Source organism: Oryctolagus cuniculus, chromosome 2 (assembly GCF_964237555.1).
Source record: "Oryctolagus cuniculus chromosome 2, mOryCun1.1, whole genome shotgun sequence".
NCBI classification, from domain to species: Eukaryota; Metazoa; Chordata; class Mammalia; order Lagomorpha; family Leporidae; genus Oryctolagus; species Oryctolagus cuniculus.
The window spans coordinates 121,230,525-121,302,613 of NC_091433.1; the positions used below are offsets into that span (position 1 = coordinate 121,230,525).

A 72,089-nucleotide genomic window follows, 5' to 3' on the forward strand; every position below is an offset into this window, starting at 1 on the left:
TACTAGGATTTTGGTTGCAGTTCCCTAATATAATTGAGCCTCTATTCTATTACTTTTTGCAAATCTATATATCTTATTTTTAAAGATTACTTTATTTATTTGAAAGTCAAAATCACACAGAGGAGAGGCAGAGAGAGAGAGAGAGAGAGAGAGAGAGAGAGAGAGAAAGAGTCTTCCATTTGCTGGTTCACTCCCCAGATGGCTCCAATGGCTGGAGCTGCACCGCTCCAAAGCCAGGAGCCAGGAGCTTCCTCTGGGTCTCCCATATGAGTGCAGGGGCCCAAGGACTTGGGCCATCTTGTACTGCTTTCCCAGGCCATAGCAGAGAGCTGGATTGAAAGTGGAGCAGCCTGGTCTCAAATTGGTGCCCATATGGGATGCCGGCACTTCAGGCCAGGGCATTAACCCGCTGCACCACAGCACTAGCCAACATCTATATGTCTTGATTGGAAACACATTTATTTACATAATTTACCTACTTATAAAAATAATCTGTCTTTATTTATTAAATTGTTGAGAACCTATAATGAGGGGCCGGCACTGTGGCGCAACGGATTAAAGCCCTGGCCTGAAGCACCAGCATCCTGTTTGGGCACCGGTTCTAGTCCAGACTGCTCCTCTTCCGATCCAGCTCTATGTTATGGCCCAGGATAGCAGTAGAAGATGACCCAAGTCCTCAGGCCCCTGCACCTATGTGGGAGACCTGGAAGAAGCTCCTGGCTTCAGATCTGCCCGTTGCGGCCATCTGGGGAGTGAACCAGCGGATGGAAGACCTCTCTGTCTGTACCTCTCTCTGAAACCCTTGTCTTTCAAATGAATAAAATAAATCTTTTTTACTAAAAAAATATTACGATGAAGTGTGCTGTCTGCCCCACCCTACCCCCGCCAGTCAAATGCATGTTAAAGCCCTAACTTCAATGGGATTGTAGGGCTCTTGAAAAGATAAAGTTTAATTGGGGTGACAGCGTGAGACTGTATTCCAATGTGACTAAATTCCTTCTGAGAAAAGGAAGAAGACGGATGCACATACACAAAGTACAAACCATATGAAGACACTGCGAGAAGATAGCCAACTTACAAGCCAAAAAGCATGCCTCAGGTTAAACAAAAACCTACTGACTCCTTGATCTTCGATATCCAGGCTCCAAGCTATTTCGTAATAAAACTCTGTTTAGGCACCCAGCAGACCCTGGAAAGTAATAGAGATTTGTTGACGGTGTATATTGAATAAATAGGATACATGATTGTCAAATAATTCTATCTTGTGTTCATTCTCTACATTTTCTTCATAATTTGCTTGGATGCATGAAAGTTCTGAATTTTGATGCAGTCAATTTTTTTTCTTGTTTTACTCATGCTTTGGCGATTATATCTAAAATATAACCATACCTCAAGAAGTTCAGTAAAAATATAATTTAAAGATAAGTTTATTTTGGTGCAAGACAATTTTGAATTCAATGAAGTATTTTTCAAAACACACATTTTCCTTGAACTTTTTAAAGATCTCCTGTACATTATCAAGTCCATTGTCATGAAAATATACTCATGTGTTCTCCTAAGGGTTTCATAGCTATAGCTTTCATATTTAGGTCATTCATTCATTTTGTGCTCATGTTTGTATAGGTTGTAAGCTTCAACTTCATTCTTTGCACGTGGAAATCCAACTGTACTGGAGTATTTGTTGCTGAGACTATTATTTCCTATTAAAATTATTTGGCAATCTTGTCAAAATCAATTGATTACAGTCATATAAGTTTATTTCTGGACTTTCAATTGTATTTTACTTATTTACATGTTTATATTTTTTCCAGTTCTATACTCTTTTGGTACTACAGCATTGTAGTAAGTATTGAAATTGGTAAGTATGAGTCTGATTCTTTTTATTTTTCTAGATTGTTTTGTCTATTTGGCATCCTTTCCAGTTCCGTATGGATTGGGGGATTGGTGTTTCTGTTTCTGGAAAAAAAAGCATTGGAAGTTTCATAACAATTTGTATTAAACCTGTAAATTAATTAGATAGCATTGACTTTTTAACAATAGTTCAGCTCTCTAATACATGAATGTGAGATCTTCTCATTCATTTGGTTCTTTAGCTTTTTGGTAACATTCATAGTTTTCAATGTCCATATCTTTCAGCTCCTGTTTAAATTGATTCTTCTGTGTTTTATGCTTTTATGTTACACCATAAATACAATGTTTTTTCTTAATTTCCTTTTCAGATTTTCATTGTAGGTAAACACCATTGATTGTTGTTGTTAATCTTGTACCCTGTATTTTGCTGAATTTGTTTATTTGATCTAGTAATTTTCTTGTGTATTCTTAAGTTTTTCTACTTAAGAAACATAATCTAGGAGTAAGGTAACTTCAATTCTTTCTTTCCAGTTGGGATGCCTTTTAGTCCTTTTGTTGTTTAATTGTTTTCACCAGAATTTCTAGAACAATGTTTAATAACAGTGGAGCAGTGGTGATAGCAGTTATCATCGTGCTAAGAACATAAGACAGAAGCTTTCAGTATTATACAACAGTTGAGTACTGAGTATGCTCTCAACTGATTTTTCATAAATATCTGAACCACTTGCTTGTATTAGTTTTTTATATTTTTAATTAAAAGTTGTTAAATTTTTTCAATGTTTTTAATTTCATTTTTCTATGAATCTAATGGATTATTCCGATGTACTGTATTATGTAGAACTACTCTAGCATTCCTCAGATAAACGTCACTTGTATGGCATATAATCCTTTTAATATAACATTGGATTTGCTTACTGTGACTTTGTTGAAGATTTTTGAATGTGTATTCATAAGATAGAATGATCTATAGTTTTCTTCTATTGTGATGTTAATATTCAACTTTTATATAAGAGTAATCCTGACCTCACAAGATAAAACAGAAAGTGTTCTCTTCTTTTCCATATTTTGGAAGAATTTTGTGAGAATCTATTATTCTTTTTTTAAAATTTTTTTCTATTTATTTGGAAGCTACCATGAGAGGAGGAGAGATAGAGAATCTTCCGTCCACTGATTCTCTCTCCAGATGGCCACAATGGCCGGGCCTGGGCCAGGCCAACGCCAAGAACCAGAGTTTTATCTGGGTCTCTCACATAGGTGCAAGGGGACCAGCATTTGGGCCATTTTCTGCCACTTTTCCAAGGCCATTAGCAGGAAGCTGGATCAGATATTATGAGTTTTCCCTGATCTATGGTAAATAGTAGAGTACCAAAAATGTAATGTATAGGAATGAAATTCCTATTTGGAGCTTCAATGACTGCTTATAGCCATTGTCTCCATGGTTAAGGGACAGTATTTTTTTCTTCTTAGTGTTTGTTGTTGAACTCTTTTCTTAGTGTAGGGTTAATCTTATGAGTATAAAATAAACTGAAGGCCGGCCTTGTGGCTCACTAGGCTAATCCTCCACCTTGCAGCACCGGCACACCGGGTTCTAGTCCCGGTCGGGGCGCCGGATTCTGTCCTGGTTGCCCCTCTTCCAGGCCAGCTCTCTGCTATGGCCAGGGAGTGCAGTGGAGGATGGCCCAAGTCCTTGGGCCCTGCACCCCATGGGAGACCAGGAGAAGCACCTGGCTCCTGCCATCTGATCAGCGCGGTGCGCCGGCCGCAGCGCGCCAGCCACGGCGGCCATTGGAGGGTGAACCAAATGCAAAGGAAGACCTTTCTCTCTGTCTCTCTCTCTCACTGTCCACTCTGCCTGTCAAAATAAATAAATAAATAAAAATAAATTAAAAAAATAAATAAAATAAACTAGATCACTGTAAAAACTATGAGTGGGAATAGGAGAGGGAGGAGGAGCAAGTGTAGGAGCGTGGGCAGGAAGGAGGGTGGGGTGGGAAGTATCTGTATGTTCCTAAATCTATATATATATAATACGCATGAAATTTGTATACCTTAAATAAAATTAAAAAAAAAAAAGTGGAGCAGTCAGGACTCGAACAGGTGCCCTTATGGGATGTAGGTGTCACAGGCTGCAACTTAACTCACTAGGGCATAATGCCAGCACCAATATTTATTTTTCTTTAAATACAGGAGAATTCACACACAAGAAATATAGTCTTGGAATTTTCTTTTCTGGGATATTTAGTTTACCGAGTCAATATCGTTACTTATTATAGGTATGCTGAAATTTTCTTTTTGAGTTAGCTTTGATCATTTATATGTTTTTAGTATTAGTTATTTTGTCTACACAATCCAAACTGTTGGTACATAATTATCCATGGTGTCATTCTATAATCTTATTTTTCTTTAAGACCAGTATTGATATCTTCAGTTTTATATATGATTTTAATTATTTATATTTTCTCTTTTCTCACATTGTCACTCTAGCTAAATCGTTTTTCCCGTTTAGCTGACTTTTTTCAAGAAACTATTTTTGATTCATTTATTCTAATGTTTTTCTATACTATATTCAGTTGATCTACACCCTAACCTTTATATCTTCTTGTTTTGCTGGTTATAGATTAAATTTGTGTTAAATTTTATGCTTACATGTAAAGTTATTAATATGATTAACAGCTATAAATTCCTGAGTACTTCTTTCACATCATTATGTCCCATATGTTTTGATATATGATGTTTTCAATTCCATTTGTCTCCAAGTATTTTTAAATTATCTTGTGATTTAACTTTGACTTATTGGTTATTTAATTGGCACATCTCATTGATTTTTAGCTCCATTCCATTGTGAGTGCATAAACAGCTTTTATAATTTAAATCTTTTAAATTATTGAGACTGGTTTGTGGCTTAACACATTATTTCTCAGGGAAAGATTCTATGTTCACTGGAGAAGAATATATGTTCTGATGTTGGAGGAAATGTTCTACGTAATTCAGTTTAGTTGGGTTACATTCTGTTACAATTTCTATATTTCCTTATTGATCTTCTGCCAACAAGATGGTACTCAAGTTATAACGGGTTTACATCCAGATAAATCTAAGACAAGTTGAAAAACATTACAAGTCAAAAATGAATTTAATATCCACTGTAGAGGATGATTTTTTTAAGCATATAATGGCCTGGCTGACTGGAGTCATGGCTCACTGCTACTACCCAGCATCACAAGGTACTGTACCACACCTTGCTAGCCTGAGAAGAGATCAAAATTCAAAGAATTGCTTCTACTGAATGCATATTACTTTCACACCATTGCAGTGTTGAAAATTGCAATTTTTAAGTTTTTATTCATTTATTTGAAAGGTAGAATTACAGACAGTGAGTGGGAGAGACAGAAAGAAAGGTCTTCCATCCACTGGCTAACTCCCCAAAATGGTTGCAACGGCTGAAGCTGTGCCAACCCAAAGCCAGTAGCCAGGACCCTCCTCCTGGTCTCTCATACAAATGCAGGGGCCCAAGAACTTGGGCCATCTTCCACTGTTTTCTTAGATCACAGCAGAGAGCTGGATTGGAAGTGGAGCAGCTGGAACTAGAACTGGTGCCCATATGGGATGCCAGTACCACAGGTGGAGGATTAACCTCCTGTGCCACAGCACCGGCTCCAAAAATTGCAGTTTATACCATTATACAACTTAATTTAATCAGCATGCTTTATCCATTATTAAAAGTGGTTTCTTGATATCTTTAGCTGTTATCATGGAAATATATTTTATTTCTTCAATTTTATCAATTTTAACATTTTTTGGCTATGTTTGGTGCATGCAAGTTTGTAATTGATTTCTCAATGCACTGACCGTTATTGTCCTTTGTGTGTCTTCCAATAATTTAAAGTCTTTTATTCTGATATTAGAAAGCCAACCCAGACCTCTTTTGTTAATAATTGCAAGGATTTTCTCTTTTCATATTGTCGCTCCCCCTCTTCATGGAGGAACGACACAGGACCCTGCGCTGTTCTTTTGTCTGCTCGGCCCTTCCCAGGTTTCGGCACCATTATGTTGCTCCCCCTCTTCGTGGAGGAAAGACACTAAACCCTGCCTAGGTTTCCTATCCGAGTCACAGCATCATTATGTCGCTCCCCCTCTTCAGGGAGGAACGACACAGGACCCTGCGCTGTTCTTTTTCTTTTTCTTTTTTTTTTTTTTTTTGACAGGCAGAGTGGACAGTGAGAGAGAGAGACAGAGAGAAAGGTCTTCCTTTGCCGTTGGTTCACCCTCCAATGGCCACCACGGCCGGCGTGCTTCGGCTGGCGCACCATGCTGATCCGATGGCAGGAGCCAGGAGCCAGGTGCTTTTCCTGGTCTCCCATGGGGTGCAGGGCCCAAGCACCTGGGCCATCCTCCACTGCACTCCCTGGCCACAGCAGAGAGCTGGCCTGGAAGAGGGGCAACCGGGACAGAATCTAGCGCCCCAACCGGGACTAGAACCCGGTGTGCCAGCGCCGCAAGGCGGAGGATTAGCCTAGTGAGCCGCGGCGCTGGCCCCTGCGCTGTTCTTTTTGTCTGCTCAGCCCTCCCCGGGTTTGCTGCTGGTTCTTCCCGGGTTGGCTGCCGTCCTTCCACCTCCGTGGAAGGGTGGTTCCCCCTGCCACTTTCCCCACTTCCGCGGGGGAGCGGCACACCACCGGCCGGCTCTCTCAGGGGCTGCACAGGTGTTCCTTCAGATAGATGTTCCTGGTGCATGTTGTCTCTCTCCTCCTTTATAGTCCTCTTCCACCAATCCCAACTCTGCTACCCACACGCCGAGTACACTGCTCTCCTCCAATCAGGAGCAGCTCCTGCAGCTTGTCAAGTTGGTGAGAGGCAGCTGTGTAGAAGCTGTTTACTCCTCTCCCAGCGCATATTGTGGGAGAGCAGATGCATAGAATAAGTCTTATTTCCAGTAACTTAGTCTAGTCTGAGTTGCTCCCCACACATATATTCATTCAAAAATTAAAAAAAATGCTTGTGAGGATTTTACAAAAGGGTACCCTAATACACTGTTGTGGGAATGTAAACTGGTACACCCATTATGGGACATAGTGTAGAGAGTCCTCAGAAATCTGAAAATAGAATTATCCAATATCATATGATCCAGTCATCCGACTCCCAGGAATTTTCCCAAGGGAATTGAAATCAGCATATGAAAGCATTTTTATACCCCCATTGTTTATAGCAGCTCAGTTCACTGTAGTTAGGATATGGCACCAACTGAAATGTCCATCAACTGATGACTGGATAAAGAAAATGGGCTGGGACTGGCATTCTGGGTAAGGATGCCTGCAGTGCTGGCATGTCATTTGGGCACTGGTTCATGTCTCAGCTTCTCCACTTCTGATTCAACTCCCTGATAATGGCCTTGGACAAGCAGTGGGACATGGCACAAGTAATTGGGCCCCTCCCTTGTGAGAGACCTTGAAGATGTTCTTGGATCCTGTTGTACCAGACAATTCCTCCCTCTGAGGAATAAACAGTGGATGGAAAATCTCTCTCTCCATTTCTCTCTCTGTAACTCTGAATTTCAAAATAAATTGACTTAAAAGGAGGGGGAAAGGTAGTGTACATACATGATGGAATACTACTCAGTCACAAAAAAGAATGAAATCCTCACTTTTGCAATAAAATGGATACAACTGGAGTTCATTATACTTAAATAAGTCAGTCTCAAAAAGACAAATATCATGAATTCTCTGATATATAGTAATGAATATAGAATAAAAAAGTATAAGAATAAAACGATGTTTTGATTATTTTTATAACCCTTGTCTATATTCTTGTGGAACAGGGATTTTTTTTCTGCTTTTTACTTGTTGAACATTACGATTAGTGGTTCATTAAGTCTTTGATTATAAAGTAAATTGAGGCCGGCGCCGCGGCTCACTAGGCTAATCCTCCGCCTAGCGGCGCCGGCACACCGGGTTCTAGTCCCGGTCGGGGCGCCGGATTCTGTCCCGGTTGCCCCTCTTCCAGGCCAGCCCTCTGCTGTGGCCAGGGAGTGCAGTGGAGGATGGCCCAGGTGCTTGGGCCCTGCACCCCATGGGAGACCAGGAAAAGCACCTGACTCCTGGCTCCTGCCATCGGATCAGCGCGGTGCGCCGGCCGCAGCGCGCCGGCCGCGGCGGCCATTGGAGGGTGAACCAACGGCAAAGGAAGACCTTTCTCTCTGTCTCTCTCTCTCACTGTCCACTCTGCCTGTCAAAAAAAAAAAAAATAAAGTAAATTGAAATTATGTTATGGCAAAAATTAAAGGGGGGAAAAAGGAAGGTAGGAGAGGGTATGGGGGGAAAGTATAATTATTGTATCAGAACTGTATCCATAAAACACATGAAACTGCTCTCTTTAAACTGATAAAATAATAATATAATTCATGTCATTAGATTTCAACTGAGACTCTTGTTGATATAGCATAGGGTATTTCTCTTCTGTTTTATTCTTTTTTGTTAGCTTTTCTTTTAAATCCATTATGCCAATCCCTGACTTTTGATTAAAGTGTAACACACCCACATAAAAAAGTAAACACTGATGAAATATCTTAGTGCTCTTTGTTTTCTGTATGTCTTACATAGTTTTTGCCTCTCACTTAAAAAATTAACGCCCCCTTTGTGATCAGATGATTTAAAATAGCAAAGTATTAATACAATTTCATATTCCTTTCTCATTTTCTTTTCTGTATATTTTTAAGATATGTTCCGTTTTCTCACCATGGAGATTACATTTAACATTCTAAATTTATAACAATTTAATTAATTGGTACCAAGTTAACTTCACTATCATAAAAATATCTGTGAGAGAATCTCAAAATATCATGGAAAAATTGGATTAAAAATAAGCTTATTGTGGTATAAAAATGAAATTCATGCTTAAATTTTAAAAAAATGCACTATTCATGATACTTCTGCAGTCCCTGAAGCTGCATCAGAGCCTTCTCCCACTCTGTGTTGTCACAAATTACAAATGCATACACTATGTTCCAAATCACACTGATTTTTAGATATATTTTATACATTTATCTTTTAAATCCTGTAAGGGACCTTAAACAGTATAGTTATAAACCAAAAATACAGTAACTCAGGCTTTTATATTAGCCCATGTAATTAGTTTTTATTGTAGATTTTATCTCATATGACTTTAAGTTAGTGTTTAATGTACTTTAATTTTGACTTGAAGCACTCCCTTTATAAAATTTTGTTGGACAGGTATAGTGCTAATGAACTACCTAAGCTATTGTTTATCTGGGGAAGTCTAAATTTATCCCTCATATTTGAAGAAAATTTGGTTGGATATTGAATTTTTGGTTAACAGTCTCTCTTTTCTTTCAGTACTTAAAATATATCATCCTACTACATTTGACAATCATAGTTTCCAATGAGAAATTTGCAGGTGCTTTTATTGAACCTCCCATATATATACACATTTTCTCCCTGGGGCTTTCAAAATTCCTTCCCTGCAGGCTGTGCTGTGGCTTGGCAGCAAAGCTGCCATTTGTAACACTGGCATCTCATACTGGAGTGTCAGCTCAAGTCCAACCAACATGCTTATTTTGGTACTTCAAAAAGGTTATGAAAGGGGAGCACATTGTGACATAAATCCAAGACCTGCAATGCTGGCACTCCATATGTGTGCTGATTTGGATCCTGGCTGTAGAAGTGGCCCAAAGGTTGTGCCCCTGCCACCCATGTGGGAGACCCAGATGGAGCTCCTGGTTCCTGGCTGCAGCCTAGCCATTGAAGCCATATGGAGAGGGAACCAATGGATGAAAGATATCTTTCTCTGTCTCTCCCTCTAACTCTTCTAAACCAATTAAATAATTTTTTTAAAGTCCCTAAAATGCATATTGTATAAAAACTGTGCATTGGTTTAAAACATTTTGCATGAAATAACCATCATTTAATTAATTCCATTTTCTCACAGACTTTTGGAATCACCCTCATATTGCAGATACTTATCAATGCTAATATCATAAATAAAACCAAAAAAACACTCAATATAATACACACAGAAAAGAATATTGAATAGCTTAATGTGTTTCATGTATTATTATTCCTTACTTGTCTATATTCACAACAAATTTGGGATCCAATGATTGATTATAGATTGTAAGGATATGCACCCTGGTAAAAATTATGATAAACATGGTTTGAAAGGACTACAGAGTTTTCTATCATACAATTGTACAATTATTTGCTGTTTTGTTCTTTTTATTGTGATAAGTATATTTTTCATAAACAGTTTTATATAATCACATAAATTATATGAATTATTGTTGATGTAATTATTTGATCAGAGGAAATACTCAATATTTCAAAGTTTTTACAAATGTGTTTCCTCAATAGTACGAGTGTGCCTATAAGCTAATTTTTTATATTAGTAGCAATTTGCAATTGGAAAGTATTTGAAATTTAAAAATTATAATTATGTATTCAATCTTTCAAACATGCCTAGGGTAGGCATAAAATATCATTACCCTAATTTCATAAGTAAGGAAATTTAAATTCAGAGGTATTATATATTGTATACATTAAAAAGTAGTAACTTTAATAGTCAAATTAAAGCCTTCCAAATTTATTTTAAATATTTCATGATGTATGTCTGAATCATACGGACAGAAAAGTTCTGAATGACTCAAAAATGGGGAGGATGCACATGAATAGCTGAGAAAGAGGATGACACAGCTGTAAACTCCAATTTCATGGAATGAAAACACAAGAAAAGTGCTGGTTCTGTTTGAGACAAGTTAGTCACTGATTATAAGATACTGAGGTTTCCAAATATTCCCTTTTAAAATAATTATAATTGATACAAAATTATTCCTGAAGTCATATAACTGTTAAGACTTTGAAATTTTTGAATGGGTTACGTGGAGGAGCCACACTTATGACACTCAGAACATTAGATTAATGTTCCAGTAAGATTTACTAAAGCTTCAGTGTGGAGAGAGTGGGTTTTGTGACACTGCTCTGGAATAATTGCCCATTATATTATCATTAGTGGCAAAATCACTGTTCAGAGTACTCTTTTTCCTAAGAGAACTCCATTTTTACAGAGAAGTAACAATGTAAATGTGGCAAAACTAATAATGTCTCCCATCCCCAAATTTCTAAATCTTAATCCCTGTAAGGTGTGAAGATACCAGTTTACAAGGTAAAAGGAACTCTGCAGATGGAATTAATTGAAGGATATTAATGTGGAAAGATCATTCTGGATTATGTGGGTGAGCCCAACCTAGTAACAAGAGTCCCTACAGGGGAGAAGAAAAATAATCTAAGAGAAAAAGAGAGGGGGGGAGAGAGAGAGGATTATGATGATAGAAAAGATAAGAAGAAAGCAAAGATCAGAAGAAGATAAGAAGCTATGTTACTGGCTTTGACAATGGAAGAAGGGGCCAAGAGATAAGAAATGTAAAACATGGAAACAAAAAAATGGATTAATCAGCTTCGAGTTTAGCCTGGTGAAAGTGAGTTTGGGCTTCTGACCTCTAGAATTGAGTTAATAAGTTCAAGTTTTTGTTTGTTTAGTTTTGTTTGCTTATTTGAAAGGTTGAGTGGCAAAGAGAGGGAGGGAAAGAGGAAAAAATAATTTCCATCTGTTGGTTCACTCCTCAAGTGATTACAATAGCACAGGCTGGTCCAGGACAAAGTTTTTGAGTGAAGTTTTAAGTCAGCAAGTTGTGGGTAATTTGTTAAATCAGCAATAGAGAACTAATGCTTTTTTATTTCTTAAAAATCATTGTTTTTCTTAATAAAATTTTAGGAGCACAGCAAAATTAAGAGGAAGACATGGAGATAACACATATGTTCCCTTATGCTATGCATAGATAACTTCTCTTATTATCAACATCTCCTACAAAGTGGTCTATTTGTAACAATTGATTAATCTATATTGAAATAGTCTTATCTCCAGAAGCCATGATTTACAGGTTTGCTCAGTGTAGCATGTTCCCTGTGTTCCAATAAGTATACAAAGACATATACACACCTTTAAAGTTTCATTATTCTAAAAACCTATATGCTCTCTTATTGATTTTTCCTACTTCCTAAAGCCTAGAAATCATTGATCTTCCAACTATTTCTTCGATTTGCTTTTTCTAGTATGTTACAAAATTATATCCTGTGGTAAGTAAACTTTTCAAACTGACATCCTTCATTTACTAACATGCGTGTCATTCTATTCCAGGTCTTTTCATGTCCTGGTAACACTTTTGTTTTTAGTGCTAAATAATAGTCCATTGTATAGATGTACTACAGCTTATCTATTATTTGTTGGAAAGTATCTTGATTGTGTCCAAGTTTCGTCAATCATAAATAAATATGCTGTAAATTTCTGTGTGCAGGTTTCTTGTAGATATATATTTTCTAATTCTTTGGATAAATAACCAAGAAGCACAATTACTAGATTTTGTAATATGGGTATATTTTTGTAAAATGCTGCTAGACTGTTTTCCAAAATGACTGTATGGGATAAGATTGCATTCCTACTAGCAATGAATAAGAGTTCCTTCCCAACATTTGGTGCTGTCAGTTGTTTGGAATTTCATCATTCTCATAAGTATGTAGCAGTACTTCATATGTTTAAATTTACATTCTCTTGATATGTGATGTTGAACATTTTTTCATATGTTTACTTGTCACCTGCATAAGATTATAATGGAGCTGAAAAAGTCATACCATCTAGTGATATTGTAGCCATAGTTATATTACTGTGCATTCCTCATGGTGGTATAAACAAACCTACTTCACTGTCAGTTGTAAAAATAAAGCAACACACAATTGTGTATAGTACATGAAAATTGATAATGATAATATACTATATTTATGGTTTATGTGGTTTAAGTATTTACTATGCTCTATTTTTATTATTATTTTAGACTGTACTTCTACTTATAAAAATAAACTTTGATGTAAAACAGTATGCTATACTACACAGGCAGCAGCCTCAAACACCTTGCATTTACAGATTCTCTTTAATACATCATTTTTTTTCTTGAGCTTTATTTTAATCTCATGTTGTTTTGTTCATTATCACATCAATAGGCTACCCTATATAAACACACCAAGTAGCAGAGTAATATAGTAAGATAAAGCATTTGCTTTCCATAATTATACTATAAGATGTTCACACAGAACAAAATTCTCCTAACAATGCACTTCTCAGAATATATCCCTGTTAATAAGTGGAGCATTAATATAGTTGACTACAATCTACTATGCTTGTTACTATTTTTATTTGTTATCCCTCATTTTTGTTTCTAATTTGGTCTTCCACTTCTGTTTGTCTTACCTTATTTTTTAAAAATTAGTTTTATATGATTCCATTTTCTCTCTTTTTAGTATACAAATTATATATGTGTGTGCATATATATAAGTATATATATGCATATGTATATAGAAATATATAAAACCTGTTTAGTGGTTACCCTAGAATTTGCAAAGTATTTTTAGCACTAATCCAATCTATTTTCAAATAACACTACCATTTCACCAATAATTTGAGTACCTTATATTAACAAAATAATTCCAATTCCTCATTCCCATGCTGCACTATTGCTGTCATTAATTTCCCTTATATATAAGTTAACATAAACATATGCTAGGTATTCATATATTGTATACATACACATAATACATAGACATACATAATATATCATTGCAAATTATCTGTTATGTCAATCAAAAAAAAGAAAAAACTTTAAAAAAATTAGCTCCACATATTCCTTGTTATTCTTCCTTACTTAACATAGAACCAAGTTTCTGTCCTATATTATTTTGCTTCTCTCTAAAGAACTTCTAACATTTCTTGAAAAACAGGTCTACCAGAAAAAAATTTTATTCAATGTTTATTTGTCTGTAAAAGTCTATTTCCCTTCATTTTTGTAAGATAATTTCACAAGATATGTTTCTCTCAGCACTTTAAATATTTCATTTCACTTCCTTCTGCTAGCTTGCTTTCTGAAAAGTTGGATATGATTCTTATATTTTCTCCTCTGTATGTAAAATGTTTCTTTTCCTCTGACTTAAGATTTTTTCAATTTCAGCTTCTCATAGCTTAAAAATGATATTCTCCAGTGTCTTTTTTATTATTTTGCATTTTTCTATTTGACATTTTCTGAGTTTCCTTTAACTGTCCTTTGATATTTGACATTATTTTGAGGGGAATTTGATCATTATTGTTTCACGTATGTATTTTGTTCCTTTCTCTTTTTTTTCTCCTGTTATCTCTGTTATTCATATGTTTCCCCTCTTATTACACAATCCTTATTTTGTTCTGCTTTTCTTTTTCAGTCATTATTCTTAGTACCTTTCAATTTTGGAGATTTCTATTTATACACCTTAAGTTCAAAGCTTTATTCCCCACTCATGTCCAACCTACTAATGAGCCAATCAAAGGCATTCTTCATTTCTATTGCAAAAAAAAAATTATTTATAAAAATTATTTTAATCACTAGAATATCCTTTTTATTCTTCCTTAGGCTTCTTATTTGCTTCTTATATCATTTTTTTGTTGGTGTATCATATCTATTTCATCCACTAGGACTCTTAGTATATTAATTATAGTGGTTTTAAAACTCCTGTTTGATAATTTTACATGCCTGACATGTATGGTTCTGGTACTTCTTCAGTCTTCTCAAATTTTGTTTTGTTTTTTACCTGTTAGTATACCTTGTAATTTTTGTTGATAGCTGGATATGACATTTGGGGGTATAAAAGAACTGCTCTAAGAAGACTTTTCACAATGTCTTGCTTAGGTACCAGAGGCCAGGGAAACATTCTATAATCGTATGATTATGTTTGATTTGTTTAATGTATTTTTGCCCCTGGATGTTGAACTTCAAAGCGTTCCTCAGTTTTTTCTCCCATCTTTGTGTAACTAGGTGGGTGCAGTAAGATGGAATTGGACATTTCTACTCTTCAACATGGAAGGATAGCTGGGGGTTGGTATTTCCCTCCTCCTTTCTCTCTCTCTCACTGTCTAACTCTGCCTGTCAAAAAATAAAATAAAATTCAAAAAATAAAAATAAAAAAATCAATCTTGATGAAGAATGAGATGGGAGAGAGAGTGGGAGATGGGATGGTTGTGGGTGGGAGGATGGTTATGGGGGGGAAAAGCCACTATAATCCAAAAGTTGTACTTTGGAAATTTTTATGAAATCAAAAAACAAATTTATTGAGATAAAATATAACATAAAATCTGTACATTTGATGAGTTTTGACAAAGGCTTAAAACTGCATACCTATCAACATTATTGAGATTATATTGAGTATTTCTCTGAATTCAAATATATCTCCCTCTTGTACCTTCCAGTCAACATCAATCTATCCATGGCTCAAGAGAATTCTTGAAGTGCTTTCTCTTACTAAATATTAGATTGTCTTTTATTGGCTTTTTCTCAGTATGAAATAGTGTTCCCTTGGGGCTGGCACTGTGGCATAGAAAGTTAAGTCTCTGTCTGTGGCACCAGCATATCAAATGGGCAGCCATTCATGTCTTAGCTGCCCCGCCTCCAATCCAGCTCTCTGCTTATGGCCTGGGAAACCAGTAGAAGATGATCTAAGTGTTTGTGTCCCTGCATCCACATGGGAGACTCAGAAGAAGCTCCTGGCTCCTGACTTCGGATTGGCCCAGGTCTGGTTGTTGTGGCTATTTGGGGAGTGAATCAGCAGGTGGAACGCCTTTCTGACTGTAACTCTACCTTTCAAATAAACAAATAAAATCTTTAAAATAAAGTGTTTTGTCTTTAATGTATAATTTTTCTCACTCAGAAAAGGAGTACTGAGATTCATATATGTGCCTTGTCTATCACTGTATCATTTATTTTTATTACTGAGTACAAGTTTATAGGGATATACAAAAATTTGTTTATACTTTCAACTATGTTACATCTGGAGATTTTATAGTAATTTTATATAAATATGCTATGAACATTAATGCCCAAGTCTCTGTGAGAGCATATTGCTTTTTTATTTATCTAATTTAAATCCATAAGAATAGAATTGCTAGATCATATAAGTGATGTTTAATTTCACAACAGACTGCAAAAATATTATCTAACATGATTTTATCTTCTATAACATCATGTGAAATTGTCAGTCTTTCAATTTATTCATTCTACTGTGAATATTCTCAAAACTCATATAGATTAATTTCTACTTCTTGAATAACTACATTTGAACAAGCCTGGTTGTCATTTGTACTGCTAGATTTCATTTTCTAATGTTTTGTTAATTGTTTTAAATGTGAATTTATAAGTATTATCTTGAGTTTTGTTTGTTCTAGTTGTGGGTTTGCTTGAATTTACTTTTTTTCAAAAAACATTGTATTGAATACAATATACATACCAAGAAATGCACATTAGTAGACAAATAAGTTTTTTGTCATCCGATAACACTCAACCAACACTGAAATTAAGAACAAAACATTACTAGTATACCAGAAGTCTTCACTATCTCCTATACCTCGATTTCGTTTGGGTTAACTTGGAAAAGAAGAGTATACTGTCATTTACATGGTATGATCAATGAAGTGATACTTACAACTATATCCCAAATTATATGACAAGCACACTATTTTTATCTCTCTCTACATTAACTACTATAAATAAGAGAAAACATGTATTCATCTTGTTGGGTCTGGGCTTATTTCACCTACATAATGATCTAAGTTACATCTACTTTGTTGCAAATGTCAGGATTTCACTCTTTTTGTGGCTGTGTATGGTTATATCATGTATGTATACATATATATATATAATGATATAAATATACTTTTGTATATCACATTTTCTTGATCCAGTTATCAGTTAATGGGCATCTAGTTTAGTGGGATAGCTGCTTCATATGTATCTATTTTAGTTTTCTGAGGAAACTTCATATTATATATAATTGTTAAACTACTTTGAATTTCCACCAACAGTGTATTAGGGTATGTTTTTCTCCACATCTTCACCAGCAAGTGTTAATTTTGGATTTTTGGATAATAGCGTTTCTAATGAGTTGAGGTACAACTTCACTGTGGTTTTTATTTGCATTTCCCTGATGATTAGTGATCCTCAGCATTTTTTTCATGTATTTGTTGGCCAATTGTTTCACCCTTTGAAAACTGTTTGTTTATATCTTGTGCCCATTGCTTAACTGGATTTTTGTTGTGTTGTTGTTGAGTTACTATAGCCCGTTATACATTCTTGATACTAATCCTTTATCAAATGTATAGCTTTTAAACATTTAGTCCTATTCTCTGGGTTGTCACTTCACTTTGTTACTTATTTCCTTTGCTGCACGGAAGCTTCTTAGCTTGATGCAATCATTCCTCTATTTTTGCTTTTTTGCCAATGTTTCTGGTGTCTTATACAAAAACAGTCTTTGCATTTACCAATGTCTGGCATTTCCCCTATGTTTTCCTTTGATAATTAGATGGTTTCACATCTGAGGTTTAGACAGTGGTTTTCAAGTTGCCCAGGAGATATGGACTTATCAAATTTGTGACCATATTACTCGTCATAGTATTCCTTTAAACATAGTATTTATAAGACACTTAGCCTCTTTCATTTCTATTGTTAGTGAGTTTTAGTTTCTCTTTTCTTTACTTGATCAGTCTAGCATGAGGTTTATTAATTGCACTGACCTTTTCTAAGAATTAGTTTTTGAGCCACTGGTTCCTGTTATTGTATTATTTTTACTGAGTTATGCTTTTATCATTATTAATTCCTTAATTGTATTTACTTTGGTTTTAATTTGACTTTATTTTCAAGAATCTTAAGGTAGGAGCACAGACCATTCTATGTAATTCTTTCTTTTTAAACAGAGTTTTTAAGGTTATAAATTTCATTCTCATTAGTGCTTTGTCATCACTGCAGATTATATTTTCTTTGATTTTCATTTTGCTTCTGCTATGTATATTTTAAAATTTGATATGTTGACAAACATAAAATTTCTTAAAGAATTCTGCCCATGATCCTGATCTTTTTTATTTTGTATTTAGTATTCTATAAACATCAATTAATTTTAATTAATAGATATTTTGATACAAGTCTACTTTCCTTCTTAAAATTAATTGTACCAATTGTAATTAAATTTAATTATAATTGAAATAAGGTAATTAAAATTGTTAATGTAAATTGCATATTCAAATATCATTAATTTGCTTAATTATAATGCTAACTACTTGGAAATGTTGAAATTTAAAAATATAATTGTTAATGTTCTTCATTCTCATTTCTGATAGGTTAGCATATGTTTCTTGGGTTTGGAACTGATCTACAACTGTATGCATACAGATTTGGATTTGTAATTTTCAAAAATTTTTTTTTCATTAAAATATATTGGCTGCTAGGGGGTAAACAAAGCCATCTCTGCTTTTACTGAGCAGCGGGGATAGGCTGTGAATTGCTAGCACTTTTTTTTTTTTTTTTAAGCAATTACTTTTTGAGTTGTTCCCTAGACTGAAAGGGCAAGAGGCGTACACCTTTCCTAAATGTAGACTGGAATCTGCAGCTGCCACAGTGCCACCCACTGTGTAGCTCTGCCTTCCCAGAGTGGAGGGAGGGACTTTGAGAAACCACATAATCTCAGCTGATGACTGCCCACCTGTGGCTTTTCAGGGTAGAAAATTCATGCTAGGAATAACCGTTCAGAGAAACTGAGTTGACAAGAAAGGCCGTATAACTTCCACGTGTGCAACCAGAGTAGCCACCAAGCACGACTTACCCAGCAGAGGAAAACAACTGTGTAGGAGTTCCTGTATGTCCAAACTTCAAAGTGTGTCTGGGCCGTGGAGGTGCAGAAAAGATAAAGCTGGGTAAGGTGTAACAGGGGAGGAGAGGGGCTGAGGCCTGGGGCCATAGGGGTGCTCTCAGTGGGAGTCCGAGGTGCTCAAGCTTTCCTTGGTAAGGAGGGGCTGCTTGCCAGCCTCTTTAAGAGTCAGGGCCAAAGCATTGATTTGTATGTGACAGCGACACTGCACTACTCAACCACCAGCCAGTCGAGTATTTTTAAAAATTATTCCCCCTTGCAATCGTAATTATTGCTTATTAAGGAAAATTTGGGAATCACTTTGCCTCCCAAATACTACCAATGTTAATCTTTTGGTGTTAAATGTTCCTCTAGATATTTCTGTGCATAGATTTTTGTGTGTTTACATAGTTGTTATCTGCTGTACATACAATTTTATGTCCCTTTTGTACTTAACATATAAACATTTTTTTCCATGTTAAAAAAAATATATATATATTTCTTGGAGGTGGCACAACAGGTTAAGCTGCTGATTGCAATGCCAGCATCCCAGAGTTGTACCCATTCAAGTCCTGGCTGCTCCTCTTCTAATTCAGCTCACTGCTAAAGCACATGGGAATGCAGCAGAAAATGGCCAAAGTCTTTAGACTGCTACACCCATATGAGAGACTCAGAGTTCAGACTCTTAGCTTGAACATAACCCAGCCCCACCCACTGCAACCATCTGGGAAATGAACCAGTAGACAGAAAATGCATCTCTCTCCCTTCCTCCCATCTCCCTCTCTCCCTCTCCCTTCCTCCCTCTCCTGTACCTCTGCCTTTCAAATAAATAAACCTCCAAAAAATCTTTCTTTTACAAGTTATTCTTTCTTTCCCTGAATTCTAATGGATAATATTAAATATCAACCTTACTTTCTTTATAATGAACACAGCAGGGTATATATTTTTACATTCATTTATTTTGTACATGTGATAGGCTAAATAATGCCCCCTGAAAATATATCCAATATATGGAACCTAGTATTTTGCCTGATAAAAGGGACTTTGTATATGTGACTATATTAAGAATACAAAATTTGGGAAATCATCCTGAATTAAACCAATGTAATTTCAAAACTCTGTAAGAGAGACATAAAACAAAATTCAGAAAAATGTTTCATTATTAAATCACATATTGAATTGATGCACTTCACTGAGGAATTAAAATATGATGGAAAAGTAATAGAAAAAAGACACAGAAAATTGGAAACATCTTCCATGTTTACAGATTGGAATACTTAATGTCATCAAAGTATACATACTACCCAAAGCAATTTACATATTCAGTGCAATACCAGTCAAAATACCAATGACATTCTTTGCAGATCTAGAAAAGAAATACTAAAATTCATATGGAAAAACAAGATACCATGAATAGCTAAAGCAATCTCATACAACAAAAACAAAGCTGGAAGCATCACAATATCATATTTCAAGTCATACTGCAAGTTATAATCAAAACAGACTGGTACTGACAAAACAGGAAGGAAGGAAGGGAGGGAGGGAGGAAGGAGGGAGGGGGGAGGAAGGGAGGGGGGAGGGGAGGGGAAGAAGAGGAAGAGGAAGAGGAAGAGAAAGAAAAGCAGAGGTGTAGACCAATGGAACAGAATTAAGAACTCCAGAAACCAATCCACACAATAATCACCAACTTATCTTTAACAAAGATAAGTTAATCCCTGGAATAAGGATAATCTCTTTAACAAATAGTCCTTGGAAAACAATCTCCATATGCAGAAGTGTGAAGCAGGACCCCTACCTTGTACCTTACACGAAAATCCACTAAAAATGGATCAAGTACCTAAGTCTATGACCTGTTAGTAACAAATTATTAGAAAACATTGGGGAAATACTGCAAGACATTGGTATAGCAAAGACTTCTTGGAAAAGACTCCAGGAGCACAGGCAATCAAAGCCAAAATTAGCAATTGGATTAAATAAAGATGAGAAGGTTCTGCACTGCAAAGTCAAGAGGCAACCAAAAGAATGAGAGAAAATATCTGCAAACTATGCCACTGATAATATTCAGGATCCATAAAGAGCTCAAAAAACTCAACAACAACAAAACAATCCACTTAAGAAATGGGCAAAGAACTTGAAAAGTATTTTTTGAAAGAAGAAAATGAAATATCCAACAGACACATGAAAAAATGTTCAGGTTGACTAGCAACCAGGGAAATGCAAACCAAAACCACAGTGATATTTCATTTAACCCCAGTTAGTATGGCTCTCATATAGAAATCAAAAGACAATAAATACTGGTGAGGATGTTGGGGGAAAGGTACTGAAATCAACTGCTAATCAAGTAGAACCATAATCAAGTACAGCCATAGTGGAAGAGAGTATTGGGATAACTCAGAAATCTGAAAACAGATCTACCATACAACCCAGCAATCCCACTCCTGGGAATTTACCCAAGGGAAATGAAATCAGTAGCTAAAAAGTTTTGTATACCCCCATGGTCACTGTAGCTCAATTCACAACAGTTAAGATATGGAATCAACCCAGATGTTCATCAACTAATAACTGAATAAAGAAATTATATATATATATATATAATTATATATATAATATATGTAAGCACACATATGTATGCTATGGAATAGTACTCAGTCATAAAGAAGAATTAAATCCTATATTTTGCAACAAAAAGGATACAACTAGCAATCACTATACTAAGTGAAATAAGCCAGTCCAAAAAAAGATAGATACAGGGCGGTGCTGTGGCATAGCAGGCTGCAGCACTGACATCCCATATGGGTACTGGTTCAAGTCCTGGATGCTTCACTTCTTTTTTTTTTATCTGTATTTTTTTAACTTTTATTTAATGAATATAAATTTCCAAAGTACGACTTATGGATTACAATGGCTTCCCCCCCATACCGTCCTTCCCACCCACAACCCTCCCCTTTCCCACTCCCTCTCCCCTTCCATTCACATCAAGATTCATTTTTGATTATCTTAATATACAGAAGATCAGCTTAGTATACATTAAGTATGGATTTCAACAGTTTGCTCCTACACAGAAACATAAAGTGAAAAATAATAGATGATTTTTTTTTTAAATGATGATGAAATCAGATAAGACCTATTGTCATGTTTAATCCCAGTGAGAGTCAAGTTGGGAATTGATAATTTCTTTTTTTTTTTTTTTACAGAGGATCAGTTTAGTATGCATTAAGTAAGGATTTCAACAGTTTGCACCCCCATAGAAACACAAAGTGAAATATATTGTTTGAGTACTCGTTATAGCATTAAATCTCAATGTACAGCACATTAAGGATAGAGATCCTACATGAAGAGTAAGTGCACAGTGACTCCTGTTGTTGACTTTACCAATTGACACTCCTGTCTATGGCATCAGTAATCTCCCTATGCTCCAGTCATGAGTTTCCAAGGCTATGGAAGCCCTCTGAGTTCTCCGACTCTTATCTTGTTTAGACAAGGTCATAGTCAAAGTGGAGGTTCTCTCCTCCCTTCAGAGAAAGGTACCTCCTTCTTTGAAGACCTGTTCTTTCCACTGGGATCTCACTCGCAGAGATCTTTTGCCAGAGTGTCTTGGCTTTCCATGCCTGAAATACTCTCATGAGCTTTTCAGCCAGCTCCGAATGCCTTTAGGGCTGATTCTGAGGCCAGAGTGCTATTTAGGACATCTGCCATTCTATGAGTCTGCTGAGTATCTCACTTCCCATGTTGGATCACTCTCCCCTTTATTTACTCCATTGGTTAGCGTTAGCAGGTACTAGACTTGTCTATGTGCTCCCTTTGACTCCCAGTCCCTCCACCATGACCAACTGTGAACTGAAATTGATCACCTGGAACAGTGAGATGGCATTGGTACATGCCACCTCAATGGGATTGAATTGGAATCCCCTGGTATGCTTCCAACTCTACCACTTGGGGCAAGTCAGCCTGAGCATCTCCCAAATTATACATCTCTTCCCTCTCCCATTCCCACACCCATGTTCAACAGGGATCACATTTCAGTTAATTTTCAACACTTAAGAATAACTGTGCATCAATTACAGAACTAAACCAGTCATATTAAGTAGAACAGATAAAAAAACTACTAAGAGGGATAATGTATTAAGTTGTTCATTAACAGTCAGGGATGCTTCACTTCTGACTCAGCTCTCTGCAAATGGCCTGGGAAAACAGTGGAAGATAGTCCAAGTGATTGGGCCCCTGTACCTGTGTGGGAGACCTGGAGGAAGCTCCTGGCTCCTGACTTTGGATCAGCCCAGCTCCAGCCATTGCAGCCATTTGGGGAGTGAACCAATCACGGAAGACCTTTCTCTCTGTCTCTCCCTCCCTCTGTCTGTAGCTCTACCTCTCAAATAAATAAATAAATAAATAAATCTTCAAGAAAGATAGATGCCTATGTTTTCCCTGATATATGGTAACTAATAGAGTACTTAAAATGTAATGTATTGGAGTGAAACTGTTATTTTCAGATTCGATGACTGTTTAGAGCCCTTCTCTCTACTGTTGAGGAATAATATTGTTGTTTTATTTCTTCATACTGTTTGTTGAACTCTTTAGTTAGCATAAGATTATATTAATGAGTATAAAGTAAATGGAAAATAGATCATTGCAAAAATTAAGAGTGAGAATAGGAGAGGAATGATTAAGGAGGATGGGAGCACAAGTGGGAGGGACAGTGGGGTGGAAAGTACCACCATTTTCTGAAATATTTATATATGAAATACAAGAAATTTGTATACCTTAATTTTTTTAAAAAAGCTAACTAATCATTTTTTTAAAAAATCACAATAATTCCAGTTTAAAGCTTTAAAAATATTTTTTCTTAATTTAAGGGGATGTTTTAAGTACTAATCTCACTGTGATAAAGAAATATTTATCTGAACATAATCCAAAAAAGAAAAAGGAATAGAGGTGGACTTTAGTAGTTTGATACAACAAAGGCCAAAAAGTTTTTTAAATGAAGCTCAAAAAAATAAATTGGTGATTATATTTGGAAATACTTACATAATTGAAAATAGCTAAGAGAAAGAATTGAATGTTCTCATCACAAAGAAATGATAAATGTTTGACACAATATATAAACGCATCAAATCACCCTGTGTACTACATAATGTATAATTTAATAATAATTAAAATTAAAGAAATTTGATGGCATTAGCATTAATTACTTTCATTCAATGTTTTGATAGTGTTAGTTCAAATTAAATTGTTTCATTTCATACAGTGAGCATAATAAAAGAAGTTGCAGAAAATATGTTTATATTTATTTTGTTTTAAAATTTACTTATTTATTTGAAACATTGAAATAGAGAATGAAGAGGAGAGGAGAGGGAGAGAGGGAGGGAGAGAGAGAGAGAAAGAGAGAGAGAGAGAGAGAGAGAGAGAGAGAGAGAGAGAGGGAGAAATCGATCTTCCTTTTGTAGGTTCTCTCCCAAAATGGCCACAACATCCAAGGCTGTGCCAAGCAGAAGCCAGGAGCTAGGAACATCAATCAGGTCTCTTCCATGTGGCAGGGGCCCAAGGACTTGGGCCATCTTATTGTGCCTTTCTGGGCACATTAGTGGGGAGTTAGGTTAGAACCAGAGCAGCAAGGACTTGGACAGGCACTCTGATATGAGATGCTGGTGTCACATTTGATGGCTTAACCCACTGGTCCATACTACCAGTCCAGATTTACATTCCTTAGCCTGGCATATTGAAAACATCTGGAAACATAAAGATCTTCAAATGTGCCAGATGCTTGCCAGCGAGAGTCCAGCGTAGTAAAGACACCATCGCTACTTACTCGGTTCTCATGGAACTTTATTCATCCAGATGCAAGGCGAAAGAAAAGAAGCCAAGCCCCCCTACACAATACTATCCCCATTATATACCCAAGGTTCCCCTAGCAGGATGCTCCCAGCCAATGGCAAGTCTGTTCACATGCAGTCCATACAGGCACAGTCCAATCAAGTTGAAGGGCACATAGTGCCTCAGGTCGAAAGTTCATCTTGCTCCATCGGGGTTGTTTGTGTGTCTTCAGGACATCCTGTGGTTAGGACTTCCTTGACTTGTTTTGCTCAGCAGCCAGCACTTCCTTAACTTGTTTTGTACAAGTTGTTACAACAGGCCATGCAAACAGCAAAGTGAGGAAGTTCCCACAGGTGGCCATCCTGCGGTTCCCCACACAAATGAGAAAGCAAAATGAAAGAATATCAAAAGACGATATCGAACAGAAGGTAAAAACCTTAAGATATATGAAAAGTAACAAGGTTAAAGGGCATCTGAAAATGAGCACAGAACCAGGGTCAGGGGATGCTTCCATTACCAAGGCCTATGTTTCCTAATAAGGTCGTGTACTTTAGAAATCTGGTGTAGTCAAAAGGTGGCAGGAATATGTACAATAGAGTTCATAGGCAGTTTAGAATGTTTGTAAGTGTCACCATTCTGGAGAGCAACCTGGTACTAATTAGTCAAACATTTTGTGTCTGCATCTGCTTGCCAAAGAATTTCTCACAAGGCTCCAAAAGTGAATGTATGCAAGGACAGATACCAAGTTGGATTCTGCTCTGAAGGTGAGGGAATTTTGAATGCAACATAATGTGCAATTTGGATGCACATCATGAAATTTTAGTCAATGATTAGAATACTGGGCTGCATTATACACAGAAAAGCAGATTGATATCATAAGAACAATCTCAAATGTGAAAGTAAAACACAGAATACAGCACAAAAATCATTGAAATCAAATACATGCCAGTGCTGTAGTGTGGTGTGTAAAGCCTCCACCTGCAGCACCAGCATGTTGGTTCAAGTCCCGGCTTCTCTACTTCTAACCCAGCTCTCTGCAAATGTGCCTAGGGAAACAGTGCAGGAAGATGGCCTTAGTACTTGGGTCCCTTCGGAGACCTGGAAGAAAATCCTGGCTCCTGGTTTCAGATCGACCTAACTCTGGCTATTATGGCCATTTGAGGAATAAAGCAGCAGATTGAAGATTCTCTCTCTCTCTCACTTTTCTAATAAATTTTTAAATATATATATATAGTTAATAACATTGTATGTTTATAAGCTATACAAAATTTTATATAAATTTAAAAACATTACAATAGTTGCCTTCACAATGATATGAAGAAGGGAATGTGAATCAAATGCTACTATAAAGCAACATGTCTCCACAGCCTTTGTATCGAAGTTGATCACTTGTCCCACTTCTAACCAGTGAGGTCACTGGAAGAGCTTCTGAAAAGGAGGTAATGTAAACTAATACTTACTGTTGTCAATCTCACAGACCAGAATGCAGATAAAATTCTTGGAGTTTAACAGCGATATATTTTTTTCTCTTTACTTGGAAAATTGCAAAACCATGTATTATCTTTGGGCAGCTGAACTAAAAGAAACAACTACCACCCTCCAAAAATCCTGTTGCTTTTTGACTATAGCAAACACAATCCTTTCTGGAAATAATGCTGAACCAGGATAGGCTGAGTTCCTTGATAAAGAGCATAAGCCCAGGATAAGGATATAGGAAGAACTAGAATTGGTGATTTCTATTATTTCATTTCATCAAATGAATGTGCACTGTGGTGAAAAGCACATGACTTTAGATACATAAATTATGATGTTAAGTCTCATCTGTCTTAATTACTAGCTGTGCAGCCCACTGATATAAACAATTTTTACTTCAATGTCTCTATCTGTAATACTGGAAAAAAGTTATAGATAAAATATTTAATAGAGATAATGCATATAAATATCCAGCATTTATTTTTGTGTTAAATTTTACTTTCTCTCCTTTTGGACAAATAACTTTAGTTTTATCAGAGGACAATTAAAAAGCAAAAGCAACCGTTTTCCTCTGCACCTGAAAAGGTGGCTCAGGTTAGGTATCTAAGTTAGGATTAGGGTTGATAGTGATGCACTATCAGTGGATCCTTTTGAAATCACACTATAGATGTTAAATCACCATATGTCAACACAGATGGCAGACTAGCAGGAGGGAGCTATGATATTTCAGATGACAAAACAGAGTCAAAAATGCTTTAAAAGGTTAACAAGAGGGCCGTTAAGATGCAATCCAACATGATTACACATAAAATATTTTGATTCGTGTTTTTAAAAGAAATCATACAGCATTGCAAAAAAGAAATTTATTTCAAAAGTTTTGACAGAAAAGGACAATTTTTTACTAAGCTCAACATTACTTTTTAAAAAAAGATTTATTTATTGATTTGAAAGTCAGAGTTACACAGAGAGAAATAGAGGCAGAGAGAGAGAGAGAGAGGTTTTTCACCCACTGGTTCACTCCCCAATTGGCCGCAATGGCCGGAGCTACACCAATCTGAAGCCAGGAGCCAGGAGCTTCTTCCTGGTCTCCCATGTGGGTGTAGGGGCCCAAGGACTTGGGCCATCTTCTACTGCTTTCCTATGCCATAGTAGAGAGCCGGATGGAAAGTGGAGCAGCCAGGAATGGAACCAGTGCCCATATGGGATGCCAGCTCTGCAGGTGGTGGCTTTACCTGCTATGCCACAGCACCAGCCCCTCAACATTACTTTAAAACAATAAAACCACGCAGAAGGTGACAATGAGTGCAAAGTGCGTAATATAACTTACATGTCTGTCTTTTTCTTGGCTCCAGTGGTCTTATAAAATAACAATAAATTAAATGCATAAATACAAATGATGCAAGAGTAAGATTATGTGTGAATGAGGACTTTCTACCAATTTATGGACGAAGTAGGTCCAGGAAGCCAGAATTTCATCTCCACAGGTGATAACCACTTTAGATGGTTCAGCCTCTCTGGATTTGCCTAGAAAAAAAAATGTTGCACAAGGGGAAGGAGGCAGAAGGGCAGCCATAACATGGGTTTGTTTGAGAGGCTGAATATTGAGATACTCTGCCAGTTCCATCCCTACAGTCTTACCTTACTGCCACCAATTCCCTTCTCATTCCTCAAATGATGAGACCAACGACATTTTAAAAAATTAATTTATTTGATAGAATTACAGAGAGGGAGGTGAGAGAGAAAGAGAAAGAGAAAGAGAGAAAGATAAAGAGAGAGAGGCCACCTATCTGCCATTTTGTCCCTCCAGATGGTCTCAATGGCCAGAGAGGGGCCAGGCCAAAGTCAGGAGCCAGGAGATTCATCCAAGTATCTCACATGGGTGCAGGGGCCCAATCACTTGGGTCTTCTTCAGCTGATTTTACCAGGACATTATCAGGGAGCAGGATCAGAAGTGGAGCAACTGGGACACTAATAGGTATCCACGTGCAGTGACAGTGTTGCAGGCAATGGATTTATGCTTTGCTTAATGCCTTGCGATGCCACAATGCCAGCCCCATAGCCCACAACATTTTAACATCATACATGAGAAATTAAGGGATAGTATTTAAGGACAATAATATATGCTGAAAATAAATAGAACTGGTCTGATGGTTTTCTGACTCCTGAGAGTTAGGGCAGTGTTTGCATCCAGGGGCTGCTCTGGGTGTCTCTTAGAGTCACCATGCCACAAAATGAACATATTGAGTTACACAGTGTGTGTAATGGTATTGTTTGGATTACTATGAGAAAGAGAAAAGGAAAGTCTGGAGGCTCATAAACGTTCAAAGAAAGCAGAGAAGATGGTTGGTGTGAAGGCTAAACTTTACCATAAGCAGTGCCATGCTGAGAAAAATGCACATGGATAAGGCTATCAAGCTGCAAGAGCTGAGAAACACCAAACAATGATGAAAAGATTCCCAAAGGAGCAGTACCTGCCTACGTGCTGGACAGAGAGGGACATCCCCAAGATAAATTACTTTCCAAGAAGGTTAAACAAAAATGAAAAGAGAAAGCTGGAAAATGGTGAAGTCTGTCTACCTAAAATTCATGTCCAGGGAGAAATAGAAGTATTAAAAGTTGTTTAAATCTGAAACAGAATAAAGAACACAGGATGGTTTAAAAAGTCTCCTTTGTTGGAAATGGCTTTACAAGAAAACTACTTAAGTATGAATGATTCATTAGGCCAATGGCCTTACATTTAAAAAGTCCATATGTAGGGTCCTGCACTGTGGTGTAGTGGCAAACCCACAACCTACACTGCCAGCATCCCATATGGACACTGGTTCGTATCCCAGCTGCTCCACTTTAGATCCAGCTCCCTACTGAGATGCCTGGGAAAGCAATGGAATCCTTGGGCTCCTGTACCCATGTGAGAAACCCAAAAGAAGCTCCTGGCTTTGACCTGGCTCAGCTCCAGCCATTGAAGCCATTTGAGGAGTGAACCAGTGAAAGAAAGACCTCCCCCCAAGCCCCCCACGCCCCGGCTCTGGCTCTGGCTCTGGCTTTCCTTCTCTGTAACTTCAAATTTCAAATAAATAACTCCTTTTTTTAGAGATTTATTTATTTACTTGAAAGGCGGAATTACAGAGAGGCAGAGACAGAGGAAGAGAGAGAGAGAGGTCTTCCGTTTGCTGGATCACTCCCCAGATGACTGCAATGGCCAGAGCTGTACCATTCCAAAGCCAGGAGCCAGGAACCAGGAGCTTCTTCTGGGTCTCCCACGTGTGTGCAAGGGTCCAAGGACTTGAGCCATCTTGTACTGCTTTCCCAGGCCTCAGCAGATAGCTGGATCGGGAGAGGAACAGCCAGGATTTGAACTGGGTCCCATATGTGATGCTAGCACTGCAGGCAGTGGCTTTACTTGCTATGCCACAGCGCAGACTCCCCACCTCCAATAAATAACTCTTTAAAAATAATAAAAGTAAAAAAGGCCCATGTAGCACATCCATAACTGAAAGTCCCTTTTCATCTGCCAATAATTGGTGTATAAAAGAATCTATCACCCCATTATACAGAATTTCAGGTGTTTGACCAGAGGTACTGTCATTGAATTGAATGTGAGTTCAGTTAGACCTTGTGACACACGAAGCAAGATTCTATGGGGGAAATATGCCAAGGTTACTAACAACTCTGACAATGATGAGTGTATTAAATGTAGTCTTGTTTGTCAGCAATTTCTATAAATAACTTCTAATCATTATTGACAAACTAAATGGGAAAAATTATATTACTGTGATATTTCTATTACCAATAGTGTTACATATCTCAAGTCTTCAAGAGAACTATTTATTAATTTCTAAAATAATATTAAAATGGCTGACTTTTACAGACAAAAATAAATGAGAACTGCTGTAGGGAGTTTTGTACTCCTAGACAAAGATATCCCCATGATAGAATTTTATAGTTCTCAGCTTAAAGATCAAAACTCTGCTTTTGACTTTGAAATGAATATTTCTAGCTTCAAACCTGATACAATCCAAGAAAATATGGTAAAATTCCCCAGTGACAGAAGTGTTTTGAAAAAATATATAATTTTATCAAAAATATAATATAAACATGTAGTTATCCTATAATTAAGTCATGCCATATCCAAATTATGTTTTGTTAAAAATCTAATTGTGATTTATAAATTATGAAATTTAGAAAATATTTATATGTACTAAAAGTTACAATAATGAAGGAAAACTTACAAATCCCATGCTCATGATTAAAACAAACAAAAAATACCAAAAAAACAGTACTAGAGATCTGTCTCCAGTAATGGTAGACTAACTAAAACCACATTAGTATTACTTTTTTTTTTTTTTTTGACAGGCAGAGGGACAGTGAGAGAGAGAGAGAGAGAGAGAGAGAAAGGTCTTCATTTACCATTGGTTCACCTCCAAAGGCCTTTCATGGCCGGCGCGCTGCGGCCGGTGAACCGATCTGATCCAAAGCCAGGAGCCGGGTGCTTCTCCTGGTCTCCCATGCGGGTGCAGGGACCAAGGACTTAGGCCATCCTCCACTGCACTCCCGGGCCACAGCAGAGAGCTGGACTGGAAGAGGGGCAACCGGGACAGAATCCGGTGCCCCAAATGGGATTAGAACCCGGGGTGCTGGCACCGCAGGCAGAGGATTAGCCTATTGAGCCATGGTGCCAGCCCCCACATTAGTATTTCTACAAATAAAATTTATGAAACCATGTAAAATATTAAAATTAGCACTTCAAGGTATGGGAAATTTATTAAAAGAGGGCAAAAACACCTACCTGAGGCGAAACAATGACTGTGGATTGTGTCCTGTGATTTTTCTTGCACAGCTACTCTCCAATCTACATGGTTTGGGTGGCAAGAAATCAGTTATGTGTTTGCTGTCTACCTGCTCAATGAAAAGAGGCCAGTGCTGGAGTACCCAGATGACTTGGAAACAAAAAAAAAAAAAAAAAGAAAAAGAAAAAAATTTCAGACAACAAAATGGTAAACAATATTTTGTTTCAAGATCTGTGTCTAAACTTTGCTGAAAAACCTATACACACATGGAAAAGATCCCCCACTTTCGAGAAACATGAAAACTAAAAAACTATAAATACAATACAAGTACTCCAGAGTAGAGAAATATTTCTAGATTAATTTCACCCTAGCTTAAAATAGCAAAATCAAAAATTTCACAACTTGACATTCCTAATGTGAAGTGCACAATAAGAAAACATTAGGAATACATACAGACAAAAACTTGTGACCTATATTTAACAAAACAGTCAAAAGCCACTGACACAGGAATGACCAAGATATAATAGCAAAAATATTAATGCTGGTGTCATTAATATTTTTCTAGTACTCAGAAGAGTATAGTATATAAATCAATGAGTTAGTCATGAAAAAATGAAAATAATATTTCAATATAAATGTAATTCTAGAGTTATAATTTATAAAATGAGATTAAAAAACCACTGGCTTTTTAAGCATATGTAAACATCTGTTAAATAAAATATAAATAAGTAGCAATTATTCAATCTGCTGGATAAATAAAATGTGGTGTGTTGTATGAGTGTATGAGTGTGTGTGTGTGTGTGTGTGTGTGTGATAGACTATTACTCAGCGGAAAAAAATAATGAAATCCTGTGTTTTGAAACACAATGGGGGGCCGGCGCTGAGGCTCAGCATCCCATGTGGGTACCAGCTGCTCCACTTCCAATTCAGCTTTCTGCTATGGCCTGAGAAAGCAGGAGAAGATGGGCCAAGTCCTTGGGCCCCAGCACCCACATGGGAGAACAGGAAGAAGCCCCTGGCTCCTGGCTTCAGATTGGTGCAGCTCCCACCATTGTGGCCATCTGGGGAGTGAACCATCGGAGAGAAGACCTCTCTCTCTCTTTCTGCCTCTCTACTCTCTGTGTAACTCTGACTTTCAAATAAATAAATAAATCTTAAAAAAAAAAGAAACACAATGGATGCAATGGGAGAGCACTATGCTTAGTGAAATAAGCCATATTCAAAATACAAAAATCAGATGTTTCCTCTAAAAAATAGAGTACAAGAATTTACAGTATATGAGTGAAATTAACATCATGGAATTTAAATATTTAAAGCACTTGTCTATATTCCTGCTGACCAGTGGTCTTTTACTTGTTAAAATTTAGAAATTTAATGTTTTTATTTATTTATTTATTTATTTTTTTATTTTTTGACAGGCAGAGTGGACAGTGAGAGTGAGAGACAAAGAGAAAGGTCTTCCTTTGCCGTTGGTTCACCCTCCAATGGCTGCCGCAGCTGGCGTGCTGTAGCCAGCGCACCGCACTGATCTGATGGCAGGAGCCAGGAGCCAGGTGCTTTTCCTGGTCTCCCATGGGGTGCAGGGCCCAAGGACTTGGGCCATCCTCCACTGCACTCCCTGGCCACAGCAGAGAGCTGGCCTGGAAGAGGGGCAACCGGGACAGAATCCAGCGCCCAGACCAGGACTAGAACCCGGTGTGCCGGCGCCGCAAGGCGGAAGATTAGCCTATTGAGCCTCGGCACTGGCCGAAATTTAATGTTAATAAACAAATTAAAAAGAAATAATATGTATTCTATAGCCAATTAGTACGTGAACTAAGATGAGATACAGGGTTTAGATTAAAACAAATTTGTTATGTGTTACTAGAGCTTCTTTATTTATGCTATCATTTTGTTCTGTTGTTCAATCAGTTTTTCATTGTGGATTTGTGTATTTTTTCTTTCCGTCTTGTGAGTCTCAGGTTACATCTATTGAGCCTATATTATTAGAAACATCTACATTTATAATTGTCAAATATCCAGGTGAATTGACTGTTATACCTTTAATGAAAATGGCTTTTAGTCCTAAAAAAAGAAATCACTTAGTCTGAACAGCTGAGAAATGTTTTCTAAATGAAAATATTCCCAGTCAACTCTAAGACCTAAAAACTCATTTAATAGAAGTTCAAATGAATTGAAATATAGAATAGGAAAAAATGGGGTAGACCTAAGAACCTCGACAAATCTCAATTTATAAATACAAAGAAAATGACAACAAAGCACAAGAGTCCATTTGCCCCTAAGCGCCACTGAGGTATAATTGACAAACAAAACTTCTGTATTTGAAGCTCTATAATGTGATGTTTTGATGTACGTATGCATTGTAAAATAATACCACTATCAAGTTAATTAACACATCCAATATTTCACATAATTATCCTTTGGTGTTCATTCATTTGTGTGATTAGAACATTTAAAATCCACTCTCCTAATAACTTGCAAGTATATGAAAGAGTTGCTTCTTTGAAAGACTGAGTGTCACAAAGAAAGGCAGCCAGAGAAAGAGGGAGAGATCCTCCAACTGCTGATTTACTTTCCAAATGACCACAACAGGAAAATCTGGTCCAGACGAAAACCAGAAGCCAGGAAACTTCATGCAGCTCTCCTGCCGGGGTGGCAGGTACCCAGAATTTGAACCATCACTCTGATATGGAAAGCCAGAGTCTCAAGCAGCAGCTCAGCTCTATGTACCACATGCCAGCCCCAACACAATATTAACCATATTGGAACTCTAGATCTTGTTCACCCTAAGTACCTGAAACTTTGTTCCTTTTTATCAATTTTCCCTAGCTTTTTAGAATAAAAGTTTTGAAATCTAGAATGAAGGAAATATTTTTGAAAGCATATAAAGGAAGGTAAGTACATTATATCCAGGAAAGCAAAAATGAAAACAGCAGCTGATTTAAAAAAAAAATATAAAAGACAGTATCACATGATATCACTCATAACTAATCTAAAATACAGTTTTCTTCATAGTAGTTTAAAACATATTGGTAGTTACCAAAGACTAGGGAGAAAAGTTTTAAGGGAAGATTGGGGAAAGGTTGATTGATGGGCATTAGGTTATAATCAGATAGGAGAAAGATGTTCTAGATTTCCACTGCACAGCACGGAGACTATAGATAAAGTTAATGCAATGTATAGTTTCCTACCAAAATAAAACACCCTAGAAGACAGGACATTAGATGTTTCTACCATAATGAAATGTTAAATACTTGAAAGGATAAATGAATTTATCTGATTGAACATAATGCATAAATGCAATGAAATATCACATACTATAACACAGATATGTACAATTTAAATAAACAGAATAAAAATATTATCTTATAACCAACAGAATGAAAAATTCTTTAGAGAGAAAAAATGAAACCATTTTTAACTCAAAATTCCAACTCAAACAAAACTATCTTTCATATGAGGAAAAAAAATGCATTCTTATTGACAAGCAAAATTAGTAAATTGTGCAACCAGAGGAACTGCATAGCAAATCAGAGTAAATTGGTGATTAAATCTAAAGAGAAAGAATAGCAGAACAAAATTTTTATATATGAATCGAAGAGGAGCACAATGAAAAATAAATACATATAATACGGTGTTCTGTGGTTTCTAATGCATGTAAATTTTACACATGAAAATACTTGTATAAAGAACAAAGACAACTGATTCCATCTATATATTTTAAATATTTATTTTATTTATTTGAAACTCAGAGTTACAGAGAGAGGGAGAGACAGAGAGAGAGGTCTTCCATCTGCTGGTTCACTCCCCAGATGGCCACAACAGCCGGAGCTGCGCCGATCCGAAGCCAGGAGCCAGGAGCTTCTTCTGGGTCTTTCATATGGGTACAGGGGCCCAAGGACTTGGGCCATCTTCTACTACTTTCTCAAGCCATAGCAGAGAGCTGGATTGGAAGAGGAGCAGCCAGGACTAGAACCGGCGCCCATATGGAACGCTGGCACTGCAGGCCAGGGCTTTAACCCGCTGCACCACAGCACCGGCCCCCTGACTCTAGCTATATCACGGATCCTGTACTTTCTGGAATAGGTTATAGTAATATGGTAAAAATTCATTTTAGATATCTAAAAATATAATGCATTTAAAAACCCTAAAACAGGGGCCAGCGCTGTGGCGCAGTGGGTTAACGCCCTGGCCTGAGGCGCCAGCATCCCATGTGGGCACCGGTTCGAGTCCCAGTTGCTCCACTTCCGATCCAGCTCTCTGCTGTGGCCTGGGAAAGCAGTGGAGGATGGCCCAAGTGCTTGGGCCCCTCATCCGCAAGGGAGTCCCGGAAGAAACTGCTGGCTCCTGCCTTCGGATCTGCGCAGTTCCAGCTGTTGGAATCAACGGGGGAGTGAACCATCAGATGGAAGACCTTTCTCTCTCTCTCTCTGCCTCTCCTCTCTCTTTGTGTAATTCTGACTTTCAAGTGAATAAATATATCTTAAAATAAATAAATAAATCTTTAAAAAAAACCCTAAAACAGACAATAGAAGATATATACTGGAACAGTCAAAACAAGAGAAAATTAAACACTAATCTAAATGAATCAAGAATGAACTAAAAGGTAGGAGTACTGGGGAAACAGAAATCAATTGGTGAAACACTAGATCTCAATGCAACAATTTATATTTATCTTTAGAAACAATATTATTGAGCCGGCGCCGTGGCTCAATAGGCTAATCCTCCACCTTGCGGCGCCGGCACACCGGGTTCTAGTCCCGGTTGGGGCGCCGCATTCTGTCCCGGTTGCCCCTCTTCCAGGCCAGCTCTCTGCTATGGCCAGGGAGTGCAGTGGAGGATGGCCCAGGTGCTTGGGCCCTGCACCCCATGGGAGACCAGGAAAAAGCACCTGGATCCTGGCTCCTGCCATCGGATCAGCGCGGTGCGCCGGCTGCAGCGGCGGCCATTGGAGGGTGAACCAACGGCAAAGGAAGACCTTTCCCTCTCTGTCTCTCTCTCTCACTGTCCACTCTGCCTGTCAAAAAAAAATAAAAATAAAAAAAAATAAAAATAAAAAAATAAAAAATAAAAACAATATTATTAAAAAACAAAAGGCAAAAATAGCTAAAGGCCAGATAAATATGTGTTGTCTGCAAGCTATACTTTGAGGTTATACCATAGACGGGATTAAAGAAACTGTTGAAAAAGAGTTTCAACCTGCTCACTTAGAAAATGCTATGATTATGAAATTAGAGGAATATATTATCATTCAATATAAGGAATGACAGCAGATGATTGTTTAGAAATTCAGAAGATAGGGGCTATCACTGTGGTATAGTAGGTAATCCTCCACCTACAGCTCTGGCATCCCATTTAGGCACCAGTTCAGGTACCAGCTACTCCTCTTCTGATCCAGCTCCCTGTTATAGACTTGAAAAGCAGTAAAATACGGCCCAAGAGCTTGGGCCCTGCAGCCACATAGGACACCCAGAAGTTCCTGGCTTCTGGCTTTGGATCAGCCCAGCTCTGGCCGTTGCGACCATTTGGGGAGTAAGCCAGAAGATGGAAGAAATTTCTGTCTTTCCCTCTCTGTGTCTGTAACTCAACCTTTCAAATGAATGTAATCTTTTTAAAAAAATTTAGAAATTATAATTTTCTAGAGAATTTACCTGATAGCATGTCAAAGACTTAAACAAAACTCAGAACTAAATAATATTAGAGGTAAATCCAAAAATACACTTGAATATTTCAAAACACCTCACCAGAATCAACAATTAGATAATATGTAGTAAAAATATAAAAGACATAAACACTCTCAACATTACTCAATATTGTTGTGCAGAGTATTAAATTTAACCATTCCATAATATATTGTATTCTCAAGTGCTTGAATGGTATTAAGCAAAACAGATCATATACATGGTAAAATTACTCAATAATATCAAAGATAGAAATATTACAAAGCATTTTCTTTGAAAATAATGGTATTAAATTAGTAATCATAATAAAATATTGTGAAACATTTTACTTGAAAGTTTAATATCAAAAGCAAATAACTCATACCAAAAGTAATTAAGTGAATCAATATTTTTAATCAAGTGATAAGTTTATAGCATGTTTCTGTGAAATGCAGTAATGAGAGAAATTTAAGGGTATAATGCTTACATAAGAAGAGAAAAAAGGAACACTACATTATCATAAGAAACAGAGAGAAATCAAGAAAATTATGTCCAGCCTATTTAGAATTAAGCAGATAATATAAAGAGATGCTGCAAAAAAACTAAAGATAAAATGGAACAATAAAATGTAACAAAACAATTCACTTTTTGAGAAGACATACTAGCATATTGAGAGGACCAGAGAAAACTAACAATGCTATCAGTCATGAAAATTAAAGGGAAATATCGATACTGATGCTCGTACAGACAATAGGTAATGAATATTACAAAGGATTCTGCGGCAGGGCAGGTATTATGACACTGTAAGTGAAGCTACTGCCTCAGAAGCCCACATCCAATATCAGGGGCCTGGATGGAGTGCTGGCAATTCTGCTTCCAATCCAAGTCCTTGCTCATGTGCCTGGGAGGCAGTGATGATGATCCAAGTGTTTGGGTTCCTGACGCTCATACAGGAGATCCAGATGGAGTTTCTGGCTCCTGACTTGGGCCTGACCCAATCGTGGCTGTTCTGGACACTTGGAAAATAAACCAGCTAAGGGAAGATCTCTCTGTCTTTCCTTTTCACTGTCACTCCATTTTTCAAATAAATTAATAAATCATTTTTTAAAGAAGGATTTCTAAAAAATGTGAAAATATACTTGAATAAATACAATTTAATAAAGCTAACAGAAAAATAGTCCTGTATCAATTAAAGAAATCAATTCTAGAAGCAGGCACTTAACCTAGTAGTTAATGTACTCATATCACTGTCCCTCAGTTTGATTTCCCATTTCAGCTTTTGATTCTAGCTTCCTGCCAAAGCAGATCCTGTGAGGAAGAATTGATGGCTCAGGTAATTTGTTTCCTACCCCATTGATCAGAGACCTGGATTGCATACTCCACTCCTGCTTCTGGCCCTGGCCCAACTCTGGCTGTTTTGGGCTTTTAGAATGAATTGAGTCAACCAGTGAGTGGGGGGTCAGTCTATCTGTCTCCGCCCCCTCCATGAATCTTAGTAAATATCACAAATATTACCTCATACTCACATACACTCACATAAATGGTCAAGGTCTGTGTGATCTCATTGTCAAGTTCTTTCATTCATGAAAGATATGCTATCAATCTTATACCGTATCTTTCAGAACATAGAGAAGATTTCTCCATGCATTTTATGAAAACAGCATAACTATGATACGAACTCAGAGCAATATATTTAAAGCAAACAAAAAGTCATGAATGTAGATTCAAAGTTCTGAAGCCATAGCAAAATAAACTTGTGATATACACAAATAACATAGCTTACTAAAAGTGCAGTTTGTTCCAAAGTACAGAATTTATATTATTAAATCAAATAAAATGCATCATCAAATCAATATAAAAGTGAAAAATTATATGATCATTTTTATCCATTTGAGATTAAAAATTAAGTAGGGAAATTTCTGAATATGATAAAAGACATCTATGGCCGGCGCCGCGGCTCAATAGGCTAATCCTCCACCTTGCTGCACCGGCACACCGGGTTCTAGTCTCGGTCGGGGCGCCGGATTCTGTCCCGGTTGCCCCTCTTCCAGGCCAGCTCTCTACTGTGGCCAGGGAGTGCAGTGGAGGATGGCCCAAGTGCTTGGGCGCTGCACCCCATGGGAGACCAGGAGAAGCACCTGGCTCCTGCCATTGGATCAGTGTGATGCGCAGGCCGCAGCACACCGGCCGCGGCGGCCATTGGAAGGTGAACCAACAGCAAAAGGAAGACCTTTCTCTCTGTCTCTCTCTCTCACTGTCCACTCTGCCTGTCAAAAAAAAAAATCTATATAGTGAAAGCAACTAGTGTAACTATTAAGATACCGCCTGGGATGCTTGTAGCTTATGTTGGAGTGTTCGGTCTCTTTTCAATTTCAGGTTCCTGCTAATATGCAACTTGGGAGGCAACCATGATAATTTGAGAACTTGAGTCCCAACATCCACATGAGACATTCAGAAGTCTGGACTCTTGCCTTTGTCCTGGCTCAGCAATGACTTTAGTGGGAAGATATTTCTCTCTGTCTCCCTTACAAATAAAATGAATTATGATATTTTTATTTTTGAACTCTTTGTTTAGTGGCACATAAGTCTTTGACATCATATAAAATAGAAATATGGTATCTCAAAACTAAAGAAAGAACAGAAGAAAGAATAAAAGAAACAAAGAAAAAGAGAGAAGGGGGAAGGGAAGAAGAAAAGTATCATATCTTGGAATTGTATCTATGAACTACATTGAATCTGTTCTCTGTATTACTATCACATTAATGTGAAAACTGTTATGTAATCGTGTTTGCTGTGACTCTGAGAATCTTATGCATTGATAAATTTGTTTAAAATGAAACCAAATTCATAATATTAATAAGTAAAAGTTATACATGTACAAAAAAACTTGTAGTTACTGTGATAGATAATATATTAAACAGCTTCTCACATGCTCAAAGTTTAAGTTCCTTTTTTCACAACTTCTTTGTAGCTTTTCACTGAGCATTCCAGTCACAGGGGAAATATAAATACCTAAATACACAAATAAATAAAATGCATGAAGCTGGGAAAAGAAGGCAATCCATCTCCATACATAGAGGATATGGCTTTCTTACAAAGAAGTCCTTAACAAATAATAAGAATTAAGAAATCAACTTACAAGAATGCAGGATAGATGGTCAGAAATTTGATGATGTACATCATCAAGAAGTCAGTTTTCTACTACTTGATCTAAAGACCTAATGTTATCCAAATCATAGTCTCAGTTGGCTATATGTACCTTATGATGAGGTGATTATAAACTAATATGGAATGAAAGTATAAAGGAGCTAGAAGAAACAGAAAATAATGTATGTGGCTCCGTGTGTTCTGGATATATGAGGGTCTTCAAAACATCTATGGAAAATTCATATTTTGAAAATGTATGAGTGGATATCAAAAATTTTTACACCAAATATTTCTTTACTTATAAATATCATTTTCTCCAGAATTTTTGAGGTACCATCATATGTACAAACATACACATAGGCTTACTGAGAACTAGCAGAAAATCATTTGGCACAAAATGTTCTCAGCTGCAGTAGTAGGTAAAGGGCATACAAAAATTTCATGTGTTATTCTTGTAACTATTTCTAAGTTTAAGGTTATTTAAAAATAAAAATCATCAAAAGAGAAATAAATTCTGACTCTGCCTCAAGATGCTCTTCTTTCTACCAAATCTGGTTAACAGTTTTGATTTTTATAGACCAATTTTATAATGTGTCTAAATAACAAACTCCATGTTAATTTAGTGGTGATTATTTCTGAGCTTAATGAAAGTGATTTTGTATTGCACATTTATCACCTAGCAATCACGTTAACATAATTATTACTTTTTGGAAATTAAATTATTTCCCCCCAAATAAATTTTTTTAGAAAGTCTACCTATTTATGTTGACATTGTGCCTTGTTTTCTTCATTTGGAAATGTGAAAAATCATATTTGCATTTGTTCTTCTCTTAATCAACATTAGTTTTCCCATTCTTAGGATATTATAAGCAATGCTGCTATGTACTATCTTACATTTACTATTGTACCAATACAAGAAATTCTCCAGATAATAACTTTAGGAGAATATCTGTATCTTCCTCTCTAACTGTGCCTTTCAAATAAATGAAATAAATCTCTTTTTTAAAAGGGGAGTGTGACACAGCAGGTTATGCTGCTTAGTTCAAGACTCAGCATGTCAGGGGGATTCCAGCATGGTTGAATAGGGAAAAGAAATGCTGATTCTGAAAAGGGAAATAGCAGAAAAAAAAGTAGATGAAGTGTATTCCAAGGGGACACTTGGAGAGAAGCTTGCAGTGGACATTCTATACTAAGAAGAGGAATACTATGGAGTAGCGTAGAAAGTGTGGACATGCAGCCAGTGAGGTCACCACCCATGCATGACTCCCATAGTTCGAGGATGGAGGAGAAACCAGATTCTGAGAGTGAGGTGAGGGCAGAATGTGGCACCCAGCACCACCAGGGATATTGCCTAAGGGAGAGCCTCACACACCACGCTGTCTTTGAGTCCTATCTAGAACCCGGGGTGGAGAAGGGTATCCCGTAATCCAGAAAAGCACACTTCTTTCTCTCTATCCACTTCAGAGGGCACCCAGTTTCTCCAGGGGAGAAAGCTCCATCTCGACACAAGTAGAGGTTGCAGTAGCTCTTGCAAAGGCAACCAGAGGATTTTAGCAGAGGAAAAAATTGTGTTTTCCATTGCCATTGAGTCTGGCTGGGAGGATTGACAGGAGGCTGGGTACCCACTTAGTAATATGAAGTGTACCCATCCTCTCAACCTATCACAGACTCCAGAGCTCAAACTGCCAAGTCAGAGCACCCACCGGCAGCTGGCTCTTGAAACAACTCTACTCTCCCCATGGACAGGACAGGCTCACAGGGCAGAGGGGATGCTCTGCACGCTGTTACTTTAGGAGCACTGCACATTGTCACTGTGGAAATACTGTAAGTACATGTAACTGTATGATAGGCCTTGGGGTTTGGCTGTGTTTGTGGGAAATCACTTTATCTGGTGTCAGAGGCTCAGAGCTCCATGACTGCTTGGGGTGGGTCATTACTGAATGTTCTGTGCTTACACTGAGGACTGCACAGATCCTTTATGTTTCATGTGCCAGCATGGGTGAGGTTTGTAACCACTGTGGAATAGCCCAAGGCATTGATCAACTTGGAAAAAGAAGGTTAGGGTGTGTTTATACCAACAGATGTGAATATACCCTCCAATCTGCTGACAACAGAGATCTACCATGCCCAACTAGGGTGACCCCCTGGATTCTTTCCTCACCCTTGAGTACTGACAGAGTTCCTACCCAGCACCTTCCTCTAGGTATTCACTGAAGAAGACACTGCACTAAGTCACAGATGTATAGTTCAAAGATAAAACACACAGTACAGAAAATCAACAAACGCATTGTTCAAAAGATGAAATTCAAATGGCCAATAGACAGACAAAGATACGCTCAGGATCACTATTAGGGAAATGCAAAACAAAACCACAATGAGGTTTTACCTTACTCCAGTTCAAATGGCTCTCAAACAGAGATCAACAAACAACTGCTGTCAAGGATGTGGGGGAAATGGTACCCTAATCCGCTGTAGGTGGGAATATAAACTACTGTAATCATTCTGGAAGTAAGTTTGGAGATACTTCAGAAAGCTGAAAGTACATCTACCATATGAGCCAGAAATCCCATTCCTGGGAATTTATCCATGGGGAATGAAATAAGCATATTAAAGAGTGATCTGTACCCCATGTTTATTGCAGCTCTATTCACAATAACTAAAATATGGAATCAACCAAGATGCTCATCAACCAATGAGTGGATTAAGAAAATACAGTACACACACTATGGAATATTATTCATCCATAAAAAAGAATGAAAATCTGTCTTTTGCAACGAAGTGGATGAAACTGGAAACCATTATACTTACTGAAATAAGCCAAACCCTAAAGACAAATATCATATTTTCTCTGATTTGGGGTAACTAGCAGTGTACAAAATTGTAATATATATGTATGTGCATTGCAGTCTGCATAAAATTAACCCTGTGCATAAACTTTTGAGACCAAATGGCTTAATGTCTAAATTAATTATAATCTTATAAGTACACAGAAAATATTTAGATGTTACATTGTAATTGCTTGTACTTCATGGAAAGAAACCATGAAAGACCAATTGACCAAAAAAAATCTGTATATGGATGAAATGGTTACTGATGCATCTAATTTTTGTTTATAGTTGTTGTATTTTTTTTGAAAGGCAGAGTTAGACAGTAAGAGAGAGAGACAGAGAAAAAGGTCTTCCTTCCGTTGGTTCACCCCCCCAAGTGGCCTCTATGGCCGGCGCGCTGCGCCAATCCAAAGCCAGGAGCCAGGTGCTTCCTCCTGGTCTCCCATGCGGGTGCAGGGCCCAAGCACTTGGGCCATCCTCCACTGCCTTCCTGGGCCACAGCAGAGAGCTGGACTGGAAGAGGAGCCACCGGGACAGAATCCGATGTCCCAACCAGGACTAGAAGCCGGAGTACTGGCGCTGCAGGTGGAGGATTAGCCTAGTGAGCCACGTCGCCAGCCATTATAGTTGTTGTCTATATTCCCACTAAACTCAAATCTTTTTTTTTAATTTTTACTGGCCAAACTCATTATTCAGTCAAGTATTAAGCTGTTTTACTGTAATGTAAATTCAAAATATGTCATCTCAAAATTAAAAAGAAAGAAAATATAAAGAATGGTAGAAGGAAGGAAGATGGGAGGTGGAGGAAATACCATTAATGTTCTAGACTTGTATCTACAAATCTTATTGAATCTGTTAAAATTAATTAAAATTTAAATAAAAATGAAAAAATCAGTCATTTCTGAAGGGCCCTTAATTTATTTTCTTACAAAATGGAATTAGAAACTAAGATCTAGGTGTTCAATGCTCTCAATGTCATGGGAATATTGTTCCTTTTGGGCCTTCTCATATGATTGTGTAAAAGTGTGCGTGTATGTGTGCAGTGTACTAATATAGTATAGACATAAATCTGCAAATATTAACATATATAGCCATCTGTACATGTGTCAAACTAAATGAATTCATGCTGCTGTCTTCTACTCTCTTTACTATGTGTGTGTGTGTGTGTGTTTCTAGCCACCACTCATTTCCAATATATTTGTATGAGTATCAGAACTGTTAATTTATATTCCTGTGGGTATGAACTAAAAACTAGTGTACATCGCTTATGTGCAGTTCCTCCTTCAGTATTATTGAATCCAGTTGTTACCAGTGCTACTGTCAGTACTTTTTCTGCTTTTTTCTCTTCAGTTAGAAGTTTGTTGTCCCAATTGTTTGCAACAATCTTAGATTGCTTCATCATATTTTCCATTTTATCCCAGGATTTGTCATTATTTTAAATTACTACTTAAATATTTACTTATTTTATCTGAAAGGCACAGTGTCAGAGAGAGAGAGGGAGGGGAAGAGAGAGAGATCTTCCAATTATTGATTCACCCCACAACAAATGCCCAAAATAGCCCAGAACTCCCCAGGCCAAAGCTAAGAGCCAAGAATTCTATCTTTCAACTCCTAAGTGGGTGACAGGGGCCCAAGTACTTGAGCCACTATCAGTTGTTTTCCCAGACACAATAGCAGGGAGATGCAACATAATTGGGGAGCTGCTCAGACTCAACTGACATTCTGTTATAGGGTGTAAGAGATATAGGCATTTCCAGGTGGTTTCTTAACCTATTTTATGACAACATCATCCTATGTTAAATGCTTTTTATAGTTATGTATAACATGAAACAATGAATGTACTGTATAGCTCTACTGGATTGAAAAATGAAGAACATAATATGTTCACTGCTGCAATAGCATACAGAATAGTTTTTCTCCTGTTCTCCATTTATTCAACCTATTTGATTGGTGTTATAGTTTGTCTTTTTTTAAGATAATTATTTTATTTGAAAGGCAGAGTTGCAGAGAGAGAGAGAGAGAGAGAGAGTGAGAGACAGAGAGAGAGAGAAATCTTCCATCCTCTGGTTCACTCCCCAGTTGGTCACAATGGCGGGAGTTGTGCCGACCTGAAGCCAAGAGCTTCTTCCAGGTCTCCCACTCAGATACAGGGGCCAAGGACTTGGGTCATCCTCTACTGTATTCCCAAGCCATATTAGGGAGCTGGATCGGAAGTGGAGCAGCCAATACTCGAACCAGCACCCATATGGGATGCTGGCACTGCAGGAGGCGGCTTTACCCACTAAGCCACAGCCACAGCCACAGCCCCAGTTGTCTCTTTCAAAATATCCTAAGCCGGCGCCACTGCTCACTAGGCTAATCCTCTGCCTGCAGCGCCGGCACACCGGGTTCTAGTCCCGGTCCGGGCACTGGATTCTGTCCCGGTTGCCCCTCTTCCAGGCCAGCTCTCTGCTGTGGCCCGGGAAGGCAGTGGGGGCTGGCCCAAGTGCTTGGGCCCTGCACCCGCATAGGAGACCAGGAGAAGCACCTGGCTCCTGGCTTCAGATCGGCACAGGGTGCCAGCCATAGCGGCCATTTGTTGGGGTGAACCAATGGAAGGAAGACCTTTCTGTTTCTCTAACTTTGCCTTTCAAAAAAAAATTCTAGAATTGGGTCTTAATGGTATATAGATTTTTTCAGACTGATTTATTTCCATTAGCAAATATATTTAAATTTCTCCATGTCTTTTCATGGCCTGATAGCCCATTTCTTCTTACTGCTAAATAATACTCATTCATATTTGTGTACGGACAACATTTTTTTAACCCATTATCTAATTAGAGGATTTCTTATTTGCGTCTAGTTCTTCATTGATTACGTATAAGGCTGCTCTAAACATTTGTATGCATGTGTAAGTTCATTTTAAAATCAGTTGAGTAAGTACCCAGTAGCAAAATTGCTGAATTTTATAGAAAGACTAATATAATGTTTTAAGAAACTTCCAAATCCTATTTGTTTGCACCATTTCGCATTCCCTGAAGCATTCCTTGCAGCAATTAATGAGAGTTCTTATTACTGACATGCTTACCAGCAAGAGATAGCGTCAGATTTTTGGAACTTTTAATGCATTTGTGGTATCACCTCATTTTTAATTTACATTTTCTCAATCTCAAATTACATAGCAAGAATTTTTGATAAGCTTATTTTTCTTCAGCATTTTCTTCTGCTGATTTTCTTGGTAAATTATTGATTGTCTAGAGTTAAATAATTGTTTCTGTATTTTGGATATAGTCCTTTATTGGGTATGTTTTTCCATTCTGTTTTTCTTTTAAGATTTATTTGTTTATTTGAAAGGTAGAGTTACAGAAATCCAGAGACAGAGGCAGTTAGAGAGGTCTTCCATCCAGTGGTTCAATTCCCCAAATGGCTCCAACAGTTGGAGATGCACCAAAACGAAGCCAGGGTCCAGGAGCTTCTTCCAGATCTCCCATGAGGGTTCAGAGGCCCTAGTACCGGGGCAATCTTCTACTGTTTTCTCAGGCCCTGGCAGAGATCTGGGCCAGAAGTGGAGCATCTGGGACAGGAAGCAGCACCCACATGGGATGCTGGCACTGCAGGCAGCAGCTTTACCCACTATGCCACAGCGTCGGCCCCTGTGTTTTGTCTTTTCATTATAAAATTATTCCATACCACAGTGGTTTAAATTTAATAATTAAGCTTGATTTATCATTTTTGTGTTTCATAGATCATGCTTGTGTATTGTTTACAGGACTTAAACTCAACATTCTATAGAATTTCTCATATACTTTGTATTGATACATATATATATGTATATATATGTATAACAATGTTGGTTTTGTTTGGAATTTTTGTTATTTGTTTCAAGGGTTTTGTTGTTTTTTTCTTCTTTTGTTGTAGGCATATGCAATTTTTTCAGCACCATTTGTTGAAGAGATTATAATTTCTACATTGTGTTATATTTGGTGGTTAGTCAAAAAACATTTATTTTTATATTACTCTATAGATCTTTCTGGGCTCTCTGTTTTGTTCCATTAATCTTCTGCTATATTAGTCCACCAATACCAGACAGACTTACAGTTTAGTAATAAGTCCTAAAGTTGGTTACTGTCAGCTACCTGATTTTGTTTCTCTTCTCTAATATTATATTGGCTATTCTGGATATCTTTCTTTTTCATATAAACTTTAGAATCAGTTTGTAGATGTTTAGGAGGTAATTTTCTATGATGTTTATCTGAGATTCCATTGACCCTATTGGTCAAATTGGGAAGAATTGATACCTTAACAACACTGAATCTTCCTATTGATGAACATGGAGAACCTCTTCATTTGTTCAAATATTACTTGATGTTCAAGTGTCTCATAGCTTTCCTCACATAGATCTTGCACATTTTTTCAGACTTATATGTAAATATTTCAGTTTTTTTATAATAACATAGTTTAATTTGCTCCTTCACAATCTGTATATTGTTTAGTTTCCTTTGCTTGTCTCTGCATGAGTTTGAACTTAAAGTACACTGTTGAACAGGGGATAAGGGAAGGTATTTATACCTTGATTCCCATCTTTCTGTAAAAACTTCTAGTTTCTAAAAATTAACTGTAATGTTAGCTAACGATATTTTGTAGATCATCTTTTGCATGTCTAAGAGGTACAATACTACTCATTTACTGAGTTTGTTAATACTGAATTATTAATCTAAAAAAGATTTATATTTAATTGAAAGGCAGAGTTATAGACACACACCCAGAGAAAGGGGGGGCAGGGGGAGAGAGAAGGGGAGGGGGAAGAGAGAGAGAGAGAGAGAGAGAGAGAGAGAGAGAGAGAGATCTTCCATCTACTGGTATACTCTCCCAAAAGCTGCAATGTCTAGGGCTGTGAAAGGCTGAAGCTTGGAACTTGGAGCTTCAATTGGGTCTCACTCATGGGAGCAGGGGCCCAAGGACTTTGACTATCTTCCATTGATTTCCAAGGAGCATTAGCAGGGAAGCGAATCAGAGGTGGAGCAGCCAGTCTCAAATTGATGCCCAGATGGGATGTCTGTATTACAGGTGGCTTCTTACCCCCCTATTCCACAACACTAGCCCCATGAATTGTTCTAAAGATTGTTTTTTATATCAATGCATATAATTAAGTAATTTTTCTTCATTAGCTGTTGCTATGTTGGATTAATTTTTTTTATTTTAGAATATAGAACCAATCTTCCCTTACAAATAAATTCCATATTGCTAAGGGGTATAATCTTATTCATTTGTAATATTTTGTTGAGGATATCTGCATGTGTTCATAGAGATTTTTATCTGTATCTTCCCTCTCTTGGAGTACCCTGATCATGTACTTGTATTTAGGATAATGTTGACGTTACAGAATGAATCAAATATTTTTGTTCTTCTATTTTCTTTAAGTTGTTTTTGAGAACTGATGTCATTTCTTCCTTCACTCCATTTTATAAATAGATATTTCATATTACTTATAGATAAATCTAGTATTTTCATACTTTGACGTTTTTCTCCTAATTCACCTGTTGCACCTTTTTGGGGGGCAGGGCAGTTGTGATATTTTTATTGTGAGTATTTATTTCATGGAAGTATATTGAAAATTGAAAGCTGAAATTTCCTCTTTATAATAATACTTTCTCCTGTTTCAATGGGTAAGCTTCCAGAAGATAATGTCCTTAACTTCTTCTGTAGTTATAATGGCCTTGGTATAGTGTAAATGTTAACACATTTGGGGGCCAGTGCCATGGCTCAATTGGTTAATCCTCCACCTGTGGCACCAGTATCCTATGTGGACACTGGATTCTAGTCCCGGTTGCTCCTCTTTCAGTCCAGCTCTCTGCTGTGGCCCGGGAGGGCAGTGAAGGATGGGCCAAGTGCTTGGGCCCTTGCACCCACATGGGAGACCAGGAAGAAGCATCTGGCTCCTGGCTTCGGGTCAGTGAAGCGCCGGCTGTGGCGGCCATTTAGGGAGTGAACCAATGGAGGGAAGACCTTTGTCCCTCTCTCACTGTCTATAACTCTACCTGTCAAATTAATAAAATAAAAAAAAAACACATCTAAATAAGTGCAGTTTTAAGACTGCATTCTTGGAAGTAACATCAATAATTATAAAATGATTATAATAATAATATAATAACGATGATATTAATGATATTAACAATATTACTTGATACCTAATCTCTGAAGTATCTATTGTTGATAACTATAAGATGATAATAGTAATTATAACAATTATATTAATGTTATTTGCTCCCCAAAATATTCAGACACACAGATTTCCTAGTAAGTGAATTCTTTGTGCAAGTGTCCCTTCAAGTCTTGTAAAATACTGAAACTTGTCTTTACCTTCACTAAAGATACAAGATTCCTTGGCAACAAGACTAAGTTTAAATAGGAAAGAAATGTACTAGACCAGTGAAGAACAGCTTTAATGCCCAAAAGGCGCTTAAGAAGCTACGAAACATAAAGGCTCCCAATGGACATTCTTGTAGCATCAGTACAGTTATGTGTTCCTAACAAGGAGGCATTCTGAGAAATTAGTTTTTAGGCAATCTGTCACTCCCCGTCTTCGTGGAGGAACGACACAGGACCCTGCGCTGTTCTTTTGTCTGCTCGGCCCTCCCCGGGTTTGCTGCTGGTTCTTCCCGGGTTGGCTACCGTCCCTTCCACCTCCGTGGAAGGGCGGTTCCCCCTAGCCACTTTCCCCACTTCCGCGGGGGAGCAGCACACCGCCGGCCGGCTCTCTCGGGGGCTGCACAGGTGTTCCTCAGGTGTTCCTGGTGCATGTTGTCTCTCTCCTCCTTTATAGTCCTTTTCCACCAATCCCAACTCTGCTACCCACACGCCGAGTACGCTGCTCTCCTCCAATCAGGAGCAGGTCCTACAGTTTATTGGTTGAACTGGAGGCAGCTGCGTAGAAGCTGTTTCTCCCTTCTCAGCGCCATATTGTGGGAGAGCAGATGCATAGAATAAGTCTTAATTCCAGTAACTTAGTCTAGTCCAGGTTGCTCCCCACAGCAATCGATTCATTGTGTAAACATCTGAGAGTGTACTTAGTAGAATCTCAATGCTATAGGTAAATCAGGAAACACGTAAACATGACATGCTTGTGGCTGCCACCAGCCTAACCCAACATAACATTTTACAGGAAGCATTTCTTTATAAGCAGTACAATTCACAGTAAAAATAAAAATACACTAAACCAATAAATCAGTAAGACAGCCATTTATAATCTTTATCCAGTGTTATGCATTATATGTAACTATATATGTATCCTTTTTATGCAACTTGAAATACAATAGGTTTCTTTAGAAGAGAATTACCACAAGTACATGAGTGATGCATTGATGATAATGTTGCTATGTCTAGGGCATAACAAGATGAAAAGAGGGACTGGCGCTGTTGCGCAGCCGGTTAAAGCCCTGGCCTAAAGCATCAGCATACCATATTGGCACCCTTTTTAGTCCCAGCTGCTCCTCTTCTGCTCCTCTCTGCTATGGCCTGGGAAAGCAGTAGAAGATGGATCAAGCCTTTGGGCCCCTGCACCCACATGGGATATCTGGAAGAAGCTCCTGGCTCCTGACTTCAGATCGGTGCAGCTCCGGCCATTGTGGCCATCTGGGGAGTGAACCTGCTGAAGGAAGACCTCTCCCTCTGTCTCTACCTCCCTCTGTAACTCTATCTTTCAAATAAATAAAAAAAAATACATCTTTTGGGGCTGGCACCATGGCACATTTGGGTCAATCCTCCATCTACAGCACTGGCATTCCATATGGGTGCCGGTTGTAGTCCTGGGTGCTCCTCTTCCTATCCAGCTCTTTGCTATGACCTGGGAAAGCAGTAGAAGATGGTCCAAGTCCTTGGGCCCCTGCACCCGCGTGGGAGACTCAGAGGAAGCTCCTGGCTCCCGGCTTTGGATCAGCGCAGCTCCAGCCATTGTGGCCATTTGGGGAGTGAACCAAAGGAAGGAAGACCTTTCTCTCTGTTTCTCCCTCTCACTGTCTGTAGCTCTACCTCTCAAATAAATAAATAAAATCTTTTAAAAAAAGAAGAAAAGAATTTTTTGGCCCTGTTACAATCAAATAAGATAAATACCCTAAATGTGCTCTGTGATTCACTGAAATATTATGAGGCACATGACTAATTAAAGTAAAACACCTATATATCAGTAAGAATCAGTAAGAATAATATTGAAAATTTACTAAATATCATCAAATATTCCCATATACATAAAAGCATTCATAAATATATATGTGTGTATGCACACAATATATTATATGTAAATATGTATAAAACATACAATACGTGTATTCATAAATATACAAATACCCAGAAATTCATGCACATATTCAGTTACTTTTCATTTTTGGAGAATTGTTGTGAAATAATTCATAATTTTGGAAAACTGCAAATAAGGAGAAAATATCAAACATCTCTCCTTTATTTATTACCAGTTTCCCTAATGTAACTAAATAATAAATGTATTTTCAATAGTTATATATAAACCGATAGGTAAGTAAAGTATGTAAAAATTTAATAATACCCTTTTTAACTTCTAACAATGTAAAGGATTTAAGAAATAATTATGCATTGCTTTATAATTGCTGTAGCAATTCTGCAGAACTCTTAAATAATTTAGAAGACTCACAGTAGCCTGACATGGTATACTTAATGAAGACTTTAACATAGACAGCAGATTCAGTATAACAGGAGGGAGAAAATCCAAGTACAATAGGCAGGATTAGGTTTCAGCTTCCTTTCAAAGCCATGCCAGGTGTACTCCTCCTTAGATCATGAGTCACCAAAGATATATGTGAGAAACACTGGTCTCAGGGATGTTGGGTCATATGTTTACATAGGAATATTGTGAGAAAAAGCATTTAAGAGAGGAGAAGGACGCATACAAGTAGCATTGAGAAAACTGGATCATTGCCTACAGAAGTATGAAACAAGACCCTTACATTATACCATATACAAAAATCAACTCACAATGCATCAGACTTCTAAACTTCAGCATGAAAACACCAAATTTCTATGGAAAAGATAAGGGAAAACACTGAAGGGGAAACTACTACAACACAATGGCATAAGGAAAGCCTTCTTGGATAAGACACAAGAAGCAAAGGCAATAAAAATTAGACAAACTGGATTACAACAAGCTAAGAAACTTCTGCACATCTAAGTAAACATTCAATAAAGTGAAGAGGCAACTGGTAGAATGGAAGAAATATTTGTAAACTATACATCGGATAGAGGATTCTTAAGTTGTATGTAAAGGGAATAATTTCATGGATTTTATAAATACAGTATTAAGAACATAATGATGCTCCGTACCCTGCCTTCCCTTCCTCTATCTTCATGACTTTCTTATTTTTAACTTTTGCAATGACATATTAGTTTTTTTATTTTATAATAAAAATCTTAACCCTCCACTAAATAAATAATTCAACAAGTAGTAAATAGAAAAATCACTGTTCCTCAGGAGTATAGACAAGGGCTGTAAATAATAATCTAATTTCAAAATGTCAATTTCATTCATATACCTCCCAATTTTTGCTCTGTATATTAATTACATAATTATCTTTTAGGATCTGGCTTATTCCACTATGTATAAGGTCTCAGATTGCATACATTTAATGTGAAAGACATGATTTCATTCTTATTTATGGCTGAGGGATATTCTATGCTGCAAATGATACCACAACCTCTTTATCCAGTCATCAATTGATGGACATCAAGGTTGATTTCATATCTTGGCTATTGTAAATTGAGCTGCTATAAACATGGGAGAACAGATAATTCTGTCATATGCTGATTTAATTTCCTCTGGATATATTCCCAGCAGTAGGATAGCTTGGTTTCATGGTCGATCTATTTTTAGATTTCTGAAGAATCTCCATATTCTCAAATATTCAAGGGATATTGATAGCTGACCACCTAAAGGCCAAATAACAATATGTCTCTTTATTTTGAGAGTGTTCTGAGAAAGGTAGCGAGAGCTTTTGCAGAACATTTTTAGACAAAATTTACCAGAGACTCCTTTTTCACAATGACAATGTTGCTGTTCATTCCCCTCATCAAACAAGAAAAATTTTGTGAGTTTCAGATAGAATTCATTATGCATCCATGTTACAATCCTCATTTGTCTCCTTCTGCATTCTGTTTCTTAAATTAAAAAAAATCTTTAAAGGGCACCTTTTTATAGTTAACAATGTAAGAACAATCACACTACCATGGATAAATTCTCAGGATGCTCAGTTCTGTACTGATGGACTAAATGGTTGGCCTCATCACTTACAAAAAATGTCTTGAATGTGATGGAGCATGTGTTGAGAAATAAAGTGCTTTTTGTTTTCTTCCTTTAATTTTATTTCTCTATGAACTGTTTAAAGTCCCCTCCAACATGCAAATGCTATGAATCATCATGACCAGTTTATGCAAGTGTTGAAAAATAGAGGACAATTAATTTAACGATCCTGTGCTCTTTGCCAATATTGGTTGATTGAATTGTAGAAGAGTTTTATAAAAATTTGCTATTTTGTTAGGCACAAGTCAAGATTTTCTTAAAACAAGAAATGCTTGCCAAATAGTCAATAATCAGAGACAAACTATGGGGGTGTGATTTGTCTTCTCACTGACATATCATTGCATATGAATCAGTCAAATCTGAAGTTACAAGTAAAGAAAAAACGTATTTATGATTTAGTTAGACAGGAATGAGAATTTAAGTTGAAATAAAATATTTTCATAATCAAAATCAAAGATAACATGAATCAATTATAAAAAATTAATTGCAATTGATACTATTATTTAATTGCAATTGACAGTATTATATAAATTGGCTGTAAAAACTGGAAGAAATATTTGAAGGACACTTTGCTGATATTGAAAACTTAAATTTCATGCCAATCAGACTAAGCTGACTAAAGAGTTAGTGAATTTACCTAACTTGGACAAAACTTGTTTTGAAATTAGTACACTTTTTCTCCAAAGTCAAATCAATTCTTAATAAGAATAGATTAATTATTTTGAATATTGCAAGAAAGCTATTTTTATTGCATTTTTTGTTGGAAAACTTTTAAGTGGGTTTGGAACACCTTGATTATGGGAATATTATGGGAATCCATTTTATTAAATAGGTTAAATATCCAGTATTTCTGATGAAAAGTTTGTTTTTAAATTGAGACTTGGTGTAAGAGTAAAATACATACAGGGGTTTGAAGATATAATACGAAAAAAAGATTACAGAAAAACTTACTAGTGAATTTTTATGTTGATTGTCCATTGAAATGATATTTTGGATACAATAAAACATATCTTTAAAAATGAAATGTCATGTCTTTCATGTATTTAATGTGGCTTCTAAACCATTTAAAATTACATATGTGGCTCTCATTATCCTTTTTCTTTTATGCTTCTAAGACATTCATGCATGATACTTCTCCAAGAAAGCTGGCATTGTCTCGATTCTTTAATTTTCTTTCTCCTCTGATGAATCCTTTGTGTCAGACTTGTGCTTAGCTCAATAAATGTTTGCTGAATGACCAAAAAAAAAAAAAAATTAAAAAGAAAAAAACTGAAGGAGACTCCCAGATGGTGGAATATGGAATGGGTGGACTGCTTTAGAGTAGTAGAAAACTGCAAGAAACAAAATAAGTTGGAGAAAGTGCTTTCTCAAGGGAGAGTTGGAGAGAAAACTATGGTGGAGATTCTGCAGGAGGAGGAGAGAGGCCATGGATCTGTGTGGAAGGTTCAGACGTGCAGCAATGAGCATGCATACTACACAATCCCAGCAGCCCAGAGCTGGAGAAATCATCAGCTTTGGAAAGTAAGGTGAAATCAGATTGCAGTAGACTGGCCACTGGTGATAAAGCCAGGGGGAAATCCCAGAGGACTACACTGTGTTTGAATTCAGCCCAGAGAACAGAGGAACAGGGTGCTTACCAACTCAGCAAAAAATAAAGGTACATTTTTCTCTATCAGCCAACAATGGGCCGGCACCATTTTCAACATAAGTAGGTAGCAGCTGTGGTAGCTCTTGTGTGTGTGCCCAGAAACTGGCATGGACAAGAGCTATCTTGTCAGCAAAGGCAACCACAGAGACTCGGGTGGATGCACCTGGAATGTGTGGGGATAAGCAGTCATTCCAACATCTGTAGCAACTGCAGAGACTCTTGTACACTATTGGCAACTGGCAGAAAGAAGGTGAGATTGTGAAATGCCTAGTGCTGCAGTCGAGGAATATTGTGCCTGAGTATGATTCAGGGCTTTTGCAGGAGAGAAAAATCCATGTTCACCATTGATGTGCATCTGCCTGGGAATGAGCACCAAGGTATGACTATCAGGTTTCCCCTGAATCTCAATACATTACAGGCTCTGGGGTTCAAATCATGTGAGTGGGGTACACACAAGCAGTTAGCTCTGGCAATATATTAGCCTCTCAGAGAATGGAAATGAGTGGTAGAGTGGTTCCTCTGCATCCTATGTCTGTGGGAGCAATATGTGCTGAGACTGTGGGAACTCTGTGACTGCAAGAGAAGGCACAGAGTACACTTGGATCTCTGGGCAATCACTGTGTTAGGTTCCACATGCTCAACAGAGCAACACTTAAATATACAGAATGTGAAGATGAAGAGATTGATGAAATGCCTGAAACAGAATTAAAAAGATTAATCATAAGATTACTCCAAAACAATGACAAGCAAACACATGAATTAAAGAAATCCATGACATGACTGAAAAATTTACCCATGAAATTGAGATTGTGAGAGACATGAAAATGAAATATTGTAAATTAATAATTAAATATATAAAATAAAAAAAACAGTGGAAAGCCTTAACCACAGACTTGATGAGGTACAAGAAAGAATACATGAGCTAGAAGACAAAACTGGAAATCAGGCCCGTATCACGGCTCACTAGGCTAATCCTCCGCCTGCAGCGCTGGCACCCTGGGTTCTAGTCTGGGTTGGGGCACTAGGTTCTGTCCTGGTTGCTCCTCTTCCAGTCCAGCTCTCTGCTGTGGCCCAGGAAGGCAGTGGAGGATGGCCCAAGTTCTTGGGTCCTGCACCCGCATGGGAGACCAGAAGGAAGCACCTGGCTCCTGGCTTCGGATGAGCACAGCACACTGGCAGTGAAGCAATGGAAGGAAGACCTTTCTCCCTGTCTCTCTCTCTCTCTCTCTAACTCTGCCTGTCAAAAAAAAAAAAAAAAAAAAAAAGGAAATAAGAAAAAAAAAATAGAGTGTTTGAGATTTGTGGGATTTTGAAGGCATGGAAAAAGATAATGGATTAGAAGACCTGTTCTGTGAAATAATTACAGAAAACTTACCCAGTTTAGAAAAAGAAAGGATGTCCAAGTACATAAGCACATAGAACTCCTAGTAGTCATGAATAGATGAATAGAAAAGATCTTCACACTGTAGTCAAACTTTCAATAAAACACAAAAGATTCTAAAATGTGCATGAGAGAAATGCCAGATTAATTTCACAGAATCTCCAATAAGACCTACAGCTGACTCATTATTATAAACTCTACAGGCTAGGAGACAATGGAGAGACATAGTCCAAGTGTTAAGAAAAAAATGCAACCCATAATACTGTACTCTGTAAAGCTCTAATTTGTGAATGCAGATGACATAGAGCTTCCATCACAAAACAAAAGATTAAAAGGATATATCAACACACATCCAGCCTTAGAAAATATACTTCAGTGTGTGCCACACAAAGAAACACTGAAAAACAGTCATCATTATGAAATAATGTGAAAGCTGACAGAATATATTAAAAAATAAGACCTATCTATTTGCTGACTACAAGAAACACATCTCACCAAGAAAGATATACTCAGACTGAAAGTGAAAGTATAGAAGATATCCCAGGGTAACAAAAAGTAAAAAAGAGCCAATATAGCCATCCTAATATCACACAAAATAGATTTTAACACAAAAACTGTTAAAAGAGGCAAAGAAAGGCATTATGTAATGATTAAGGGATCAATGCAACAGGAAGATGTGACTATAGTAAATGTATACGCAACCAACTACAGGGTTCCTGGCTATTCAAAACAAATGTTAATGGAACTAAGGAAATCCTAGACTCCAATACAATAGTAATGGGGTAGAAAAATATCCCACTTTCATCAATGGACAGATTAACCAGACAGAAATATCAGCAAAGAAACATTAGAGCTAATCTACACCATGGCCCAAATGGACCTAACTGGTGTCTACAGAACATTTCATCACAGAGTTGCAGAATACAGAATCTTCTCATAAGTGCATGAAACTTCATCTAGCATTGACCATATGCTAGACCAAAAAAAAAAAAAATACCTCTCAAATTTAAAAGAATCAAAATGATACCAGGCAATGTCCCTGACCATAAAAGAATAAAACTGGAAATTAGCAACCCAAGAATCTACACTTCATATGTAAAAACATGGAGACATAACAACATGCTCCTGAATGGACAATGGTTCATAGAAGAAATCAGAGGGGAATACATAAAAATTCTGAAAATGAATGAAGCTGACAACACAAACTATCAAAGCACATGGGAAAAACCAAACAGTCTTAAGAGGGAAGTTTAAAGCATTTGGTGCCTACATCAAGAAATTGGAAAGGTACCAAATAAATGAGATATCAATGTGTCTGAAGGACCTAGAACATCAATAACAAATGAAACCCGAAATAAGGATATAAGGATATAAGAATAAAGGAACTTGAAACAAAAAATACAAAATATCAGTGAAAGGAAGAGCTAGCATTTTGAAAAAATAAACAATTGATACACAATTGGCCTAACTATGCAAAAAAAAAAAAAGCATGAGAAGATACAAATGAATAAAATCAGAAATGAAAAAGGAAATGTTACAATAAGATACCACAGAAATAAAAAAGATTAATCAATGATTACTACAAAGATCTCAGTGGGAAAAAAATGGAAAACCTAAAAGAAATGGATAGATTTCTGGACACATACATTCTATGAAAATTGAGTAATGAAGACATAGAACACGTGAACAAAATAACAACCAAGAGAGAGATTGAATCAATAATAAACTCTCCCAAAAAAGAAAAGCCCAGGACTGGACAGCTTCACTGATAAATTCTATCAGACAATTAAAGAACTAATTCCACTTCTTCCCAAGCTATTCAAAACAATTGAAAGAGAGGGAACCCCCACCAAACTCCTTCTATGAAACCTGAATCACCTTAATTCCTAAATACAACAGATAAAGACAACTATAGATCAAAATCCCTGATGAATATAGATGCAATATTCTTCAACAAAATACAAGCTAATTGAATCCAATAACATCAGAAACATCATGCATTCAGGTCAAGTGGGATTTATGATTGTATACAAATTAATTAATGTGATTGGTATACAAATTAATTAATGTGATACATCACATCAAGAAACTTAAGGAAAAAAGATATGATATCTCAATAGATAAAGAGAAATAATTTGATAAAACACAACACCCCTTCATGATGAAAACCTTAAGCAAATTAGGTGTAGAAGAACATTCCTCAAAACAACCAAGGCAACTTATGCCAAATACAGAGCCAGCATCTTACTGAAAGGGGTATGTCAGGAGCATTCCCACCAACATCCAGAACCAGATGAGGACACCCATTATTACCATCGCTATTCAATATAGTCCTGGAAGTTTTAGCCAGAACCAGTAGGCAAATAAAGGAACCAAAGGGATACAAATTTGAAAGGAGAAAGTCAAACTATCTTTATTTGCAGATTGCATGATTCTATATGTAGGAGAACCAAAAGATTCTACTAAGAGTCTAATGGAATTCTCTATAAAAGTGTTTGATAAAATAGCAAGATATAAAATTAACATATAAAAATCAATAGCCTTTGTATACACAGACAATGCCAAGGCTGAGAAAGAACTCCTAATGTCAACCCCACTCCCAATAGATATAAAACTTAAATATGCTGAAATAAATTTAACCGAGGATGAAAGAGATCTCTAGAGTGAAAATTACGAATGTTTAAAGAAATAAATAAGATACAAAAATAGAAAAATCTTCTATGTTGGTGGATAAGAAGAATTAACAGCACCAAAATGTCCATACTACCAAAAACAATTTACAAATTTAACGTGATCCCAATCAAAATACCAATGACATTCTCAGATCTAGAAAAAAAGATGATAAAATTAATATGTAAACACAAGACTTCAAATAGCTAAAGCAATCTTAAACAACAATAAAAAAAAGGCAAAAGGCAAAGGCAAAGGCAAAGTCAGAGATAATATATTACCAGATGTCAAAACATACTGCATGGTAGTTATAATGAAAACAGCCTGGTATTTGCCAAAAAATTATAGACATATAGACCAATGGAACAGAATAGATATTCCAGAAATCAATCCACACATCTACAGCCAATTCATCTTTAACAAAGGAGCTAAAATTGATCCCTGGAGCCAGGATAGCCTTTTCACCAAATGGTGCTGGGAAAATGATCTCCATGTACAGAAATATGAAACTAGACCCCTATGTTACACTTTACACAAAAATTAACTCAAACTGCATCAAAGACCTATATCTACAGCCTGACACTATCAAATCATTAGAAAATATTGAGGAAATTCTAAAAGACATTGGCATAGGCAAACACTTCTTAGAGAAGACCCCAGAAGCACAGACAATCATAACCAAAACTGACAAGTGGGGTTAATTCAAGCTGAGAAGCTTCTGCACTACAAAGGAAATGCTCAGCAAAGTGAAGGGGCAACTGATAGAATGGAAGAAAATACCTGCAAACTATGCAACTGATAAAGGAGTATTATCCAGAATCTATAAAGAGCTGAAAAGACTCAAAAGCAACAAAACAAACCATTTAGTTAAGAAGTGGGCAAAGAGTTTGAACACATATTTTTCAAGAAAGCAAATTCAAATATGCAACAAACACATGACAAAATGTTCAGGATCACTTGCCAACAGGTAAATGCAAATCAGAGCCACAATGAGGCTCCACCTCACTCCAGTCAGAATGGTTTTTATACAGAAATCAACAAACAATAAATTCTGGCATGGACATGGGGGAAAAGTTACCCTAATCCATTGTGGGTGGGAATGTGAACTGGCGCAGCCATGGTGGAAGACAGTATAGAGAAACCTCAGAAATCTGAATATTGACTTACCATATGATCCAGTCAGCACAATCCTGGTAATCTACACAGACAAACTGAAATCAGTATATGACAGAGTGATTTGTAATCCTATGTTTATATTGCAACTCAATTCACAATAGCTAACATATAGAATCAACTCAGAAGTCCATCAATTGAAGACTGGATAAAGAATTTATAAGGTATACATTATATATATTATATATATATATATACAATTTATTGTGTGTATATATATACAATTTATGGTGTATACATATATATACACATATATACATACTATGGAATACTACACAGTGGTAAAAAAAAGGAATCCTGTCATTTGCAACACAATGGATATAACTGGAAACTGTTTCTACTTAGTAAAATAAGCCATTTCCAAAAAGAAAATACCATAAGGTTTTCCTGATCTATGGTAATTATCATAAGGTAATCTATAGGAGTAAAATTGACATTTTGAGAATTGGTGACTATTTACAGCACTTGTCTCAACTGTTAAAAAACAGTAGTTTTTCTTCATATTATATGCTGAATTCTACTTACTATAGGGCTAATCTTATGAGAATAAATTAAACTGAAAATAGATCTTTGTAAAAATTAAGAATGGGAATAAGAGAGAGAGTAGAAAGAAGGGTGGGAGCTTGGGTGATAGGGGGGGTAGGGTGGGAAACTTCACTATATTTCTGAATCTATATATAAGAAACATGCGAAATTTGTATATCTTAAAAGGAGAATTCAATGTGATTAAAAGAAAGAGGAAAGGAGGAGAGGCAAGGGGGGTGGAGGAAAGGTGAAGGGAACAGAAGAGGCCAAATCTAATGAAAACTCTGAATCTAAGCACCAGTTTACATGAAATACAGAGAACATGGATATCATCAACACTATCTAGAATGCGAGATATTCTAGAGACCAAATTGTCCAAAGTTTTTAAACAAAATTAAAAGAAAAAAGTAGGTAGAGAAACACAAATTAAAATCAATTAAGGGAGATATAACCAGTTGCAATACACAAGATGTACATTGACCCTGGCTCACATTAGCAAAGTATAAAAATATGAAACATTTGGGCTAATTTTGACACTACTGGTTATATATTATAGTAAGCAATCTTTACTTGTTATTATATTAATGGCATGCTTGGTATTTTTGAATTTCTTTTAAAATAGACATAAAACATCATATTTGGGATTATAAAGCAATAATACAGTGGCATTCTCAGAACACATGGAAGCTTTTCGGCATTGAGGTCCACATACTTTGTAATCTGATACAGAACATTTTTTAAAGAGAAATGAGGAACTTTAGGAGTGTTTGAGGGAAATGTCCTTGACAAAACTGGAAGTACGATGGCCCTTCACTATACACCCACGTGGCAGGACATAAACATAGCATCTCACATGTTACAGAATGAATTGATATTGTCTAGTCTGGATTTATTTACATCATCTGTGACTGGGGAAAAAGTGAAGTTACATTTGAGGGAATATGAGAAACGGTATGATGATGACTGCTTTCAAGAGACCAATTAATAAATAGAAATGTATTATTTTTATACTGATATTATGATCATCATTCAATGTATTCATCTGTGCTTAGAAACAAATCTGTGCTCTGTGACTACCTCATTAAGTTTCATACTATTCTCCTAGAAAGCCATTATTGCTTAGAAATGTCATTTATTAGTTCATTTAGTATATTGACTCCCTTTAGGAGTCTAATCAAATTTTTTAACATTTTGTTATTTAATCATCCTGGAATAAGAAATCCTACTGGATTCCTTTTGGGAATTGCAAAGTAAAATAAATGATTTTTTAAATAAATGATATCTTGTAGGATACACACTCCAGCAGAGAGAATATTTGAAGCTCCTTTTCAGGTCTTTGATGAGAATGCCAGGCAGCTAAGAAAAGCATTCAGATTGGATAGTGCTGCTCCATGTAAATGTACACTCATTGCTGTTGCCCATATTATTCATTTTGTTGCATTATGTCTAAAGTCATACCAAAATTCTATGTGATCATTCTTACGTGAATGAAATGCCTTAAGTTTACTAATATAAATGTAATCTGAAGAGTTAATAAAAACATTAGGCCCCTTTATATTTTAATGAATACTATCGTATTCACTATACTGCTAAAGTGTTCCTCGTCATATTTTCCAATAGTTTCCATTTCAAAGAATTCAAAATGAAATTTTATAAGCAACAATGCATTGCAATTATAACAATATGTTCACATATCAAAATATCTTTTTATAACTTTAATTTCTATCTATTACATTTATGGGGATGGCTCATCCCCAGCTATTTTAGTCATTTGGAGAGTGTACAAAAGATAGAGGATCTCACTCTCTTTTTAAAGATTTATTTATTTGAAAGAGTTAAAGAGAGGCAGAGGCAGAGGGGGTGGGGAGTGAGGGAAGTCTTCCATCCGATGGTTCACTCCTCAGGTGGCTGCAACGGCAGGAATTGTGCCCATCCGAAGCCAGGAGCCCAGACCTGCTTCTAGGTCCCCCACGCAGCTGCAGTGGCCCAAGGACTTGGGTAATCTGCTTTCCCAGGCTATTGCAGGGCGATGGATCAAAAGTGGAGCAGCCAGGTCTTGAATCGCGCCCATAAGGGATGCCGGCACTGCAGGTGGCAGCCTGACCTGCTATGCTGCAGTACTGGCCCCAGGATCTCTCTTTATTGTTCTGTCTCATTCTCTCTCTGCAGCTCTGCCTTTGAAATAAATAAATAAATAAGTCTTTGGAAATGAATTTATAAAGAAAGGAAATTGTTAACCTATAAATATTGTACCATAATCAACATCAGTTTTATCACTGAAAGAATGTGAATTTCTTTCAAATACCTATCAATTTCAATAGTTAATAAAATGTTGGTTTAAATTTTTATATGCAATTTTAATAATCTCTGATATCTGCTTAATATAATGATCAGATAGAGGAAGCCTGGGTCACTTTCTGGGCAGACTTCTAGGGCACATTTTTGTACACATGATTCTACAAATCCCAGAAATTTTCATTGCATGTTGAATCATCAGGCAACGTTCCCCAGTGTTAGACATATCAAAAGTAACTTCCTTACAAAGTTTTCCTTTTCCTAAGGCTTATGACTTTGAATAATTAAAAGTTCACAGGTGTGGGTGAGACCTGTGATTATGTCAAAGTTGATGCGACATCACTCTTGTAATTATGTTGTCTTATATAAAACTCTGTCTTATTCATCAGAGTCTCCGTGATGACAAACTGTAGTGTCCACACTGGGAAAATTCTACATGGTACAAAACATTCAGAAACCTCTACAAGGTGAGGACACATTTTAGCCAATAGCCAGAAAGAAGCCATGACTCTGAGTCATATAGTCACAAGAAAATAAAGTTTATCAACAACCAGAGTGAACTTAGAAGTGGATTCTTCATGAATTGAATGACCAGTTAGGAACATAAACTACAGGACCTGGTAGATATGTACATGTTGTTTTAATCTTTTAAATTTTTGGTAATACTGTTGCTCAGCAATAGATAAATTCATGTATAATATGAGATCATCTTGAATACTAAGCAAGTGAAGAAACTTGATAATTAAAACATTAACTTTTTGACTTTTAACATTAGAAGTAAATTTGCAGATATTTTAAAAGAATCTTTGCATACAAAGTAAATAACTTCCTTATACAATAGGTATGATAACAAAATTGTAAGATCAACTTCAGTGAGCCATACAAGTATTAAATTTTATGCTTTAATTTATTTGAAAGGAAAAAAGAGTAAGATAGAGAGTACTGTAATAACCAGGAAAATATAAGGCTGTTTCATCTATATTGAAACTTACTTTAGTTTTACCACTTTCATCAGTGATCTTAAGATTTTCTGAATAGATTGATCCATTTTCTCCATCACCACTTGCTGCTTCAACTTGGCAATTATGATTGTTTTAGATGGCCCCTTTTAATGAAACCTCATGAACCAACATGCCTTCCTAAGTCTATTTGTATGTTCTGATTTAAAGTGAGAGACATAAGGGCAGGTATTTGCCACAGAACTTAGCTTGCTGTGTATCCCATATCAGAGTGCCTGGTTTTAGTCCCAGCCTCTCCATTTCCAATCCAGCATGCTGCTAAAATATCCTCTTGTATGAAGCAGATAACAGCTCAAGTAGTTGGGTCCTAGTGACCCACACCGGAGACTGGGATAGAATTCTAGGCTCCTTGCTTTCTTTTGGTTCAGCCTCAGCTATTGTAGACATTTGGGGAGTGAACCATCTGATAGAAGACCTCTCTCTCTTTCTGCCTTTCAAATAAAATGAAAATAATTTTTAATAAAGTAAAAAATAAGGTGAACCTTGTGGAACTCTTCGTTTTACTTGAACACTTAGAGGCCAGTGTAGGATCAACTGTTAAGTGACCTAATTTCAATATTCTTGTGTCTCAGGGAATAGAGAATCCCACAGAGGAAAAGAAAAAAGGTACTGTCCAATAAGTGGAGCAGTACGAATACACACTATTTATCAATTAGGTTCACCACCTTAGAAAGGTATGGCTTATGGCACATCAAAACATTTATAATAGTAACATCAGAGATAACTAATCATAGGTTGTTATGATACTTATACACATGAAAGAATGTAAAATATTAGGAGACATACCAAAATGTGACACGGACGTACAAACTGAACATATACTGTAATATTTGTTCAATGAAGGGTTGCCACAGACCTTTAATTTATAAAAAAAAACATAGCACATTGTTAATCATCAGGAAATATTCCATAATATAAATATGGCAAGAGTCAAGTAGACCTGAAGGAAAAATCAGGATGCTACTTTGGGGCCAGTATTGGCTTAGATATGCTTATATTTTAAATAGAAAAATAAAAATTAATTTAATACCTCATCACTTACTGATTGGGTGAATTAGTTTGTGCACATCAACTAACTTCTGCTATTTTTCTATTTGTAAAGTGTATTAATAATCCATTCATGTTAACCTTCACAGGCCTAAAATGAGAATGGCCTATAAAAATGTTTAAGTGCTATGAAAACCAAACCATGCAAAATAGGAGTCTGTACTTGCTTCCCAGAGGATACGAAAGCGTATCCCTGAGTAGTATGTGTTCAAGATCACCAAAATGTCCTCCTTTGCATGTCAACATCAAATTGATGTAATCAACTAGCAATCACTTTTCCAGAAAATAATATTTCATGGAGAAATATCACATTCTCTCCCTCTTTTTTTTTCTCTCTCTCTCTCTCTCACACACATACACACACATACACACACATTTACACAGAGAGTTGTAGATATAAATGTTCAGAATGCCATAAAAAAGGACTAGAATAGAAGACATTACACCAGTGTGAACCATGAGTCAAAACTCCCAAGATCTAGGAACATATTTCCAGCATCAGCAAGATGGTTTCAGAAAAGTGAAATGGGCAATGAAAACATATGTTGTCTGAAGCTGGAAAAGACAAAAGGAAGAAGATTTCATTTAATCTCACCATCTGGAAAGACTGGCTCACCACAACATCAGAGAGCTATCAAAAGAAGATCCCCACTGGTATAACATTTCTGCTTTCCTAAAGCATCAGAAAATGGGAAAGTAGAGGAGTATGTTGGTATAACTGTACAGTTCCTCCCTCTGAGAGGGGTCTAACTCTCCTCCCCACTCTTTTGTCTTTGCCTTCCCCAAACTTTCTATTTTCCTATGTGGAACAGTGTTCTCAGAACTCAGGTTACAATTGCTTTGAATTTCTGTGCTTCTGAGATCTTTTCCAAAAAGGCTTTGCTTATGCCAATATTTTTCAGAATATCTCTGCTGTTGCGCCCTATTAATTTGATGGTATCAGGTTGTAGATTTAGATCCTTGATCAAGTTTGAGTTAATTTTTGTATAATGTGTAAGTAGAGGTCTTGGTTCATACTTTTGCATCGGGATATCCAATTTCCCAGCACCATTTTTGAAAAGACTGTGCTTGCTACAAGGATTGATTGATTTTAGCTCCTTTATCAAAGATTAAATTGTTTTAGATATGTGGATTGATTTCTGAAGTTCCTATTGTGTTCTACTGGTCTACTTTTCTACTTTTGTGCCAGTACCAGACTGTTTTTGATTATAACTATCTTGTAGTAAGTCTTGAAATCTGGTGTTTTGATGCCTCAGGCTTAATTTTTGTTATTTTTATCTTTTTTTCTCCTTAATTTTTTTAAGCTTTTATTTAGTAAACATAAATTTCCAAAGTACAGCTTATGGATTACAATGGCTTCCCCCCCCTCCCTTAACTTCCCTCCCACTCGCACCCCTCCCATCTCCCGCTCCCTCTCCCATTCCATTCACATCAAGATTCACTTCCAATTATCTTTATATACAGAAGATCGATTTAGTATATATTAAGTAAAGATTTCATCAGTTTGCACCCACACAGAAACACAAAGTGTAAAATACTGTTTGAGTACTAGTTATAGCATTACTTCACATTGGACAACACATTAAGGACAGATCCCACATGATGCTTTACCTATTTAGGATCTCTTGTGGTTCCTTATGAAATTTTTAAAGATTTATTTATTTATTTATTTGAGAGGTAGAGTTACAGACAATGAAAAGGAGAGACAGAGAGAAAGGTCTTCCTTCAGTTGGTTCACTCCCCAAATGGCCACCACGGCTGGAACTGCACCAATTCAAAGCCAAGAGCCAGGAGCTTCTTCCAGGTCTCCAACGTGGTTTCAGGGGCCCAAGGACTTGGGCCACTTCTGCTGCTTTCCCAGGCCACAGCAGAAAGCTGGACTGGAAGAGGAGCAGCCAGGCCTAGAACTGGTGCCCATATAGGATTTGGCGCCACAGGCAGAGGATTAACCTACTGTGCCACAGCGCTGGCCCCTCCATATGAACTTTAGCATCATATTTTCTAGCTCTGCTTTCAGGTAGTAAGGTCATTTTGATGATACTAATTCCTCCAATCCATGAACATGAAATATTTTTTCCATTTTTGTGTCTTCTTCTATTTCTTTGTTTTGTACATCAGATTGTTTTTACATTTTACTCTAGAATAAATTTATAATACAAATTGAGTCATAAAAAGAGTATGCCCCTCACCATATGCCCCCTCCTCATTTCTCTCACTGATGTCTCCTATTTATACCTCTTTATTTATTTTTTTTTTAACAAGCAGAGTGGACAGTGAGACAGAGAGACAGAGAAAAAGGTCTTCCTTTACTGTTGGTTCACCCTCCAATGGACGCCGCGGCTGGCACACTGCGGCCGGTACACCGCACTGATCCGAAGCCAGGAGCCAGGTGCTTCTCCTGGTCTCCCATGGGATGCAGGGCCCAAGTACTTGGGTCATCCTCCACTGCACTCCCTGGCCACAGCAGAGAGCTGGCCTGGAAGAGGGGGAACCGGGACAGAATCCGGTGCCCCGACTGGGACTAGAACCCTGGGTGCCGGCGCCGCAGGTGGAGGATTAGCCTGTTGAGCCACGACGCCGGCTTATTCATAACTTTGTCATAATTAAAATACCACACCAAGCTCCTCTGATTTTTTTATCCAAAATTCTTTTATCTGTCCCGCCTTGTAGCCAATTTTCATATTGAGGGATTTTAAAACAAAATGTTAGCTGCCAAATATAAGGGAGAATATGATACATTTGCTTTTCTGCATCTGGATTATTTCTATTTATAATAATAATCTTGATTCCATCCATTTTGTTTAAAAAGATATGATTTCACTCATATATTTAAATATATATACACATATATATGAACAGTTTATTGTGTATATTTGCCTATTTTCTTTATCCATTAAATCTGACTATGAACACTTTGGTTGACTGTCAGGTATGGACTCAATTCCAACATAAGATGACCAATACCATTTCATATAAAAACCATACCATTTTCCATGTTCATTGTCAGCACCTTTTTAAAAAGATCTTGTTTGTATTATGTGTATTAATTTCTGATCTTTCTGTTCTGTTCTATGGATGTTCAGGATTTTATGCCAGCATCATGGTATTTTAATGACTATAGTTTTATAGCATACTTTGAAATCAGGTATTGTGATGCCTCCAACTTGATCACAATACCTGATCACTCGGGCTATTCTGGGTCTTCTGTGATTCCAAACTAATTTTACTGATGTTTTTCTATTTCTGTAAAGATTGTCATTGGTAGTTTGATAAGGATCGCATTGAATTATAGATTCCTTTAAGCAGTATAGACATTTCAGTGATAGTAATTCTTCCAACCTATTAGCAAAGAATAGATTTCCATTTTTTTATGTTCTTGATGATTTTTCCCATCAGGGTTTTAGAATATTTATTGTAGAGATATTTTACTTATTTGGTTAAATATTTTTTTTAACTATTATGAATGGTATTGCACATTTGGAAAAAAGGGAAATATGGGAGGAATGAATTCAGTTATTTTAGTAGTGAGTGATACATAAAATATTTGAAAAAGATTTAACAATATTTATTATTTATTTGAAAGGAAGAATGTTAGAGAAGGTGACATACACACACACACACATACACACACACATATGGGGTGGGGAAGAAGAAATGGGATGGAGAAAGAGAGAGAGACCTTCCATCCACTGGCTTACTCTCCAAATGTCTATGACATCCAGGAGACCATCCTGGTCTCCAACATGGGTTTCAGAGGCCTATATACATGAGTCATCTTCTGCTGCCTTCCCAGGTGCATTAGCAAGGAGCTGGATCACAAACAGAGCAGCTGGGAATCAGACCTGCTCTCCAATATGGGATGGCAGCATTGTGGTACCACAACACTGGTCCCATAATTTGAAATTTTTAAATCAGAGAAGCTGAATAAAAATTAAATATAGTATCATGTTGAACTGTCCTCGATTATTTTAATTCAAATCACAAGTACTCTTGATAGCAATCTAGAATTCATGCCCTCAAATTTCATAACAGACTTAGAATGCATTTAACCTGGTTTGTTTTAACAAATATGTTCATTACCTGAACATAATTGATTCATGTCTGAAATCATTGGAAGATCCATTTTTCTAATCTTTCCCTTTCTAATGACTATTAAACGTTAGATAATGTTGACTAGAAACTTAATTGTATGATAGTTTACTTTAGAACTTGTAAGATTCAGGAAAATTTATGCCCTTGACTCTTATACTGAGTATTTCCACCCAAGACATACTGAAAACTACAGCACTCTGTCTAAATCATTTTACAGATATCTCAGCAGATAATAATCTTTGTTTCATCATTTTCCTAAAAACTTCCCAATTTTTCAGATCTAATAGAGTAGAACTGAAGTTTTGAAACACAATCTGTCAATGACATGGTAAAATTAACATAATGATGACACTGGTAGACTGATTCAATGTGACTTTAGGAAAAGAAAAGTTAAAAGAAGAAAAAAAAAGCTTAAAAGTGCACTGGCTCTTGAAGGCACAATTTCCCACAAATTGAGCGAATCTTGTTTGACATCAAGGTCAGATCAATCTGTAAAACTGATTTAATTCAAATTGATTTGATTTGAATCTAAAAGTTCAGCTGGGCTCTACCTGATAGAGACTTCTAGTTTTAATGATATTTAGCCAAATATACTACATGGAATATGAATGTGGAAACTATCATGCATTAATTCAAGAAATACACTAAAATGGAAAATTGTACTGTACAGGTCAAACACAGTAAGCAGGTCTTTCCATTATTAGTATTGTCTGATCGGATTCTCATGTATAAAACTGCAATCTATTGCTTCTCTGATTCATGATTTTCTAAAACACGTATCTGTTTACACACATGAGGGAGGGAGAAAGATTTGAAGGACAATGATTAGTATATGATTTTCAAATCATTTAGTGTGTGACACTTTTACAAACAGATGCTTCCAAGTGCAGACCCTAACTGCCTGAATGGTCTAAGAGGCAGTTTCACCTGTAAGTAATCATCAGGATCTGGAGCAAGCATTTTGCATAGCATAGCGGCATTTGATACACCTCTTGTGATGTCTACACCTCATGTTTAAGTTCCTAGGTTTGAGGAACTTACCACTCATTTTGTTATCTATATAAATATATCTTTCTGTCTTTCAACAAAATGAACATTTTAAAAGAACGTTTAAGGTAAATCATCTGGATCCCTTAACAACGAATTCATGTGAGAGATTAATTATGAGGTGTGCCAATGCTCACAAGGAAGTAGAATTAGAAATATCCCGCCCTGGTTGCAAAGAAAAAAATAGATTAGGGCTTACAGCTCTAGGAGGCAACTAAAAACATTGGAATGAAGAAATATTGGACTTTAGCTGAGAAATCTATTAAATTTATCAAACAATATTGGAAATTGATGAGCAATCACACATGATTAGCATTTTAATATGTATGGTCTTGTATACCAGAGAATAATTACAAGAATGAAGGATTCAGTATTCTTCAATTGGCACTTAAAATTTACTAAGAATTTCATCTTGATCAGAAACAGAATTGACAAATTGAATTACTATATATTAGAGTTATAACAATAAGTCCTTACTTACCCATAATTGCTTTAAGTATAAATAGATTAAGCTATCTAATAAAAAGAGTCAGTTAATGAATTAAAAATAAAACAAGATCCACATACATGCTTTCTACAAGAGACAACTAAACTTTATGCACTTATATAGACTTAAAGGGAAGGGATTAAAAAAAAAAGTACGTAGGCAGGGTTTGTGGAAAAGGAGTATGTCTTTCACAGGACTTGAGTTTTTAACATATAGATAGTGCAAAAATTTTCTTCATATTAATTATATTCTCTTTACTCCTTATCAGCAGCATATGAATGTTTTAAGTGTTCTAAATTCTTGTATATGCTACATCAAACTTTAATTTTAGTTTGGTTAATGGGAAATTAAAGGATATTTTATTCAGATGGGAATTCTCATTCTTCTACTTATTGGAGGATTTGGACTTCAATTCCTGTATTTATGAGCCATTCCTACATATTTCCCTTAGAAAAATTCTTGTACAAGAATTGTGTATTTGGGGGGTCAGCACTGTGCTATAGGAGGTTATGACTATGCCTATAGTGCCAGCATCATATACAGCCACCATTAAGTGTCCCAGATGCTCTACTTCTAATACACCTATCTACAATGGCCTGGGAAAGCAGTAGAAGATGGTCCAAGTTCTGGGAGACCCAGATGAAACTCCTGGCTCCTGGCTTTAGACTGGCCTACCTTCATCAAGTGTGGCCATTTGGGGAGTAAACCAGTGGACGGAAGACCCCTCCGGTTCTCTAATTTTCATTATGTAACTCTGCCTCTCAAATAAATATTTTAAAAAATGCGAGTTTTTTCTGTTTTCAGGATGCAAAAACAGTTTACAAATTCATGATACTAATTTTTGTCACTTATTTGCAAATATTTTAAAAATATTTATATTTTAAATTAAAATATTTTGCTTTTACCTTATGATTTTCAAGTATCAATCCTTCTCAAAATTCACATAAAATTATTCCATTATTTATTTTAGAATTTTAATTTTTTTTCTTTTCCAGGAGAAATTCTCCTGGAATTTCTCTGTCTATAGATGAACATTTAATTTTTATAACACTCTATACCCTGATCCTTTGTCTATCTATAGAAGAGTCTTTAATTTCCCTGTTAATCTTCAATATCATCTTCATCAACAATAAATTTTTACTTTGTGTATATCTGTTACACAAAATATTTTTATTTCTTAGTATATTTATCTAGTGAAATCTTAACCAGCAGGTCTTGTGAGTAATGGTATATCACCGGGAAATGATGAGTGTTTAAGTTAATATATTAATGTCCTTTATAATAAGTGAAAAATCATCTTTACTGGTTTCCTCATTCCCTTTAAAACTACAAATAAAACTTTTGCCTTTATGTTTATTGATAACACAGTGGATCCACAAGTCTATGTCTATAATATTAAAATATATATTATGCTTTCGTATTAATGAATGTGTTCTATTTCTCCAATTTTCTTACTTACTTTCAATGTCTCTTCACAACATTTTATAAAGAATAACAAAACTATTTCTTTTGGAGACTTCGCCTTGATTATTTTATTGATACTGTAATTGTATGGTTAAATTATTGTGTCTTTTGAAGTTAAGAAATTAACATATTTATATTAATTTTTATGAAAACAAAATACTAAGTCTTTAAGTTTTACATTTTTTCACTTTTATTTAATGAATATAAATTTCCAAAGTACAGCTTATGGATTACAATGGCTTCCCCCCCCCCCATAACTTCCCTCCCACCCGCAACCCACCCATTTCCCACTCTCTCTCCCATTCCATTCACATCAAGATTCATTTTCAATTCTCTTTATATACAGAAGATCGATTTAGTGTATATTAAGTAAAGATTTCAACAGTTTGCTCCCACACAGATATATAAAGTGTTTGAGTACTAGTTATAGCATTAAATCTCAATGTACAGCATTCTAAGGACAAAGATCATACATGAGGAGTAAGTGCACAGTGACTCCTGTTGTTGACTTAACAAATTGACACTCTTGTTTATGGCTTCAGTAATCTCCCTAGGCTCTAGTCATGAGTTGCCAAGGCTATGGAAGCCTTTTGAGTTCACTGACTCCGATCTTATTTAGACAAGGTCATAGTCAAA

The 72,089-nt window shown here is 36.7% G+C and overlaps 1 pseudogene; it reads left to right on the forward strand.

The window, feature by feature from the left end:
- Window positions 1-1,090: 1,090 nt before the first annotated feature.
- Window positions 1,091-29,605, forward strand: LOC100343285 (ribosome biogenesis protein NSA2 homolog pseudogene; annotated as a pseudogene).
- Window positions 29,606-72,089: the final 42,484 nt, after the last annotated feature.